The following is a 62553-nucleotide window of genomic DNA, read 5'->3' as shown; positions in this document are numbered from 1 at the left end:
AGGAAAAAAAAAAAAAAAAAAAAAAAAAAAAAAAAAAAAAGAGTCAAAAAGAGGGGGGAAGACGGGCAGTCAGCTTGATTGGTACTGAAGTCAACATAAGGTTATCTACATGGTTAAGATTACTAAGAGGCTCCCAAGTTGATTCACAAGTTGGGTAACCTTTCCACTTAACTAGATATTCCTTCACACGAGCCCATCTTCGGAACCGGGAATCTAAGATAGTTTCCACTTCGTATTCAGGTTTACCGTCCACAACGTCTGGTGGCAGATGAATCTCCCCTTGACGTGCAACATCCATAGTATAAGGAGCCAATAGATTGGTATGAAATACATTATGAACATTGGACATCTCAGCAGGCAGATCCAACCGATAGGATACATCACCAATGCGTTTTAGCACCCGATAGGGTCCAACATATCTCGGCAAGAGCTTCCGAGACAAAGAACCCTTAATGTTCAAGTTTCGGGAAGATAGCCACACCGGATCTCCCACTTGATAGGATACATCCCGACGATGCTGATCCTTATCACGTCGATACCTATCCTGAGCTTTACCCATCGCCTCAGTAGCTTTAGACCAACCTTGGCATAGCTGCTCTGTATAAGTCTGAACAGCTGGGACCAACACTTCGGACATTGGTTTTGGTACAACAATCTATTGAGGAACCCCACGAGCATTTCCTTGCAGAATCTCCCATGGAGAACAGCCGATAGCGTTGTGAAATGTGTTGTTATAACAAATTTCTACTGTATCCAAATCCAAATGCTCATGGAAAAAGAGCTTTGTTGCTTGTTTCGCATTTACTGTTCCCACAGTTGGAATGAAGTGTGCAATCTTTGACAACCGATCCACAACCACCATCAAAGAATCATAACCCTTAGACTTCGGCAAGCAAGTGACGAAATCAAGTGTTACACTTTGAAATGGCCATGCCGGTGCTGGAATGCACTGCAACTAAAAATCCCTTTTTCAATGAAGCCAGAGTCTTGCGCTTTCCACCATGTCTTGCTGCTGGAACATCATGATGTTCCCGCAGAAATAACTGCTGAAGATCCTTAGAGGGAAGATACAATCTTTCTTGCTTATAGAATATAAGCCCATCCCAAACTGAGAAGTGAAGTTTCACATTAGTGCAACTAGCAACTTTTGCTGCTTCACTACCAGGGCTTTGCTTCAACAACCCCGCACGGCATAAGATTACCTTTGCCAATGGATCACTTCCATACGAAGCTCGAACATCTTCCAACCAGTCCGAACTGATTGCCGATATTTCCCGGAACTAAGCTTGACGACTCAACGCATCCGGAACAATATTGTCTTTACCAGGTTTATATATGATTTCAATATCATATCTAGCAAGCTTCTCTTGCCAACAAGCCTGCTTCAGCGTAAGCTTAGGCTGCGTAGCAAAGTAGCTTAGTGTGTTACTATCTATATAAACCTTGGTGTGTCCACCCAAGTAGTGTCTCCAGTGTTCCAGGGCCGACACTATAGCAAACATCTCTTTCTCATGCTTTGGCCATCTTCGTTGGGTTTCATCCAATTTCTTGAAATAGAACGCAACGGGACAACTATGTCGCCTTAGCGTAACACCAACGGCTTTGTCACAATCTTGCTGTAACACGGTACCAATAGCATAACCAGATGCATCACAATGCACTTCAAAGGGTTTATCAAGATCTGGGATCCTGAGAACAAGAACCGTAGTCAAGATCTCCTTCAACCGTACAAAAGCACGCTGACAAGCTGGCGTCCAATGAAACGGAATACTACTCTTCGTCAACTCAGTCAACGAAAGAGCAGTTCTTGCAAAATTGCGGACAAACTTGCGATAGTATCCTGCCAAACCAAGAAAGGAACGAACATCTGATACAGTGGTCGGGATTTCCCAGGACTTCACCGCTTCCACTTTCTTTGGATCGACTTCAATCACGCCACCACCAATTATATGTCCGAGAAAGTTTACACGCAATTGACCAAAAGTGCATTTACTTTCCTTAGCATACAGTTTGTGTTCGCACAACTTCTGAAACACCAGCTCCAAGTGTTTCAAATGATCCTCCAACGTTTCACTAAAGACTAGAACATCATCGATATATAGGACGACAAATGCATCCAAATAATCTCCGAATATTCTATCCATCATAGTGTTGAACGTTGCCGGAGCATTGCATAACCCGAATGGCATGACAAGGAACTCATAAGATCCGTATCAAGTCTTAAAGGTTGTCTTCTCCACATCCTGATTCGCCACCCATATCTGATGATACCCGGACCGCAAATCAAGTCGTGTAAAATATTTAGCCTTTAAGAGTTGGTCAAACAAGTCATCAATGCGAGGCAAAGGATAACTGTTCTTAACCGTGATCTTGTTGAGTGCCCGATAGTCAATACACATCCTCATGGTTCCATCCTTTTTCATAACAAAAAGGATTGGTGCTTCATAAGGTGACTTGCTAGGTCGGATATGACCTTTGTCAAGAAGCTCCGTGAGTTGCTTCTTGAGTTCAGCCATCTCCTTGATGTTCAACCGATACGGAGCTTTCGTAGGTGGTTTAGAACCCGGAATAACCTCAATCTGATGATCAACCTCACAGCTAGGGGGTAGCCTTAGTGGCAAATCCTTCGGGAAGATATCCTGATTCTGCGCCAACAACTTCAATATCTTCTTTGGTACAGGATCAACCCCATCACTAATTCGAACAGAGTCACCCACACTCTCAGCTTCCATCACTTGAACCCAAAAGGTCCGACCTCCCTTCTTAGTTGCTTTTTGAGCGGCCCTCGCAGTCAGGAAGTTTCCATCCCAATCCTTTGAGGAACGCTTTTGTAACTGGAAAGACACATCGGGTCGTCCTTCGGACTTCAACGTGATACGACTTTGTCCAGCACCATAAATCCCTTTTATATATTTGTTGAGGAAGTCCATACCAAACACCATTTGAAAATCTGGTATCTTCAACACTACCAAGTCCACTCTTTCTTTCCACTTGGATATCTTTATTGGAACATCACTCACAAACTTTCTAGCTACTTGCCCACCTTCTGCAAACCGGAAGTGCATAGGTGACATTTGCTCAGCATTCAATCCTAACAACTTAACTAAGTCTTCAGATATCACGCTGTGCGTAGCTCCTGTGTCAATCATCACTCGGATTCGGTGTCCACGGACAAAGCCTACTAGATACATCAATGGATCAGTGTTTGCATTGACTGCAAGAAAAGCTTGAGGAAAGCAACGAAAGTTACTTACCTCTTCTTCCTCATAGTCTGCATTGACCAACTCGTCAACCCCTTTAGCTTCACCACCACCGTCTTCCCTCATGACATTAACCCGAGATCTTGTTTTATGCTTGTTGGGACATTCCGAGGACCTATGTCCCGACTCTCCACAACAGAAGCAATGACCCACACTACTTGTTCCGCTAGGAGTAGGTTTTGCAGGTTGCTGTTGCTTGTACTCACCAGGAGGAGGAACAGAGGGCCTAGGACCAGAAGAAGCTGCTGGTGATCTCCAACCACCACCACCTTTGTTAACTATTGCTTGTGAGCCTCCAGGGCGGAACCTGCTTTCCACCCTCTGTTTCTGATCACCTTGTTTATTTCCAGAATTCCTATTCTTATCCGAATTACCAGCATACGGTTGTTGATATAGTTCCATGAGTGAGTGACTAAAGGCAATTTGCTGCGCTGCCTCCTTACACTCCAGGTACGTCTTCGGCTTAAACTTCAAAATCTCATTATGAGAAAGTGAACTTAAACCTTCCAGAAAATAACTCCGAGCATCTTCGTCACTCATATTTGCAATCATAATGCGCTTCTGAGCAAACACATTAACGTAATGCATGAGATCCCCTCGTTGCTTTTAACCGCCGCAGCTCTGCGCGAAGTCTCAGACCAAGATCATCCGGCAAGTATTCCTTACGGATACGAGACCGCATCTTGGTCCAACTTCTAATCTGCCCTTTTTCAGCACACACTTGGCGCCACCAAGTTTTGGCATGATCGGTGAGAAAGGATTGCGCGCATGCAACTTTCGTACGATCATCTATGTCTGCCACTATGAAGTAGTTCTCCTTATCGTAGACCCAGTCTTCCAAAACCTGATAGTCCCGCATGCTTCTGAAGTTGGGTGGTTTTGGGGGCTTGAACTTTGAAACTCGTGCAACCGGGGGCGGCTGCAGAACTTCATCATCCTCAGAACTTGAAGAGGAGTCTGATTGCTTAGGCTTAGCTGGCTTAGCTGGTTTAGCTGCCTCAGCTTCTTTCTTCCTCTTCTTGTTCTCCTTCTTCAATTTGCGAATCTCCTTTTGCAAATTCTCGATCTCGACTTCCTGAGCCGTACACTACAATGCCGCAGCATTTGGCTCTTCCTCTTCCGACTCAGCCTCAGCCTCTTCTGCAGCATCTCTAACAAGAGTTTCCTCCTCTCGATTCGCCCGTCTAGAGGTTTCAGCGTCATCAGCACGGTTCCTCTTCACCATCCTGCTAGCTGCATGCATGCCTCTATCAGTAACTGAACATGCATACAACATTCTTACTGAATGGTGCAATCCAACTAATTCTACACAGGTCACTTCGGATCTACTAGAAAAGTCTCTGCATATACAACTTGAGTCAGAAAATCTGACAAAAGTTGGATAGGAATCACTGAGACAAGTCCTCTGATACCAAATGTAGCGCACCTGAATTTGGAGCCGAACTTCAAGCCCGTTGCACTACAAAATGAGGGTCCGGTACAATCCCACGAGCACCAGCTCCCCGTATCCAACACTTGCATGCAAAATGGTGTCAGACGGAGTCTGGCACAATTTTGGCATACCGGTGGCCTAACGCGAGGAGGAGGGTACTCCACCGACTAGAGTAGCATGGAGCTTGGGCTTAGACCCAAGCCAAACACAGAACAAGGAACGACACAGCCTAGCGGGAGCCAAACTAATGTCTCAAGTGGTCGGACATACATTCCAACCACTATCCCTACTATACATTTGGAACCCCCCACAGCCCCCCCCCTTGAGGAACACACGCTTTGGGCTTTCACCCCAAGCCTCCCTTGGTACCAAGAGTTAGTCTCTAGGACAAGCTCGAAACTTACTAAATATGGAATGGCGCTAGATTGCGAATTTGGACACGGGACGAACACCATTGTGTTCAAGCCGACCTCTACATTCCGTAGATATGCCAGATGAGCAAATCTAGACACTTTCCATAAATAGCATTTGGGACCGAAATGAGACTAACACAAAGGGCATGATAGCGAGGGTGTTTGGCAAACACGGTAAGCTATCATCCGGCCATATTGAGGGACCAATCTCAATATGCGGGGGTTCTTGTCACTAGCCAGTGCAAGACATAACGAGACGGGAACTCCTTACCGGGCTAAGTATGCTTAGTTAATAGCACGTAAGAATTCCGTCCTTATGCTCGTCCGGTCTAAGTACACTCGAAATGCCCAGTTAACTCCACTAGCACAAGAGGGGTTACTAAAGGGATCCAACTGTACCGATCTCATGCCGTCATGGCAGTAAGAAAAGAGTGTCTGTAAGGACCGGTCGACAAGTATCTTTCGATACCCAAAGTCACATTCGCGACAGTTAAGCGTCTTTGGGTTTGAATAGTACTGGGTTGGGTGAACTCCCAAGAAGTCTAAATTTAGAAGCTTACAACTATGTACCAACATGTAAACTTTGATAGATTGCTCAAGATATGCTAATAAGTCATACTGATGCAATCATAAGTGTTTCATCAAGGCTTTTGGCTTTTAGAAGAGCATTGCTCTTATTGTCACTATTCTCCAAATTGTGCATCTTCCAAATATAAAGGTGAGTGCTTGTTCCATACACACACTCTATCTAAGAGCTCTATAGAATCTTTAAGTGTTTGGTAGTTTTTGTGGGATGCACTTTCTTTTATGATATATTTTGGATTTTATCTCTACATTTATTTTCAAATGAAATGTTATATGATAGTGGTATATACATAACACAAATCTTCATGGATTGTTAACCATGCACACAGGTTGTGTGGAATGACAAAACCACTAGAGAAGGCCTACCAATGGTCTTTAAAATACCTCTAATTTACAACTTCTAGGGAGGATATAGTATGATGATCTTTGCTGCTAGGGCTTTTAATATCCTTTACTCTAAGGTATAGGGAATACAAGAGCTCATTTTTGCACACATCTTTGCAAGTTTGACACAGTGACTAGAAAAAGCTTGTGAGAAGGATATTTTCTGTTGCTTAGGCAAGCATTTTGCTTTCATGAACATAATGTTATGTGGAAATTGTACAAGTTTGTTTCTTACAGACATTGCATTAAACAGACAACCCACCTTCCTCTACATCATACCTTGCATTCTAGTTATGACTTACAAGGTTTAAGTTTTGAGAGACATAATTTCTCGTTTAGGAGGCTGAGAAATTACTTTAAACTATTTAAAACTGGAGGGGCTAAAGAAGATAAACAAGAACAAATGTGCATCATAGAGCCTGCACACTTTCATCTTAGGCCAGGCAATGTGAAGTAGCTTCATCAAGGAGTTGAAACACTTGTCCTTCAGTATCTAGAGCTTAATCGTTTTGTGAAAATTGCACTTCTTCTCCCAGCATTCCGTGAAGATTAGAAAATGACCTCCAGAAGAGAATTGGCCTGATTGCACCCCCATTCCCTCTCCCATAGCCCCGTCCAGAGCAAGAGATCCATATTTTATTCAAATCCTTCAGCCACTTCTCCAAGGAAACCCTAGCAGTGCAAGCTTACCAAGCTTTTGGCTATGTGAATCCTAGGAATTCTACTGCCTTTCTAGATGAAAAAAAACCTTGGAGGATCTCGAAAACACATTCTATGCTTTAGTCTAGAAGAGCTCTACTATAGGAGGCTGTCCCAGCCCCTTATAGAACACGAAGTAGAAAATTTATCTAAAAAAAGGTTATTTTCTTGCTTTGATCGCCTTGTCTATGTTACTGTAATTGCTGTCAAAAGGTATGATGCTCAAGGTTTAAGAGAGTACAATTTGTGGAGAAAAGCAAGAAAGGAGATATTTTTTAAAATTTGGCACTCAATTGTAATATGACATATGGCAATCCTCAAGTATCTGCATGTCAGTCCATGGGTTTACATGTGGCATGTCCCATACAAAAAATTTAATCAATTGTGTGTTGTAAATAAAGGATAACAAAGTCAAACACGTGCCTCATCTGCTAGCTTTTTTTAAACAAACTAGGCATTGGCACTGAAGCCACGTTATTCTCATGGAGGACTTTGAGGCTGTGTGCAAGAATGCGGTGCAAGCCCAGGAGGAGGCACTCGTCCAAATTTTGCAGAGAAATGGCAGCTGCCACTATCTACAAAGGTTCGGGCAGCCCCTGTGTTTGAAATCCTTCAAGGCTCAGCTTCCAATCATCTCCTACGACAACATTTCTCCAGAACTCCAACAGATAGCTGATCATGGAACTTCTCACCTCCTCTTGGGCTGCGATCCGATTCTATACTTTTCATTTAGGTACGATCTTTTATATTCTCTTCCTATCTTTAGTTAATGTTTCGAATGCTCGCCATGAATCCAGCTCAGGGACGTCGTCTGGCAAGCATAAGATCTTACCGCAGACAAACTGTGGATACTCTTTGCTAGCCAGAGCTTACGCATCCTCGAATGCTTATAGAGACGAGTAAGAATCTATGTTAGTGCATATAAGCTTGACCGGATCTTTGCCAGAATCTTCCCGCTGGAGAGCACCAAGCCCATTGGACTGCACTTTGTGTATTCCGGAGAACAGTATAGGGCCAAGTCTGGCCTGTTACTAGGAGCCGGATCAACAAACTACTACAAGAGCGAAGCGTACAACCAAGAGGCGGAAACTCTCGCCACTCCGTACGAGGCGCTGCTTGCCGGATCGGATTGGCAGCAAACGACTTACTGCCACTTACTCTGCGGCCTCGTCCAGCGCCACAAGATTGAGTTCATCCACGCAGCCTTTGCCTACACGCTCAGTGAGGCGTTCAGGCTTCTCGAGAGCGACTGGAAGATTCTATGCGAGGACATATCCGCTCGGCGTGTGAGCGAGAGCAAGGTCAAAGATGAAAAGCTCAGGGTGCCGGTCTTGAAGCTCATGGAGCGCGAGCTCAGAGGTAAGGATTCGTCGCAAGTTGCAAGGGAGATCTCGGAGATCTTTGTCGCAGGCACAGAATCGAGATGGTCTGGTTTGCTTCCGCTGCTTTGGCCGAGAGCCAAATACGTGCACACGGTTGTAACTGGTGCCATGGAACCTTACATTCCTGTGCTCAAGAAGTACGCTGGAGATAAGTTGGCGATTGTGGGATTCAACTACTCTGCGTCGGAGGGTTACCTTGGAATCAATATGCGGCCTGCCACTCCCCCGGAGGAAGTTGTTTTCACGCTCATCCCCTACACTATGTTCTTCAAGTTCATTCCAGTCGATCCGGAAGAAGTTCCTGATCATCAGAAAGGAGAGACTCTTGGTTTTAAGGACCTTCAAGTGGGAAAGCAGTATGAACTTGTGGTGACTACGTTTGAAGGTCAGCCTTTCTTTGTTCATGCAAAGATCGTTTCTTTTCTGTTATCTCTTCTAGGATTGTATCGCTACAGAATTGGAGATGTTGTCAAAGTGACCGGATTCCACCACGAGTCGCCCATCGTCGCTTTCTCCTATCGCAAGAACGCCGTGCTGAGCATCAATGTGGAGAAGGTTGACGAACAAGAACTCCAAAAGGTTGTCATGGGCAGTGCCAGTCCCCTGGAGATTGCAAACTTCACCAGCTGCGCTGATTTCACTACCAAGGAACGTCCACACTACGTGATCTACTGGGAGCTCAAGAACGATGGGGATAACTCTAGGCATGAGGAGCTGAGGGATTCGTGAAATGCCTTGGATAGAGGCTTCAATGCCACTTACCTGATTATCTTGGATAGAGATTCGAGGTTTACGGGGAAGTTTTGGGGCACATTATTCCAAATGTTTGGTACCAAGTTGAGGTTTAGTATGGTTTATCATCCTCAAATTGATGGGCAGATTGAACGCGTGAATACTCAAGTTGAGGATTATTTGTGGTACTATGTCGCGGCAAACCAATGCGACTAGGTTGAGCATTTGGATACAGTAGAAATTTGTTATAACAACACATTTCACAGTGCTATTGACTGTTCTCCATGGGAGATGTTGCAAGGGAATGCTCGTGGGGTGCCTCAATAGATTGTTGTACCAAAATTAATGCCCGAAGTGTTAGTCCCAACGTTGAGACTTATGCGGAGCAGCTATGCCAAAGTTGGTCTAGAGCTACTGAGGTGATGGGTAAAGCTCATGATAGGTATTGATGTAATAAGGATCAGCATCATTGGGATGTATCCTATCAAGTGGGGGACTAGGTATGGCTATCTTCCCGGAATTTGAACATTAAGGGATTTTTATCTCGAAAGCTATTACTGAGACATGTTGGACCCTATTAGGTGTTGAAATGAATCAGTGATGTATCCTATTGGTTAGATCTTCTTGCAGAGATGTCTAATATTCATAATGTATTTCATGCCAATCTATCAGCTCCTTACATTATGGATGTTGTGCAACACGGGGAGATTCATCTGCCACCAGACATTGTGGACGGTGAACTAGAATACAAAGTTGAAACTATCTTGGATTCCCAGTTTTGGAGATGGGCTCGTGTGAAGGAATATCTCATTAACTGGAAAGGTTACTTGACTTGTGAATCAACTTGGGAACCTCTTAGGAATCTTACACATGCTCGTGAGCTTGTCACCGAGTATGAGAATTGTAATAAAGACTAGCTTAAATCTTGTAAATCTTGTAATAAATCTTGCAAATTATTAAAGTAATATATTTCTATAAATCAAAAGTTTCATTTCTCTCGTTCATTTGTACTTGGGTCAATTTTAGTAACCTGACTTCACACTTCAGTGCATGGGTCCAATCCATAGCCATGGGGATAATTATTATAGACTGATCACAAATCTCTATCTCTTTCTCGATGACCCATTTTTGAAAAAAGGCATAGTCGTGTAAACAACTTAATCTGCCGGTTTATAATAGTTGTCTAAATCTTCCCGATGGGGTTGATTTCTTGCTCAGGGGAAGTTGGGCCTTTGGCCTTCTCCCTATGTCCCTGTGGGCAGGGATGTATCATTCCTTTGTGAGCCGAGTGGTACTTAGAGCAGCAAGGGTGGCTAACTCTGTTAGTCATTTTCTTATTGGTGACGGCCGGAGGGTGTTTGAGTCTTAACGTCTTTGGATGTAGAGGAGAGGTCATTCCATAATTCATTTAAGTCAGTGTGTTTCCCACATAGTGTGCTTTCCATTAACTTTCAGAGTTATTTCCTTGACGGTTTGTTAGACTCGGGTATGCATCAACAAGGACGTCGATCTTTCGCAAGGGGGGAGAGTGTTGCGAATGTGACTTCGGGTATCGAAAGATACTTGTCAGTCAGTCCTTATAGACACTCTTTCCTTACTGCCATAATGGTAGGAGGTCGGTACAGTTAAATCCCTTGGGTAGCCCCTCTTGTGCTAGTGGAGTTAACTAGGCATTTTGAGTGTACTTAGACCTGACGAGCATAAGAATGGAATTCCTACGTGCTATTACCTAAACATACTTAGCCCGGTAAGGAGTTCCCGTCTCGTTATGTCTTGCACTGGCTAGTGATAAGAACCCTCGCGTATTGAGATTAGTCCCTCAATATTGCTGGATGATAGTTTACCGTGTCTACCAAACACCTTTACTATCATGCCCTTTGTGTTAGTCTCATTTCGGTTTCAAATGCTATTTATGGAAAGTGTCTAGATTCACTCATTTGGCATATTTATGGAATGTAAAGATTGGTATGGTGTTTATCCCGTGTCCAAATTTGCAATTTAGGGATATTACATATTTAGTAAATTTTGAGCTTGTCTTAGAGACTAACTCCTGGTACTAAGGGAGGCTTGGGGTGAAATCCCAAAGTGTGTGTTCCTCAAAGAGGGGGCTATGGGGGGTTTCAAATGTATAGTAGGGATAGTAGTTGGAATGCATATTTGACCACCTAAGACATTAATTTGGCTCCCACTAGGCTGTGTTGCTCTTTGTTCTGCGTCCAACTTAGGTCTAAGCCCAAACTCTATGCTGCTCTAGTTGGTGGGGTACCCTCCTTGTGTTAAGCCACCAGTATGCTAAAATTGTGCCAAACTCCATCTGACACCATTTTGCATGCAGGATAAGGGGAGCTGGTGCTCGTGGGATTATACTAGACCCTCGTTTTGTAATGCAGCGGGCTTGGAATTTGACTCCAAATACAAGTGCATTACATTTAACACACTTACCCATCATGCCATGCATCTCGTTTTGCATCTCTTGCTAATTTTAATTAAAGGCTCGCAACTCATGAACAATATCTTGAATGGTCCAAACCTTCGCACCTCCATCAGCACCATCATTGGCACCACCATCAACAAAGGATTCCAATTGGCCATCACAACCAATTTTTCTAATACCAATTTTATGATCTGGTGCAAAAAAATAAAGATTTAATCTCCCTAAATTATATTATGCCTCCTCTTGAAGTTCTTTACCACCCAACCACTCTTAAACTACCTCAAAAGCTCCATTGTGCACTATGAGCCTTAGGGTAAATTAAATTCTTTACCCTAACATGCTTTAATATATACTCTTGAGCTTCCCGACCGAAGTTGACCACGTGGTCAAAACTTGCGCCTAACATGAACATAACACCATATGGAAATTATACAAATTTGTTTCTTATAAACATTGCATTGACATGATGCATGGGCATGGACAACCTCTATATCATACCTTGCATTTTAGGTATGGCTTACAAGGTTTAAGTTTTTTGAGAGACATAATTTCTTGTTTAAGAGGTTGGAAAGATCACTTTAAACTAAACTTTATCTTTAAAAAATTCTTGCTTTGCTTTCTCCACAAATTGTACTCTCTTAAACCTTGATCACCATACCTTTTGACAGCAATTACAGTAACATAGGCACAATTTTGTTATCAAGAAAGAAGAATTGTGGTAGCTCTATCCATATATCATTTTTTTAAACATTTTAGCACTCAATGTAATATGACATATGGCAATCCTCAAGTATCTGCATGTCTTAGGCAATCCTGTGGATTGTCTATGGATTTATACACATGTCCCATGAAAAATTTATAATACACATACTCAATTGTGCGTTGTGCCTCCCGTTAAACACCATCCTGATTCACTCTCTCTCCACTTACCTGGTGATGATGTGGCATCAGCCCTCGTTTTTGTTTTATCTCCAGCGCACTCCCTCTCCCATCCGTCGCCGCTGCACACTCCCGCCCACGGCTATCGCCCGCCTGTGGCTCCCGTCCGCCCGCTCGCCCTCATGGCTCCCGCCCGCACTCCCACCAGCCCCCGCATGTCCGCCGGCGCCCAGCGTGCGCCCTAAAATTACTTCCACGTGGCCACAGCCCCAACACTTAGCCAAATTTCAATCAACACGCCCTGGTCCACCCATTCATGCCCGATGGTTGCCCCATAATTGACCTAAAAACGTTTCTGTTTCTTTTATGATCGGGCATGGCAGCAGCACATCAATTTCCAGAGGTAAGCAATCAATTCAATTTCATATTGATTCAAGAAAATCATTTAGGATCCCCCATGGCTTGATGAGGTGCAAGAATTCCATGAAAAGGATTATTTTTGTGCAGATGATTTAGATTGGAATTTGTCTAAATCAAATGAAACTATAGCTCCTATTGTGTATATATTACAGAAGGATGTGAACAAGTTTCTAGATGGTGAAAGGAGAAGGGGTGATGGAGTGGATTTTTGGCGATTTTCTAATAAAAATCGTGATCCTGGAGATTTGAAATGACCCAAAAACACAAGCTTTTTATCATTAATCAGGTATATCTTTTTAACAAAATATAATTACTAACTTCATGATACAGGTATTGGTGTGAATATGGAAAACAAGATGCTCGTGAAACATCCTCTATTATAGTTGCTGAATCTACACCAAAGTCAGAATTTGGAAGTAGACTAGGTCGAAGTTCTAATAAGCGGGGTTGCTTTTGCAATTTTTTGGTCAAATAGTTTTACAAATGGCCTGATTATGTGCAGATTACATATTATCATAGAGAACATTGTGATAAGAATGGGATTCCTTGTCATGGTCAACTTGATCCGACTGGGGGAAAGTCATCATTTCCTCAGAAGCTTTCAGCAGATATTCGACATTGGGTGATTCATATGATTCAGCAGGATTTCACATCAAATCAGATTTATAATGAGCATATACAGATTGTGGAAAGGAACAAGTCAGCTGGTGAACCTCCTCATCGAGATGATTTTCTAACTATGCAGGATATCAACAATTTGCATAGGAAGTATTCACTTTCAACTTATCGATTACATGAGAATGACGCACAGAGTGTACGTATTTGGAAGAACACAAATCCCGAGAAAGTTTCATTCATTCAGCTTTTCATGAAGATAATATTATGCAAACTTAAATTAAACAACTTATTGGACATTTTGAGGTGGATTTTGGACTTTTCAAATAATAATTTATTGAGTCTTGACGCAACTTTTGGAACTAATCGCTATAAGGTAATATTTTCATTCAGTTTTAAGTGATTAATACTTAATAATTTACAGTTCCCATTATACACCATACTTTCTTTTGATTATCATGGAAATGGTATTCCAATTGCATGGGTTTTAACTTCTAGTGAGAAAGGAGAACATATGAAGAATTGGATGATAGCTCTTAAAAAACGAGTTTTAGAACATATGCCAAACTGGAAACCACGGGCGATAATGATTGATGATGCTGAAGCAGAGATTAATGCTATAAGATAATTAATTTGATATGAAATAATTTAATTGTTTTCTTCTATATAGAGCTACATTTGATTGTCAAATTCTATTATGTATTTGGCATGTAAGGAGGAATTGGCTCAAACATAAGATTCCTTTCACTTATCGATTACATTAGAATGACGCACAGAGTGTACGTATTTGGAAGATAACAAATCTGCAGAAGATTCAATTCATGCAGCTTTTCATGATGATAATATTATGCAAGCTGAGATTAAACAACTTATTGAACATTTTGAGGTGGATTTTCAAAATGAAGTAGCCTTTATCAAGTATTTTTAAGACGAATGGAAAGACAAAGTTGGTAAGTGAATCAATAATTTAATTTTTATAATTTATTTTAATTTATATTTGATAGATATGTGGGTTGTTGCTACTCAAAATTTCCCTCATGCTAACAAGGAGACAAATAGTTCGATTGAGGCATTCCATGCAAATATGAAAGCTATATTCTCGTCCGAAAAAAAACATGGTCGCAATCGAAGGATGGATTGGGCAATTCATCAACTTACTACTAAGGTTCATGCGAGGTACTGGTTTACTACTTATTGCAAAGATCATGGTTTTATCCGAAACCATGCATATGAAAAACTAATCGATGGTGCGATTGTTAAAGCAAGAAATATTAACGACTCTCAAGTAAAATTCGATAAGGACAATACTCACAAATCCTATGTACAATCCTCTTCAGATCCAACTATATGGTATCTTGTTGTCGGAGGTGAAAGACACAGTGATTGAGCTTTTCCGACTTGGTGTAATTGTCCATGGGCAACCAAAAGAAACTTTTGCAAGCATCAAGCAAAAGTTATTATGTTAAAACAAGGAGAAAAAACCAATTGAATTACAACTAGTTATGAGGTTCAACCATCACAATCGCATGCAATCTTAGAACCTGGGCCAGATGATTTATTTTATCGTCATCAAGATTTTGAAGCACTTGACTTGGAAGCTATGACAAAGGTAATTCGCTTATTAATTAAAATTTTGAAATACTTATAAAAATTTAAGCAGGAAAACATCCATCAAGATGTTTATCATGAGCAAGAAATTCAATTGGAGACTACATTAGAGGTAAACTAACATATTTTATATACTAATATATATGAATATTGAGCAGGAAGATATCCATCAAAATATACAGCATCAACAAGAAATTCAGCTAAGGACTACTATAGAGGTAATTTACACTAAATAAATTTTAAATATTGATATGAACTTTAAGCAGGAAGATATCACTCCATCAAAAGTTACAAAAACAACATTACAACAAAAGATGATGGATATCTTACAAGATCTTCCTGATAAAAAAGCTTTTTTATCTATGGTTGACAATAATTTAAAAATGATATAGCAGAAGGTTGCAACTTTTAAAGCCAGGCCAGACAATCTTATTCATCCTACAGCAGAATTTCAACAACGTGTTGATAGTTATGGTACATCCTTGAAGCGAGCAAAACCTTTGGTGGAAAGAATTACAGGTAAAAGAAAAGCTTCTAGTAGTCCAAAAGCAACTCCTTTTACTAGGTAGAGGAAGACAAGAAAGAAAAGCTCTTTAAACGAAAAACTCAATCTTAGCAAAGAATAAATAAAAAAAACAAACTCTTTATATACTTACATTGCAATATATTTAAATTAGCGAGAAGATTTCATAAGTTTACCACTCCTAATGGTCATCCATGACACTCATTGGCCACGTAAAGCACGTAGAAAGGCGTCCACGCGCGCGCTGATTGAAATTTGGGTAAGTGTTGGGGCTGTGGCCACGTGGAAGTAATTTTAGGGCGCACGCTGGGCGCGGGCGGACGTGCGGGGGCGGGTGGGAGTGCGGGCGGGAGCCGTGAGGGCGAGCGGGCGGGCGATAGCCGCGGGCGGGAGTGTGCAGCGGCGACGGACGGGAGAGGGAGTGCGCTGGAGATAAAACAAAAAGGAGGGCTGATGCCACGTCATCGCCAGGTAAGCGGAGAGAGAGTGAATCAGGATGGTGTTTAACGGGAGGCGTGTGTTGTAAATAAAAGAGAACAGCCTTAAAGTCAAAACATGTGCCCCTGTGCAAGCTTTTTTATGACCCAAACTAACGCATTGGCACTATAAAGAACAGGGAGGATGAAGCCACGTTATTCTCATGGAGGACTTTGAGGCTGTGTGCAAGAATGCGGTGCAAGCCCAGGAGGAGGCACTCGTCCAAATTTTGCAGAGAAATGGCAGCTGCCACTATCTACAAAGGTTCGGGCAGCCTCTGTGTTTGAAATCCTTCAAGACTCAGCTTCCAATCATCTCCTACGACAACATTTCTCCAGAACTCCAACAGATAGCTGATCATGGAACTTCTCACCTCCTCTTGGGCTGCGATCCGATTCTATACTTTTCATTTAGGTACGATCTTTTATATTCTCTTCCTATCTTTAGTTAATGTTTCGAATGCGCGCCATGAATCCAGCTCAGGGACGTCGTCTGGCAAGCATAAGATCTTACCGCAGACAAACTGTGGATACTCTTTGCTAGCCAGAGCTTACGCATCCTCGAATGCTTATAGAGACGAGTAAGAATCTATGTTGGTGCATATAAGCTTGACCGGATCTTTGCCAGAGTCTTCCCGCTGGAGAGCACCAAACCCATTGGACTGCACTTTGTGTATTCCGGAGAACAGTATAAGGCCAAGTCTGGCCTGTTACTAGGAGCCGGATCAACAAACTACTACAAGAGCGAAGCGTACAACCAAGAGGCGGAAACTCTCGCCACTCCGTACGAGGCGCTGCTTGCCGGATCGGATTGGCAGCAAACGACTTACTGCCACTTACTCTGCGGCCTCGTCCAGCGCCACAAGATTGAGTTCATACACGCAACCTTTGCCTACACGCTCAGTGAGGCGTTCAGGCTTCTCGAGAGCGACTGGAAGATTCTATGCGAGGACATATCCGCTCGGCGTGTGAGCGAGAGCAAGGTCACGGATGAAAAGCTCAGGGTGCCGGTCTTGAAGCTCATGGAGCGCGAGCTCAGAGGTAAGGATTCGTCGCAAGTTGCAAGGGAGATCTCGGAGATCTTCGTCACAAGCAAAGAATCGAGATGGTCTGGTTTGCTTCCGCTGCTTTGGCCGAGAGCCAAATACGTGCACACGGTTGTAACTGGTGCCATGGAACCTTACATTCCTGTGCTCAAGAAGTACGCTGGAGATAAGTTGGCGATTGTGGGATTTGACTACTCTGCGTCGGAGGGTTACCTTGGAATCAATATGCGGCCTGCCACTCCCCCGGAGGAAGTTGTTTTCACGCTCATCCCCTACACTATGTTCTTCGAGTTCATTCCGGTCGATCCGGAAGAAGTTCCTGATCATCAGCAAGGAGAGACTCTTGGTTTTAAGGACCTTCAAGTGGGAAAGCAATATGAACTTGTGGTGACTACGTTTGAAGGTCAGCCTTTCTTTGTTCATGCAAAGATCTTTTCTTTTCTTTTATCTCTTCCAGGATTGTATCGCTACAGGATTGGAGATGTTGTCAAAGTGACCGGATTCCACCACGAGTCGCCCATCGTCGCTTTCTCCTATCGCAAGAACGCCGTGCTGAGCATCAATGCGGAGAAGGTTGACGAACAAGAACTCCAAAAGGTTGTCATGGGCAGTGCCGGTCCCCTGGAGATCGCAAACTTCACCAGCTGCGCTGATTTCGCTACCAAGGAACGTCCACACTACGTGATCTACTGGGAGCTCAAGAACGATGGGGATAACTCCAGGCATGAGGAGCTGAGGGATTCGTGCAATGCCCTGGATAGAGGGTTCAATGCCGCTTACCTGGTTGGAAGGGTGGACAAGACTCTGGGAGCGCTGGAACTGGTGACTGTGAAGCAAGGGACGTTTGAGAAACTCATGGAGAAAGCGATCGAGAGCGGAGCTTCAGCCAGCCAGTACAAGACCCCCCGATGCATCAAGTCTCCCGCACTGCTTGAGTTGCTCGACCAAGGAGCCATCGGCCGGTACACCAGCTCCGAGGACATATCAAGCCTTCTAGCTGAGGATTGGAAGCCAAGTGTCATCCATGGTTTGTAAAGCTCATAAGCTCATGAAAATAATTACCATAAACAGTTCTAATTTTGTTTCTTATTATACAAATAATTTTTCCTTGAAATTTCTAAATTAATGCTAATAACTCCAAGGTAATAGGTTCGAACCTGCATGGGCCAAACCCTTTTGTGCTTGGAATATGCGCAAAAAATTTGGGAAAGCATATTCTATCAATTCCTGGCGGCAAAGCGAGAGATCGATCCCGGCAACATCAAAAGACGCGTCTGTCCGTCGGATCCACGATCCCGACACGTGTCAGGCACGTAAAAATTCCCCATTCTTCCGCTCGCATTTTGGGGCCTCTCGTCTTCTTCCTTCCCTTCCTCGCCAAGCGCAATAGGTAGAAGAACATCACACAAACACGGTTAGATTAGATAGAGAGAAGAGAGAAAGAGAAAATGGATGGATGGATAGATAGATAGGACGATACCTCTCTCTCTCTCTTTATGGGCCACTTTACCCGCGACGAGCCCGGCGACCTCATCAACACCCTCCTCTGCGACGAGCTCCTGTCCGAGATCCTCTCCCGCCTCCACTCCACCCAAGACCGCAAATCCGCCACCCTCGTCTGCAAGAGATGGCTCTCCCTCGAGGGCCGGATCAAAACCAAGCTCGGCCTCTGCGTCCCCGACCCCTCCACCATCCTCTCCTTGTGCTCCTCCATCCACGCCCTCTTCCACAGGTACTCCCACCTCGTCTCCCTCGCCGTCGTCTCCGAGGGCGACCAGCATGACTCCCAGGCGCTGGACCTCATCCTCTCGGCGATGGCGTCCTCCTGTCCACTGCTGCGCGAGCTCCGCTTCCTCGCCGGCCCCGTCACCAGCTCCGGCCTGGAGCCCCTGGCCCGAGCATGCAATTGCCTCGTCTCCCTGGAGCTCGTCGCGCTGGCGACTCAGCACTTGCCCGTGCTCAACGAGTTCCGGTCCCTGTCCGAGCTCTCGCTCACCGGCTGCCTCAGCGGCGACAGCTCCGACCTGGCTGGCGTCCCCGACGGCGATCTCCCGCTGGACAAGCTCTGCGTCGAGGGCATCGGCGCCAGGAACAGTGGGCTCGGGTGGCTATGGCGGAGCTGCCACAAGCTCCGCCGCCTCGAGTTCTTCGGCTGCCAGGGGATTGGAGACTCGGACATCGCGTCGCTGGCCTGGTGCCTGCCCAATCTCCAGGAGCTTCGGCTGAGACGCTGCCGGTGTATCGCCACCCAGGTGCTGCTCATGGTTGCCGAGGTCTGCCACGGGCTCAAGGTTCTCATCTTCATGGATGGCGGGGACATGAACGGCTTGCACCGCATCGTTCGCAGCTGCCAGTCGCTCGAGACTCTGGAGTTGCGGCTGCCGCTGGATTTGTTTAACGAGGACCTCGCGATCATTGCGCAGAACTGCCTGTCGCTGAAGATACTGCGCCTGTATAGCTGCTGGATGGGAACCGGGAACGGCTTCAAGCTCCTCGGCACGCAGATGAAGTCGAGCCTGGAAGAGCTGGTGTTAATACGGTGCCGGGCCATCGTCCAGGACACGGGAACTTTGGCTTACCTCGGGCAGGATCTCAAGAGTCTCCGGCGGTTGGACGTTTCCGAGAATGACCACCTGGCGGATAGAGAGATCACGGGACTGCTGCACTCGAGCGGGGACAGGTTGATCCACTTGAGACTGCGTAGGTGCCGGAAGGTGACGGATGCCACCCTCGAGTTTATAGGACAGAAATGCCGGGCACTCTCGAACCTGGTGATCACAAGCTGTGACGGGATTAGTCCTGCGGGCGTAGCAATGGTGTTAGCCGGTTGCCCGAGCTTGAACAAACTATGGGTGGAGAAGGAGAAGGTTACCAGCGATGCGTGTAGACTAGCCAAAGTCAAGGGAATCTTGTTACCGGGGATTGAACCGAATCCTTCTGATTACTAAAGGAATCGCAGCATCAGTGTACTTGCGATAGGCAGAACGTTTCAGAACTGTTCATAAGCTCCGACTCGACCTGTAAGCACGGAAGATGGGCGTAAGCTTGGGACAACAGCAAACAAGCATAAAACTTAACGTGAAAAGTTTGCTAACCAGTTATAAGTTGCAGGCACGCTTTGCTGTGCTGACGTTAGAAGCCACGATGTACAGACAGTTCAACTCCAAAGACGACTAGATTCCTTCTCGAAAGCTTCTCCTCTTTGGACAGCGCTGACGGTAAGTGGTAAGGAAAATTTTCTTACTCGTGAAATTGAGCAAGTAAACGAGAAATGTTTACACAAACTGCGACATCGTTGCGAGCTACTAGCTAGCTATGCACAGTGTACAGGTAGTCTACTAGCTCATTCTGTTTACATGTCGTCCTGGAAAGGAATCGTGAAAACGAGAACGATGCAATAAAACAATGGAAGATCCTAGAATTTCGTAAAGACTTCTTACCAGCGTGCTCTGATCGGCATCCTCTGTCATCTCCGATTTCGTCTCTCCAGATCCTTCGGCAGTCTGGGTCTCCTCGTACTCTGCGAGATCCTTCGCGTACGCGGCTTTCAGCAACGCGGCCTTGTTCGTGTAGGCTTTCTTGTCCTGGAGACCGTGGAAAACAATGAACAAGTAAAAACCTACGACGATGTTAAAGAAAGACTTACATTGTCCGTCATGCTCTTCCATTTCTCTCCGCCAGCCTTGGCGACCTGCCAATCGATAGTAAATTCCTAGCTAGAAAGAAAGCATGTCGAAGAATAGAGAACTTACGGCACCGACACCCTTGACGTCGGGGTTCGCTTTCTTGTATTCTTGCCTGAACTCCGACCTGGAAAACGAGCCGGATCGTGAGAAACCATCGCGATATCGATCGACCAGCCCTTACATGAAGAGAAAGAAAGGCGTCGGCGGCCTCTTTGGGAGATTTGGATCTTTCTTGGCGGCGACCCCCTTGGCCTTCTTCGGCTTCTTCTCTTTGGACGCCGCGGCTGGCTTTCGCTTGCTGTCCCTGCCAGAAGAGAGATCCAGATCGATCAGGCGAGAGCGAAGAAGAGAAAGATCCGAAATATTACTTCGTCGCTGGGACAATCGCTGGCGCTGACACGACGCTGTTGATTCCCTTCATCGCTAGAACCCTGCGAGTCGATCGATGTGAGAGAGACGAGCCAGACGATCGAAGAGAATGGAGGAGAGTACCTGATGAGCGCCTAGAACTTCTCTCTCGAAAATAAAAGAGGGACGAAACGAAAGCCTTCCCTAGGTCGAGGAAAACACACAAACTTTATACTTCCATTTCCCGCCCAGACGCGGATCGCCAACGGACGGCTGAGATGAGTTCCCGCCCAAAACCCCGTTACGAATTATAACGGGATGCCTTTATTTTGTTAACAGGCGTTAGAGAAGATTAACAGCATTTCTTACTCCCGGGTTGAGCTTACTAGCTCCGCGAGTGGCGTGAAAGGAGAGCTCAAAGAATTTGCCTTGGAGTCCATGACGAGCATGTTTCCTGTGTGATCGTTCATGAGAAAAAATATTTGGAGTGAACTTGGAAGCACAGTACCTATCCAAAATGCCAATCCAGCAGTAATGCCGAAGAATACAGACCCACTTACGCACTCGTATCTGGAGAATCGAAACTTTAGCTTGGAAAAAGAAATCCAAGCACGGAGAAACTTACACATACATGCTGAGCAACAGGCCCCATCCTTGAACCAAAGCTCCCCACGACGACCCTGTAAACCTTTGGAAAGAAGCGACAGTAAAGTTTGATGATACTTGGATTTGGAGGCAGCCGAGGCGTACCACATGGAGTCTCGAGTGAAGAGCGCGCGCGGAAGTAGCAGGCTGTTCCCGATCATAGCTAGAAGCACGGTGATCACAGAAAGGCCTCGTAGATTCGCAGGATTTGTGATGTTTGTCCACTGCAAAATTAGTCGTGGATTAAGTAGCTAGCGACGAGGCTGTGATGTCTTTACCATTTGAGCGACGGGACTCCACATAAAAAGTAGAGTAGCGGACCAAGCAGCAAGGCCGCCAACGAATTTGTGCAAAGGCTCTGATAGTTTTCCTTTACGATCCTGCAAGTTCAACCAGCTCTTATCACGTCTCAAAGTTTTGAAAGTTTTTTGTCACCTGTATGATCAGTGTTAAGGTGGTAACAAAAGCAAAGACTCCCGGCAGTATCGTCGACGGAAGAAATGGCTCAAATGTTGACCACATTACCTGAATCAAGGAAAAGCTAAGACGAAAAAATGGTAGCATCTTCAAACTCACTTGTGAGAGGACCGAAACCCCTCCAACGCTGATGATATCTTGCCAAAGTTTCCAAAGCTCGCTTCTCAGATACCCTTTGTAGTTAAGAAAATTGATAACATAGCCGACTATCACAGCTATGGACGTCGCGAGAAAAACTGTTGATGGCATAGAACCTGCTATCGCAAGTTGGGCCAAAACCACGTAAGTTGAAAGAACACCGACCGCTTGAACGATCATGGCTCCATTCTCTTTCTTCATCACGAAGTAAGAAAGCAGCGATAGATTCCCCATGAGACTCGTCAGTAAGCTCTACAAAACAGCAAACACCATCCGACACAATGTTACTCGAAAAAGATCAAAAGGAAAATCTTACCATCCAGGAGACTGCAAACAATGCACTATTATTCCCGGCCATGAGGTTTTGAGCATTGAGAATGGTCTGTGGAAGTTGTAGTAATAAAAACGCGAGAGTAGCCGATCCAGCCAGCTGCTCAGTGGTAGCGTTCCAGTATTTGTAAGTCTCGTTCTCGAGCTTCTCATCGTTTGGCTGCGCAAAAAGAGTGAGAAAGGAAAGAAGGAAACTTTGACACAATCAAATCGATCCAACGCTTACTCTGTGAAAAGTGGTCGGTGATGTATCACTGCACCTCACGGGCGCTCCTCTTTTTGGAATAAATGAGAGCAATGGAGATGATCTTGGAGCTCCCAATCGACTGGCATTTGCTCCAACAAGTGGATTCGATGCTCGATCTCTGCTCCAGAGCGAGCCTGGCAAGATTTTATCGTATCCCTGGCGCCTTTGTAGTATCTACGATCGCGAAAGAACACAAAGAGCGCGATTTTGAAATCGATCAGTAACATTCTCGATCGATTCACGCTGCGATTGTGAAGTACCTGGAGAGATTGCGGAACTCGGATCGAGGAATGCGGCATCGAAATCGCGTCCATGATCTTCGCGCATTCCGTGAGGAGCCCTAAAGCTAACGTGTAGCTCGGAAGGGAGAGCTTTTGTTCTGTCCACGTGGTGGACAGTGAATGGAGATTTTCATGCTTAGTTAGACCAAACTAAGAACCCTAAAAACAGAGAGAGGATAGGGTTTTAGAGCACAGCGATGGCGGCCACCGGCATTGCGGGAGGCGCGATTGCAATGCAGGTATGTCGCAGAAGCACGGGCTTGAATTCAAGATCGGAGGAGAATCTTTCGTTGGCGGAGCTCATTTCTCCAATTCGGAGAGGCATTTCCAGCAGCAGGGGTAGAATCCGGGCTGGGATAGAGCCGTTTGAGGAGCCGAGAGTGATTGTCAAGGAATCGCAAGGCTCAAGCACGATATTTCGGAAGCAAAGCGAAGCATCGCCGCCAGCGAGCTTGTTCCAGTCGCGCTATGGCGATTCTGAGCCAAGAAAGGGGGCCGACATCTTGGTAGAGGCTCTGGAAAGGCAGGGCGTGGACATAGTCTTCGCGTATCCAGGCGGCGCTTCCATGGAAATCCATCAAGCTCTCACTCGCTCTACGTGCATCAGGAACGTTCTCTGCCGCCACGAGCAAGGCGAAGTGTTTGCTGCCGAGGGCTATGCAAAAGCTTCCGGGAAAGTTGGAGTTTGCATAGCAACGTCGGGGCCTGGAGCGACCAATCTTGTCACCGGCCTGGCCGACGCTGCGCTTGACAGTGTTCCAATGGTGGCGATCACGGGACAAGTGCCGAGAAGGATGATCGGCACCGACGCTTTCCAGGAGACTCCGATCGTGGAAGTCACTCGATCCATCACGAAGCACAACTATTTGGTGATGAACGTGGAGGACATACCCCGGGTGATCGAGGAGGCTTTTTTCTTGGCTTCCTCCGGAAGGCCGGGGCCGGTTCTCGTCGACATTCCAAAGGACGTCCAGCAGCAGTTTGCGATACCGAATTGGTCGCAGCCGATCAAGCTCAACGCTTACATGCAGAGGCTGCCTCGGTTCCCGGAGGTGGCGCAGCTCCAGCAGATCGTGAGACTGATTGCAAACTCGAAGAGGCCGGTGGTGTACTGTGGTGGAGGTTGCATGAACTCGAGCGAAGAAGTCCGAGAGTTTGTGAAGCTCACGGGGATCCCGATCACGATGACGCTGATGGGACTGGGGATTTTTCCACAGTCGGATTCGCGGTCGCTGCATATGCTGGGAATGCACGGGACTGTTTATGCAAACTACGCTGTGGATGGAGCGGACTTACTTCTGGCTTTCGGGGTGAGGTTTGACGACCGAGTAACAGGCAAGCTGGAAGCATTCGCTAGCAGGGCCAGCATTGTTCATATTGACATTGATCCGGCCGAGATTGGGAAGAACAAGCAGCCTCACGTCTCGCTGTGTGCCGACGTAAAGCCAGCGCTTCAAAGCTTGAACTTGCTGCTGAGGGAGCAGAAAGTAAAACCCGATGTTGGAAGCTGGATAGCGGAGCTTGAGGAGCAGAAACTCAAGTGGCCATTGAAGTACGTGGAGTTTGGAGACGACTGCATTGCTCCTCAGCACGCTATACAAACTCTGTGCGAGATCACTCAAGGAAATGCTATCATCTCTACGGGGGTTGGCCAGCATCAAATGTGGGCGGCGCAATGGTTCAAGTATGACAAGCCTCGGAGATGGCTTACTTCAGGAGGTTTGTTTCTCTTGTTTTTTTCGGAGTGTCACAACTTTTCTCGACAGGATTGGGAGCCATGGGTTTTGGATTACCTTCTGCGATTGGAGCTGCAGCGACTTTCCCTGACGTTCCTGTGATTGACATCGATGGAGATGGAAGTTTTCTCATGAATGTCCAGGTCGGTGCGAGCTTTAACGTTTTCATTTCACGTACTCCGCTCGTAATTTCAGGAGCTAGCGACGATTCACGTGGAAAAACTCCCCGTGAAAATCATGGTGTTAAACAACCAGCACTTGGGAATGGTTGTACAGTGGGAGGATAGATTCTACAAGGTTTAATCTTTCGGATAGACTAAGTAGCGTTTTCTAACCTCTGTGCTTTCTCCAGGCAAACAGGGCTCACACTTATCTTGGAGATCCTGACCACGAGGACGAGATCTTTCCCGACTTCCTGAAGTTCGCCGAGGGATGCAAGGTTTGCTGAATTGTTCCCGTACGTTTTCTAAAAGCTTTCTCTTTGCTAGATTCCCTGTGCTAGAGTAACAAAGCGCTCCAATCTCAAAGCAGCAATCCAGAAAATGCTTGACACTCCCGGGCCATACCTTTTAGACGTGATTGTTCCTCATCAGGTTTGTGCTTATCAGTTGATCGATTGACCATAGCTCAAAGAGTTTCCAAATTTTTTTTCTCTCAGGAGCACGTCCTGCCGATGATTCCTGGCGGTTCTTCGTTCAAAGATATCATCACGGAGGGGGATGGAAGAAAAACATACTGAAAGTTAGAAAAGAAAAGAGAGTGGATTGGAACTCGTGACGTGTGCTTGGCAAGGAGTAGCGTGTTCGACTCCGCGGGATAGAAGTTAGGCTACATACTATAAATTGGCATTTGCTTGTCGCATTTTGGCGATGGCGTCTGGAATGGAGCTTGTCAAGGCGCCAGGGATGATCGGTGCTCAATCTGTGGATCATCTCAGGGCAGGATCGACAAGCGCTGGAGGTAAATCGTGCGCCAGGAGGAGGCTGAGCGTCGTTTGCAGCAGCTCCTCGCCTACAGTTGCTCCTAGGGTTTCTAGCCCGATCGGTGGTACGCTTCCGCGAATCGATAGTCTTGGTAGTGAATTGCTACATTTTGTTGGTTGTTCATTGCTGTTTCATGATTGTTCTCATAATTTATTTTTTCCCGTGCATGAATTTCATTGCAAGTCCTTTTTTTCTTGTTCTTCTTTTCTTGCTGGTTGATCAATGATTGTTCTCGTGATTTTTTGTTTCCGTGCATGATTTTCATTGCATGTTTGAGATAGTCCTTTTTTTCTTGTTCTTGTTTTTCTCTGCGAGCCCCCGACTACTGTTCTTGTGAAAATGGATTGCAAAGTCAATCTTATTCATTCTCTGTGTTTTTTTTTTTTTTTTCCCTTCTTTTCTTGCAGGAAGATCGAAGCCTTTACATTTTTTGCACGTCGACGACTTCGACAAGAAAGAGATCCTTCACCTTTTGGAAAGGGCTGTAGAGGTGAAAGCTCTGTTAAAATCCGGGGACAGGAGCTTCCGGCCTTTCAACGGAAAGTCGATGGCCATGATCTTTACGAAGCCTTCCATGAGAACCCGTGTTTCATTCGAAACCGGTTTCTTCCTTCTCGGGGGCCATGCAATCTACTTGGGACCTGACGACATCCAGATTGGGAAACGAGAAGAAACTCGGGACGTAGCACGCGTTCTCTCGGGCTATAACGACGTGATCATGGCTCGTCTTTTTGCTCATCAGGTACTGCGAGGGTGAGTAGCACCTTCAAACCGGTCAAATCTTCTGAGAGGCTGACTCTTACGGTGTACAGGATCTATTGGACTTGGCGAAGTATGCTTCCATTCCCGTTATAAATGGTTTGACGGACTATAATCATCCTTGCCAGATCATGGCAGATGCTTTGACGATTATCGAGCACGTAGGACGCATTGAAGGCGTTAAGGTACTTAAAAGACTTTATCAGTCTGATTTCTTACACGTTTCTAGCGAAGGTTGTCTATGTCGGTGATGGCAACAACATTGTCCATTCGTGGCTGAGACTAGCTGCGGTCGTTCCTTTCCACTTTGTATGCGCGTGCCCAAGAGGCTTCGAGCCTGATAAAGAAACCGTGAACAGGGCCACTGCTGCAGGCTTGAGCAAGATCGAGATTACGAATGACCCGCTGGAGGCTGTCAAGGGAGCACACGTTGTTTATTCTGACGTTTGGGCCAGTATGGGACAAAAGGATCAAACAGCTGCTCGATTGGAGCGTTTCCAAGGCTTCCAGGTAACAAATTCTTTTCTTTTTCATCTTTGCAGCCTGGATACTATTGAATATTGACGTCCTCTCTTTTTTACTCCCAGGTGAACGAGAAACTGATGGAAGCAGCAGGCTCACAGGCTTATTTTATGCATTGCCTTCCGGCCGAGCGAGATGTTGATGTGACAGACGCTGTGATTGAGTCTCCAAATTCCATCGTCTTCACACAAGCTGAGAATAGAATGCATGCTCAGAACGCAATTATGTTACATGTTCTGGGCTGCTGAGTTGAGAGCGGTGGCAAATTCTTCGGCTTTGCTGGTTTTGGTTTGGAGAATAACGGTTTCTTTTTGTTTTGTTTTTGTTTTGCCGTACGCTTATATAATACTTTTTTGTTATAGTCCTGTATCAGCATTCTATTGTACTGGGAAGGTAAGGATTTCGCAATTATTGATCGAACTAACTTGGTTTTTGGGGAGACTTGAACAAATGTTCTTTATATTGTACGGTTTCTGGTATGTTCATCAAGGTCCTTGTTTTTTTTATGCGTAAGGCTGCCATGCTTTCGTGGCTGATTGAAGTTCCTTTTCAAGGTTTTATTGGAGAATTTTTACAAGGTAAAAAAGCAGCTGAATTTTCCCGCCGTGAAAGAAGATCTGATACTCGATTTCGAGCAGGTTCTAACTACTACATGTTTTTCTTTTTGCTGGCAGTGTCCTGCATTGAAGTATCTGAAAGAAGTGGCTGAGAATGGAACATCGGGTCAATGACTGTGGGGAGGATGTCGCTTGGGTCCGGCGTAGTCTACATGAAAGGTGTAGTCCTCGCTCTCTCTCGGCTTTTGGTGGTGGTGGCGATTGTCATGCAGCGTGTAGCTCTTGAAATCGATCTCCTGTTTTTGAGAAAATCTCGAAGATATCTTTTCCGGCAGCGGAGTTCTGACTCGTTGCGTTTGTGCTTCTGCCGCAGTTGTTGCCGCTGCTTTCAGCCCATCCGAAACAACTCTCTGTGTCCAAAACCATGCGATCAGATGCGGCGAGAAATGAATTGCTCGTGCCAGCTCTTACCTCTTTAAGAAGCCGAGACGAGTGAGGGGAAAGCAAAACCTCGCCTTTAATGACGACTCTGGAAGATTTGAAACGAGCTGTCGAGGTGTGAGCATTTCTCCTGCACTCTTTCTCTCTGTGATATCTCAGCTTACCTTGATCCCGGTGATGATGCTGTTGCAGGAGTAGCAATCTGGCAGAAGCTGCAGAGAGGAGTAAGTTCATCATGATCCCCTGAACCAACCAGGCGAGGAGAGTTTGCTGCATCCTCGCTCCTCGCCTGGCCCTGCCACTGATGATCGTCGTCACCATCTCTCCAGAGGAGGAGAATCAAGACGCTGCTGCTTCTGCTGAGAGCACTTCCACTGGACCGCGGAATTCTGCGTTGCAAGTTCGAGAGACACACTGCTGGATACATGTAAGTCTGGGCTTCCCAGGGGAATTATATACTAACTAGTATATTGCTCGCGCTCTTACACAGGCCGCGCTGTTAAAAAAAGAGGAAGACAAGCTAGGCGAGAAGGAAGGTGGATGGGAAACCAAAGTTTTTAATGTGCACAGTGCTCGACAAGCGTCTCACTGCCCCCACCGGGGGCGGGTCCGGGACGCAGGCAACAAAGCGAAGAAGCTCAGCACAAATCTTGTAAGATTGTAAGAGGTCTCAATTCCCCTCCTCGTTTCTTCCTTGTCTTGTCTCTCGTTGTTTAATTGTTTCTAGTCGCAGTGATGTTTTGGTGTTCTTGGGGAGTGGTACTTGTGCGTGGTGGCTGGCCTGCAGCCTGGGCACACACTAGAAGCAGATTTCGTGAGCTTTGTCGCTCACCAACAACGCGGAAGATCTTCGTCAAAAAGAGGTGCGAAGAAAGAACGAAAAAAAAAGTTTTATACTTATAGAGAGGAAGCTTGTCCTTCCTCTGACAACAAAATGTGCGTAGAACCATTGTTGCAGCTCTTTGTTTCTTTCATTTTCTTACTATTATTATTATTATTATTTATAAAAGTTTTTTAAAAAAATGCAGACGATGATCGGCTTTACTATCAAGCACAAAACAGAGCTTCTCCCAAAGCCGCCTCTAAAGGTGTTGGTACTTTGGAGGAAGGATGGTTATGTTTTTTACCTGTGAGTTAACAGCGATATGGCAGAGGTTGACATGCCAAGGTCTATCAAGGGGTGTTGCATTGTTGCGGGTGCTGACAATACCCCTATAAAGATCCAGTCTTGTTTTTCATTCTTATAGCTTTTCTCATAATTATTTTCAGCTGTACATCATTTACAAAACATAAACTCTACAAATCTGGTTGTTTGTTACACAGTTGGTCTCCTGCAAATTTGAAAGAAAGAAAAAAAAGTCCTATCACCATATCTGTATTATCTTTTGCCTTGGTGTTTTATTCTCCACATTGACCACTATAATCTCAAGTTTATCTTGGAGCAACAGCACTCCAAAGCCACAATTAAACCAGGTTTTTCTTCTTTGTTCCTCTGGCAATCTCACTGTTTTGTTTTGTACTCCTTTCAGTCGTAGCAAAGCTGATATTCCTGGACCAGCTCTGTGATCTTTCAAGTTATCTTCCGAGGAGCACTCTCGAGGCTTGCATTCCGCGCTCGATGATGCGCTCCATCTACCAGTCATACTACGAGAAGGCACGGCTCTTTCAACGTGAGAAACGGCCAGGTCGTCCCGGAATCCCACGTAGCCGACGGCATTCTTCCACCATATCCGCGCAGCTCCGCCGCTTTCTCGATCTCTACAGAAGCAGGAGGAGGAGGAGGAGGATCCAGCAACGCTCCCAGGAAGAACGAGAGGTTTTCGGCGATGATGCTCGACCCGGACGGAAAGAAGGCCTCGTTGACAGATCCAAGCTCCACCCGGAAGTGTGCCGTTTCATCGTCACGGGCAGTGCAAGCGTGACAGTTTTTCTCTTGTTTGTTTCCTTTCTGATTGTAAAATTCAATAAGCAATTACGCATTTCTGAATCTTTCTTAATCTGAACCTGATTTGGAACAACGATCAACTTAAAGGAAGATGGCATTGGGAGGAGCGGACTCGCGACCTCAAAGCGAGAATCATACCACTAGACCAAATGCCCATTACATTAATAAGAAGCATTAACGCCCACTAAACGGTTGCATTCTGGTAAGATTGAAATATCGAATAACATGAATAATCTGTGTGTTTAAGTAAAAGCACGGCCCAGGACAAAATCAAGAGACTGAAACTTGTGGGTGGGAGTCACGGTTGTAGAATTGCTAGCCAAGTTTGCAAAACTAATGTCGATCGAGAGGGATAGCCAAAAAAATAACACGCTACTTTTAATTGTTCTCCATTTTGATGTACTCTCTTACAGTGAAAGCTTTTAATCACATGGGTGATTTCAATGGTGGACGCTCTCCACACGGATTGGAGAGAAGTAACTGTTGCTCTTGTTCCCAGAGACATGGGAGAGGATCTCTTGAATCATGTTGTTTGTCTTGTGTGTGCAATCCTTGGCATGGATTTCCTTGGACATGTCCCGGCTCATGCTCGCGCTCCTCCCATCAAACATATACTTGAACAGTGTGCACAAGCTTCCACCCTCCTTAATCTGGACTCCATACCAGATCTTGTCTCCAGCACGTCTAGTCGAGTGGCACAAGTCCTCAAGTCGCCTCATCATATGACATCTCGTCCCGCCAATCACCACCAAGAGCTGGGCGTTCCTCGGGCCACAATCCTCACGGTCTCTCCTGTAGAGCTCTTGGGTGAGGAGGCTGTGAAGCTCTTGAGCTCCAGCACAGTGGAGGTAGTCTGGTGCCGGTAGTTTGGATGTTGATCGCGGCCAAAAGTCATGAAAATTGTTGTGGGAAGTGATAACTAACCCATCAATCTTGTATGTTACCTTGCTGCTCAGATTTTTCTCCGGGACCATAGGAGGCTCCTCCTCAAGCTCATGCCTTCTTTTTGGAGCACTAACCCTTGTATGAGTTTGTCCCTCTTTGTCTCGCTGCCTCTTCTTTCCCTTTTTGATCGCGTTCATTGCTGCCACAGCGTTAGCCTTCTTGTCCACACTCTCGATCTCCGCTGCCATTGAACCCTGATTGTGTGAATCTTAAAAGGCCCTTTTATATGGCAATAAAAAATGTAATTAAACAAACACACTGTTTAAGTAATCAAAGCCTAGTTATTTTAGAACGGACAACCTTGACCGTTTATAAGACTATCTTGACCCTTTGAAACAAAGAATCAAATGAAACCTTCGTTCTTCCTCTTCGCGATCTCGAGCTTTCCGTTCCAAGCTTGGCCGCGCCCGCTCCAGCGATTGCGAGGTGAGGAGATTCCTTGCGTCGCTCAAGGAATGCTCTCGATCCCGGGGTAAGCAAATCCACGCCGAGGCGGAGCGCTGCGGCCTCGATTCCAATGCGTTCGTGACGAGCAACCTGGTGAATCTCTATGGCAAGTGCGGCAGCATGGGCGAGGCATGCAGGGATTTCGACCGGATGGATTGCCCCGACCCCGTCGCGTGGAATTCTCTCATTCTGGGCTATGCCGAGAATGGGCATGGCGGGGTTGCGCTCCAGCTCTTCCTGGACATGGAATCGCGAGGCTTGCAAGGGAGCTCTGTCACGTTTATTGGATTGCTCAAGGCCTGCGCGAGCCTCACAGAGAAGGAAAATGGGAAGGTTTTACAAGATCTAGAGCTCGTCGTGAAGTTTTCTTCTGTCGAGAGAGGAATGGCTCTTCGAAGAATCGACACAAACGCTTTCGTAGCTAGCAGCCTGGTGGAAATGTATGCTCGGTGTGGAACCGTGGTGGATGCGTGGAAGGTTTTTCATGGAGCTCCAAAGCGTGACGTAGTTCTATGGACTTCTTTGATGCAGGGATGTGTAGAGAATGGGCAGAGCGAGGTGGTGCTTCAGCGAGAAAGCAGTGGAGCAAATGCCAGAACCTTTGTTGCGGTGTTCCAGGCCAACACTTCCCTAGCAAAGAGGGAATGAGGAGAAGATACAATCCATGGAAGGATACTCAAGCTGAAGTCTCTGGAAAGAGATATGGCTTTTCACGCGCAACCCTTGCAAATTACTAACCATATGCATCGCTTGGATATCTTTCTTCACAGCTTCTTGATCCAAATGTACGCGGCTTGTGGCAGCATGGGCGATGCTCTTGGAGTGTTTAGCACCATTTTCCAGCCAAATCAAGTCTTCTGGACGGCATTGGTGCTCGGGTATGTTGAAAACAGCCAGGCCGAAACTGCTTTACATTTTTTCTTCCTAATGCAACTTGAGGGATGTTCTCCAGACGTGTGGACGCTCGTTTGCGCGCTCAAAGCTGGTGGAAGCTCGGTAGCCTTGAGGCTTGGCCGGATACTTCACGAAGAGATCACGAGCTTGGGGTTCCAGTTCCAGGGAGCCGTGATCTCTTCGTTGGTCGATTTCTACGGCAGCTGTGGGAGCATGGACGAAGCGGAGCTGGTTTTTAGCTCGGTCTCGAGGAAGGATGCTGTGAGTTGGAGCTCACTTATCGCGGGCTACAGCCGCCAGGGAGACAGCGATCAAGTGATGTGAGGGGGGTGTCAAGCCGGACGGTGTAACTTAACGACTTGCACCCGGGCTGGGATGATCGAGCAAGGCAAAAAGTTTTTCCAGGAGATGATGTCTAGGTGTGGATTAGATCCGGGCATTGAGCAACCACTGCATGATCGGCATGCTGGGACGAGCAAAGCAGCTCGAGGAAGCTCTGGTGGAAGCTCAAATATGTTTGGAATATTTTACCATAATTTATAAACTTTGTTAAACACTTATATGTTCTACCATCAAAATTAATTGGTTTAACCTTTTGTACATGAGAGTGGTTTGGTTTGGTATACTCTTGGAGCCACACCAACCCCTGCATTCCACGCTACACCTAATTCCTACTCTAGCACTCCATCTCTTGCCAAAGATCAAACGAGCCCCAACCAGGAATCCAAGAATCAGGAAGAATCTAGAGGGAGAAAAATGAAAATAATGTGCTTCATTTTGGCCACCTCTAGATAGATCCAAATTCACCATTACTTGCCCTTTGTAGCTTACACATCAAACCTTTCTCCTTGTATGAGCTCTCATCTTTTTTACTTTAGCTTTTTTATTTTTTCAAACATATCTCTTCTTCTGGTATATCAAAAAAAAATTAATAATTTAAAATAGCTATATGTGACAGTAAATAATATTGAGAAATAATTAAAAAAAAACTAGCCATTTGCAACAAATTTTTATGGCTTTCTTATAAAAACAAATTATATTTCACAGATGGTTTTGCAACATGGTCTCAGTGTCCCTTGCTCCAAGGACTAATGTGAACATTTGGAAGCTAATAATGCTACTACTAAAGATACTCCTAGAGTTTTTTCTGCAATTCAAAACATAAAATTATCTTGTAATAATATAAAGTACCAACGATTTGTATCATTTTTAGGAGCTAGTGAATATACCTAAAATATTCTTAAATATATTAAATATATCTGATATTCTAAAAATATTTAATATTATATTTGTTATTTTAAACTTTACTCTTTTAACTCATTTCTGAGTTAGAGTTATCTTGCCGGGCTAAAACTTAGAACCCTAAACCATTTTCATCGGGAAAAATGGCGGGTTGTAAGATCGATGAGGTTTCCATCGCTTGTCTTGCCTGTGTTGTGCGGCATTTTGGCGCAGGGGCAGCGCGAAGGCGGCGGCGGCGGCCACAGGTGCTCTTCAGCTTTGGCGACGATTGGGGCAATGTCGGGAACCTCCAGTGGAGGACGAGGCGCCCTACTGCAAGCGGCGGCTCTCGGATGGGCGCCTGATGCTGGATGTCGTCGGTAATATCATTCTCCTTGCTCGAATCTCATCTTCTGTTGGGCGATCCGCAGCTCAGGCGCTGGGAATTGTTGTCTCGAATTTGCAGGAGGGAGGGCTGCCAACTCGAGTGGATCTCGGCAGACCCATACCCTCTCATGCCTCAGATCCAGTGGCTCGTGAGAGATGCTCTTGGGAATCAATCTCTTGGTAAGTTGGTTATTTCATCTCTTCCATTTCTACTTGGTTATTCACCCGCGATTTTTAACAGCTAAGATCACCGGCCTTTGCCTAACGAGGAATCGGGCCTCTACAACAACAGATATGCATTCTTCCGCGATAACAGGACGGTTCGTGAAGCGGAGCGCACTGTAATCCCCCACGTCGTGGAGAACATTTAACCTCACCAATACTTTTCCTCGTATAGTTCCTCTCGACGACTTTCAGAGCGGCCAACTTCATGGTGCCCGAGTTCCTGACCAGCTTCGCCAGCACGGATCCCAATGACCACGACACCATGGGCTGCCCCATCGACTATAACTGGATCACAATTCTTCACAACGAGCGTCTCAGGATCACCGTAGACATGCTGCGAGCCAGCTTTCGGGACTCCGTCCAATGGTAACCGGCATCCTATATCTCTTCTCTAGTTACGGATCGTTCCAGGCTCTCAGAACGGACCAGAATCTTGCTGCGGGACTGGAAAGCCATACAACTATGATCCGCGAGTTCCCTGTGGATGGTGGTGGTGCTAGCGGACGATGAGACACTGCCCGTGGAGGAGGAGGAGGAGCTTTGCCCTCAGATGGTGGTGCTAGCGGACGATGAGACACTGCCCGAGGAGGAGGAGGAGTCTCTTGTGGCAGTGCTCATGGTGGTGACACTGCCCCAAGAGGATGAGGAGCCGCTTGTGGTGGTGACACGGCCTGAGGAGGACGAGGAGCCGCTTGAGGAGATCGTGGCGAGCTCGGTGGTGCCAGTGTAGACCCTGCTACTCGTGGTGACCGAGGAGCAACTGCTCGTGGAGGCGTTGCTTGCCCTGCTTGTCGAGGAGGAGGTGGCACTGCACCGTGGAGGAGGAACTCGCGGCATCTTTGCAGCTCCAGCTCCCACTGGCCTCCAAGGTTTTGCCAAACTTACTTGCTACTCTTTACTTGGACGACTAGGGCTTACTTTAAGAAGAAAAATGTTATCTATTAAGAATCTATTTTAATATTCCATCTGTGTTACGCTTAAATGCGAGTAATCCATGGCAGCCACAGTTGTCGAACACTCCACACTTGGGAATGCGTATGCTGAGATGAGGACTGACGGAGCTAGGGCTCCTTCAGCAACGCATTCAAGAAGACTGGCAAGAGGAAAGCTAGAGCCCTGGCTAGCTCATAGAAAAGTTTGTGGACAAAGCTGGCGAGGCCAACAAGGTAAAAGAAGAAAATCGTTAAGTTTATATGTTTTCAGCTCAATGTTGCAGCTTCCCTGCAGCGAACATACAGCACCAGATCGTTGTATGAATGTTTCTTGCTTCTTAAATTTAGCATCACGAGCGGACTCTCCTGAATTAGTCGTCAAAAAAGGTGACCGCGTTACACAAGGACACCTCCAATATAAATTATCATATACAAATCTTCAACAGAAGTCTTCCAAGTTCATGGCGCTCTCAATCTATCTATTCATCCTTCTAAGTTCAAGTGCGATTTCCATCGCTCAGGTTCTTAAGTAGCATAACTTATAATTTATAAGCCCTTGCGTTATATTCTATTTCCAGGGACGAGATCAAGGAGACACTCACATTGTCTATTTGGGGAATGTCGATAAATCGCTCCATCCAGATGCTGTTACTGGCTCCCATCACGCACTCCTTCACGACGTTCTAGGAAGGTAAAACTTTGATCACAAAAGAAAAGAGTATGACTTCATCCAAATTCGTTTATGCCAGTGCCGAGGCTGCCAGAGAATCACTGGGTTTTAGCTACAGGCATGGATTTAGTGGCTTCTCGGCTCGTCTAACAGAAGAACAAGCGGCTAAACATGAAAAACTTGAAGTTTATAAATGTAAGTCAACCTCTTCTCACACTGCAGGTCTCCCAAACGTGTTGTCCGTCTTTCTCAACAAAATTCACACGGTCCACACCACAAACTCATGGGAGTTTCTCGGCCTCTATGGAAATGGAGAGAAATCCTTGTACGGTGCTAGCGGAGCTACCGAATCATCGTGGCTATGGAGGAGAGCAAAATTTGGCAAAGACATCATCATCGGTGTTTTGGATTCATAGTTCATTTTTCGTATTCTTCTTCTTTTTACTGGTTTTCTCCAGGAGTATGGCCAGAGTCGGAAAGCTTTTCCGACCAATCCCCGAAAGATGGAAAGGAACTGCGAAACTGGGGCGCAATTCAACCCTTCTCACTGCAACAAGTCAAAACAACACTCACGTGAATTTTAATTTTTTCAACTTTGATCTTTCAGGAAACATATAGGTGCCAACGGCCTGCAAGATGGTCCCGAGGCTTATGCAAAAGCACACGAAGAACTTCTTTCTCCAAGAGATGTTCACAGCCATGGAACTCACACGGCTTCCACTGCCGGAGGCCGATTCGTGAGAAACGCAAACTGGCAAAGGCACTGCAAAAGGTGGCGCTCCAGACTCACGCTTTCTGCGTATTCGGCGATTACTTCCAGCACGCACTGTCGATCGGGTTCATTCCATGCCATGCAGAAAGGCATTGTGGTGGTAGCTTCTGCTGGAAACGCGCAGCAGACTCTGGGTCCTGGTTCTGTGCAAAATGGAGCTCCTTGGGTCATCACTGTTGGATCGAGCACTCTTGATCGATCCTATTTTGGAGACCTTTACCTTGGCAACAATAAATCATTTCGGGGTTTTAGTATGACGGAGCAAAGATTAAAAAAGCTGGTATCATCTTGCTGCGGGAGCCGATGGTGGTTTGCCAACTTCCAACTTTACAGCCAGGTAAAATATCATCTTAATGTATGGATTTGAGAACACTATTAATGCTGCAGGCAATTGTGTATGACCCGGTCTTTGGATCCCGAGAAAGTCCGGGCATGGTCCGATGCAGCCAGGGTTCCAATCACGCGAAGTTGATCGAGCTGGCGGAGCTGGAATTATCTTTTGCAACTCCACTCTAGTCGATCAAAATCCTGATAATAAATATCTTCCCTGAATTCATGTCGATGAAGAAGTTGGACAAGCCATCTTTTCATATATCAAATCTACAAGGTAAAATCTTCGTTCTTCTTTCTGTTTCTTACCTTTGTGTGCCTGGCAGAGATCCTATAGCGGATATGCAGCGTCAAATAACATTGAGAAATCAAAAGCCTCCTCCTTTCATGGCATCCTCCGGTCCCAACCGTATTGATCCAGGCTATTTTTTTGGTAGTTTTTAAAGACTTTTGTTCTCTCAGCCCAATATTACAGCTCCAGGAGTAAACATTCTAACAGCACACGCACAATTCAATAACTCCGAAGGACCATACCGACTTGCATCTGGAACCTTCATGGTTCATGACACTTCAAAACAAAACAGGTTACTCATTCGATAATCTTGGAGAACCAATCAAGAATTCATCAGGAACTCCTGCATCACAACTTCATTTTGGTGGAGGGGACGTAAATCCAAATGCTGCTGCACACCCTGGCCTAGTATACGACGCCAACAAGCAAGACTACATTGGATATCTCTGCGGTCTGGGATACAACCAGACTGAACTTCAATGCCTCACGGAAACTTCTGCTACGTGTCCCGACAATCCCACAGACCTCAACTATCCATCCATTGCCATCTCCGAGATGGTGCGACGAACTACACCGCATCTATCGAGGCACCGGAGAGTGTGTCGGTGTCGGTTCATCCATCAGTGATGCGGTTCAAGTACAAGGGCGAGACAAAAGCATTCCAGGTGATATTTAGAGTGGAGGACGACTCAAACATTGATAATGATGTTTTCGGGAAAGTGGGAATACCAGAGAAGGAGAGCAGTATAATCCCTTTGTTTTTCCTCGGTAGACTTTTCTACTTGAAGTCCTTGGGACTGCTGCAAAACTGGTTCTCCGAGAGGATTTCTTGATCCAAGAGATTTTCAGCGCGCAGCATGACGAAAGAGGACAATTGGCTGCCTTGGATACATTGCGAGAATTGCCGGGGATGGAACGAATTGCAGAACTGTCTGCTATGACAACAGTGCCTATGATTTACAAATCGATAACGAAAAGCCTCTGGAAATATAGAAAGCTCTACTTACAGAGAATGGCAATACCGAAAGGCAGAAAACAACTAAAAGAGCTAGTTAGTGTTTTTGACTGGCTCTTCTTCCTCATCTGCTATTGTCAAGAAGAAGAGATGAATTGAGCTAGGAGAAAGCTCTCCTATAGGTCACCAAAAGAAAATTTACCAGCATTGATGGAGAAGAAATCCAGCATTTCCAGCGCCATCGCCATCGATTGCTTTAAGTCAGTTTATGAAGCTAATGGACTTAATCAAAGTAATGTATTTTAAACCAGTTAATTCAAGCTAGGGCGGATGATGGCGACCATGCCGCTGTGCGGGGGCGCTGTGCACGCCGGAGCAAAGAACGCGAGCTCGTTTGGCGGCACTGGCGCTGGATGGTTGCGCGCTGCCACCAATCTCAAGCTCACAGCTCGCTGCATTGCGATGAGCGCCAGCGGCGAGGGGATTGCCATGACAATGGACAAGCAGAGGCAGTATGTGAGCTGGTTTCGCGAAGCCTGGCCATACATTCAAGGCCATCGGGGCAGTACTTTCGTGATCGTCATCCCTGGTGAAGTTATCGCCAATCGTCTTGTTCTAGACAATGTTCTTCAGGTATGTTTGTAGAAACCATAGCATGGCATTTCATCTTTTCTATAGGATATCTCTCTTCTACATGGACTCGGCATCAAGCTTGTGATCGTTCCTGGAACTCATATCCAGATCGATGCTCTTCTCCGAGAAAGGGGTAAGGTTTCTTCTTGCTCTTTCTTGTCTAGGATCTTGAGAAAAACAAGTTTTTCTTGTAGTCATCGCATTATAATTGTGTCTACTAAGAAATGGGAGTTTCTTCCAGGTCAGGAGCCTTGCTACATTGGAGCCTACAGAGTCACAGACTCTAACGCTCTTGAAGCCTCGATGGAAGCGGCAGGGAAAATCCTCGTGGATATAGAAGCGAAGCTTTCAAGAGGTCCAATGGTCCCTGTGTTGCGACGGCATGGTGGAGCTGCACGGGCTGGATTGAGCGTTGCAGGAGGAAACTTTCTATCGGCTAAGGTAAGTGTGTATTTTTCTAGACCTTTGCTCCTCCTATAGACTTTCTATAAACTTTCAGAGGAGAGGTGTTGTTAATGGAGTCGACTTTGGAGCTACAGGAGAAGTGAAGAAGCTCGATATCGTCCGCATCAAAGAGAGGTTGGATTGCAACTGCATCGTGATCCTTAGCAACCTTGGCTACTCGAGCTCTGGAGACGTTTTGAATTGCAAGTATGTCCACGATGGGAAAGGTTCATCGAATAAGTAGTCTTTTGGAGTTTGATCTCATACTTTGGTAGCGTTTTTGCAGTACATATGAAGTAGCGACCTCTTGCGCAACAGCCCTCACGGCCGATAAGTTGCTCTGTCTGGTCGACGGTCCGATTGTGGACGAGAAGAACAGTGTTGTCAAGTTCATGACACTCGAGCAAGCAGATCAAGCGATCAGAACTCAAACGAGCCAAAGTTACACTGCTGCTGATTATGTCAAGGCTGTCGCTGGAGCAAAATACTCCATAAGCCTGGGACTTGACTCTTTCTCAAATGGAAGTCCCATGGCAAGTTCACATACGGATCAAAACTCGGGTTTTGCAATTGGCGGCCGGGAAAGACAAAGTAGAACACATCTTTCGGAACTGGCTGCAGCTGTATTCGCTTGTCGGGTATGCTTTCTATCCTCTCTTTTTTTTCGTGCATCTGGTTTACTATTAACTTTCCAACAGGGCGGTGTTACGCGTGTTCATCTTCTGGATTGTACTGTCGAAGGTGCAATCCTTCTCGAGTTTTACACGCGAGATGGAATTGGAACTATGATTTCCAAGTATGACATTTTTCTTGATTTCTTTTTCCCGATCCAACTGTTGTGCTGCAGTGATATGTATGAAGGGACTCGCTCGGCAACAAGCTCTGATATCTTGGGCATCCAGCAACTTCTTCGTCCTTTGGAAGAGCATGGCATCCTCGTCCACAGAAGCAAACAGCAGGCAAGTTCTTCCTCTATACTCTTCTTGGTATTCATGTAACGTTTTCTCATGTAACCTTTTCTCTGTTTCAGCTCATTCAAGAAGTTGACGATTTCATAGTGGTGGAAAGAGATGGATGCTTGATCGCATGCGCTGCGCTCTTCCCATACCCTGCTGAGAAATCAGGAGAAGTTGCCGCTTTTGCAGTAGCTCCGGAGTGCCGTGGCCACGGCCAAGGTGACAGCCTTCTCGGTAAGCTTCAAGTTTTTCTTCTTCAAAAACCACTTTTTTCATTTTCTTTTAGATTACATCGAAAGAAAAGCTGCCAGGGCCGGACTGGAGAAACTCTTTCTCCTAACAACGCGCACTGCCGACTGGTAAGCTCGCAAGACAATGGAAAACGCATGAAACTAACGAGAGAATGCTCGCAGGTTTGTGCATCGCGGATTTTCAGAGTGTACAATCGACGACCTTCCGGCTGCTAAACGCTCCAAAGTCAATCTCTCGCGAGGCTCCAAGTACTATATGAAAATCCTATTGTCTCAGTGCAATGGGATTCTTCGTATCACGCGATAAAAGAGAAAAAAAAACAAAAACAACGTAAAGAGATTCGAAATCCCGACGTGCATTTTAAAAAATGAAGTTCCTACCACTACGATAGGAACTCCATTCGTGCTCGCACGCGCTAAACCTATCCAAAGGTCGCTATACTAGGCAAAGGCCAGTGGATAGGTTTTTAGGGTTTATGGTTTTAAGGATGTTCGTCCTGTCCAAGCTGCGGGACACGCTGCGAATCCCGCCCGCCAATCTCGTGCTGCCGCTGCTCGACGCCATCACGCTCGAGATCCACAGATTGTTCCTGGACAAGGTGCGTGTCGATCGCCGGCGATAATCTCCCCCATTGAAGCTACATTGTTGGTTTTTATATATTTCCAGGTCGTCAAGGATCTGGGGCTGTGCGTGTCGCTGTACGATATCCAATCGATCGAAGGGGGATTTGTTTTCCCTGGCGATGGAGCTCCGACTTACACTGTAAGCAATCTCCTTTACTCGAAAGATAGCGAATTTTTAAGGGGATTTCCAGGTGGAGTTTCAGCTGGTCATGTTTCGTCCATTTCCAGGAGAGATTTTGGTCGCGAAGCTCAAGAAATGCGACAAGAATGGGCTGGTTTGTAAGTTTCCCTTCGAAAGAACTTATTTTTCTTGGTTTGATAGAGGGATTTTTTCGTGTTTCCAGTGTCGATGGGTTTTTTCGAAGACATAATCGTGCCTCACCATCAACTCCAGCAGCCCTCTAAATTGTAAGTCATAGCAAAAAATCCAGTTTTTGCTTTCGTTTCTTAGGCTGATCCGATCAAATATCAAACAGTGACGAGAACGAGAAACTATGGGTGTGGAACTACCAAGAAAACGAGATGTTCATGGACCTTGAAGAAGAGGTGAGTGGAATCACTATTTTCTAAGCCATGGACTCACTGTTTCGTTCTTCCAGGTCCGGTTTAGAGTTTTAAAAGTAAGATATCCCCCAATTCCTCTGGAGCAAGAAAGAGACGCTCAACCTTTCGCTCCAATGGAAGTCATCGTAAGCAAGAAAAATTCCAAGCTTGAATGTCTTTTTGTTCTCTAATCCAGATCATTCCAGGGAGATATAAACTCCGACGGACTCGGGCTCGTCTCATGGTGGTGATAGCTAGCGATGAAAAAAACAACAAAAGATACACACACAGAAGAAGCAAACTTTCCACTCGAGACAGGAAAGCATGAGAGATTTTTTGGTTCCAAGTTTTTCACCCGGCTCAGCGATGATTTTTGCAGCGATCCTTCAACGCAAAGCGTGAAAGATGAATTTTTGTTTTTACCTCGCGACGATCCAAATAAGCACGAAGAAGAAGAAGAAGAAAAACCCAGAGCTCACAAGCTTTGCATTGTCTCTTTTTCTTCTTTATAACTTAAAGCGCTCACTTGTGACACACAAATAGAGGCAAAGTTTATCCAGAGAGGATTTAAAAGGATCCAATCAATGTGTGTGTTTGTCACCATATAGAAAATGGAAGAAGTGAAATAGTCTCGAGTGGACTGTTAGGTCGAAGGGTTTTTCTCCCCTCTCTTATTTCCAGGGCGGAGGAGGAAAGATTCCGCGGCCTGGCGCGCAGCGATCGATCGTCGCGGGTAAATTTCGCATCGCGGTCGCCATTGCCGCGAGAAAGATTTGCTAGAATCGCTGTAGAATCGCGGCATCGCAGGAGCTACCTCAGCTCCCTGGGTTTATAGGGTTCATCCGAATGTAGAGCTTCTTCTTTCTCTTCCTCCTTTCTTGTTTGAGAGGGATTTCGAGACCATGGCTGGAGGCTATGGATCGTTTGTGGCCATGTATACGGCGATTAGCTTGGGCGGGATTGTGTGGAGGATAAATTCGGTCCTCCAGAAGGTCTTGCCAGGGATTTCCGTGGACAAGAAGGCATTTGATCCTGTCGACACAGCTCAATTGCTCCAATCGCTGCTTCAGTCGTCTCTCACAATCGTGCTGCTGGCCAATCTCCTCGTCAACTTCTTCGTTGTTCTAGCTCTTTGTATGAAGGTTTGAGCACTTTTTTTTTTTCCATTGTCTTCGTTGCTTATCCCTTCTACTTCTTTGTGCAGACTATTTTCTTTGGTACTCTTACGCTCCTGGAGACTCAGAAAGTCGTGGAACGGATGATCAACTACGTCCTTTTCAAGGTAGGCGAGATTCCTTGCAAAGGCTTTTTAAAGTTAAAGCGATTCATTGATGTACAGGGACTCTTTCTCACCTGGGTTGTCCAGCCCGAGATGATGCAAATAGCTCTCTGGCTCGCGTGGTTCGCCGTGCTTGGTTTCCTTAAGGTATGGGGACTATGGATCTTTACCGCCGTAACGTAACCTGGTTCTTCTAGATGTTCCAAGGTCTTGCGAGGGATCGCTTGGACCGTTTAAATGCTTCTCCAACTGCGACAGTCTATGCTCATCTGCGTGTTTTCTCGGTGCTTGTCCTGGTTTTACTTTCGGACTTGTTCTGGTGAGCTTCACGGTTTTCGCACGTTTCGACTTCATGCTAACCAGCTGTAATTCTCTGGTGTCGCAGGATTCAATTGTGTCTCGTGGTTTTCAAGGACACGGGAATAAGCACTTTCATGCTACTTTTGTTCGAACCGCTGAGCATTGCGTTTGAGACGTTGCAGGTCTTAGTAGTGTTTCTTTGTAAACGTTGGTTCTCATTTGTCGTGATTCCAGGCTGTTTTAGTTCATGGGGTGCAACTATTGGATACATGGCAGCGTCAGTCCTTAGACACTTCTCCCGCTGCAACGAATGGTTTGCAGCCATCATCTGATCGATCAGTCGCAGGTGCTGTGTTTGGCTTTGCTACACTTTGTTTGGCTGACAGATATTATGACCAGGTGCGTCGTGGGAGTGGAAGGGAATGATAGTTCGTAACTTCAGCTTTGGCATGGACCTTTTGAGCTTGTTCTTGGCTTTGGGACACTGCCTTCATATCTGGTGGCTGAGGGGCCTTGCCTTTCAAGTTGTCGATGCCATTCTGTTTCTCAACCTCCGGGTAAGAACGACCTCGTTGGTTCCACGTACACTCACTTCCATTTTTTCCAGGCACTTCTAAGTGCAATCCTCAAACGAATTAAGGGATTTATGAGGATGCGCACGGCCATGAGCACGTTGCAAGGAGCGTTGCCGGACGCCACGCAAGAGGAACTCCTGGCGTATGACGACGACTGCGCTATTTGTAAAGTTAGTGTCTAACAGCAGCATTCCACTTTACTGACGAAAGCGAACCATCGTTTTCAGGAGCCAATGGTGAAAGCGAAGAGACTTCCATGCGCTCATCTGTTCCACCTCTCTTGCCTGCGTTCATGGTAAACTTTCATGTTTAAGAATGTTCTCATGTGTGTGAACTTGGCCCTGTGCAGGCTAGATCAAGGCCTCGCAGACACATACTCATGTCCAACTTGTCGAAGGCCCCTTTTCATGGGAAATCTAAGAACTCTGGGACGTTCCCACCAGAGCTTCACGAGAACGAGCCAACACAATGCGGCGAGTTTGTGGAGGTAGGCACCTTTGCTCGTCATCGAAGCTTGACACTGTTAATGCGTCGATGTAGAGGTTCTGGATCTGATTCGGAATGGACGACGGTGGCAGCTGGGCAGTCCTCCTCCTCTGACAACGCCGCTTCAAACTCTCGAGGCCTCGGAAGGCTAGAGTTGATGGTGCGACACTTCTCCGGTTCCGGGAGCTCTCACGCCCGTCAATCGCCAGGAGAAGGCTCGGCATCATCAGCTCCACGGGGCCTCAGCCGGATCGAGCTTATAATGCGGCAGCTATCGTCCACACGAAACCATCAACAAAGCTCTTCCTCTTCCTCCTCCTCGCCACCTTCTTCTACCACTTGGGGCTTCTGGCCTTTCTCTTCCTCCTCTGGCGCGTCGCCAAGTTTACAACCTCACCAGGTGGAAGCTGGATCCACTCCGGCTACTTCCATTACAGATGGTCTCACGCCTCAGATGAGAAGCATGGTGGGCATGGTGAGAGAAGTTCTTCCGCATGTCTCGGACGATCGTATCGTCCAGGTATGATAGTTTTTCGCGTGATTAGTTTGTTCCATCACTGACTTCCTTTCCATTCTTTTGATTTTGCAGGAGTTGAGACGAACCAACTGTGTAACTGCTACTGTAAACAACCTCTTGTGAGTGAGATGCGTAGAGTGTAAGTTTTTTGTAAATGACACACAGCTGAAAATAGTTTTGGTAGAAAAGCTCTAGTTTTTCTCGATAGGATGAAGAACAGGAACAGGACCGGACGATTTTAAATGCTTAGGAGGGAATCCCTTTTCTTCCTTTTGATAGTGTCCTACCCTAAACGGCCGATGCATCAGCACCATACTAAATGTGCGTCTCTTGAGATCTACCTGTTTACCTGAAGAACACCCAGCAGAAATCCCATGCTGCTCAACGCCCTGTACACCGAATGAACCACCTATGTGTGCCCTACTGTCAACGCAGAATGACGGATCACACAAGAAAACAGAACAAAGATGAATAAAGCATTCAAAGCAAACAACCCAACATCCATAATAGCAATTTGATCATTGACGTGGGAAGCTAGTTTATGAGAGACGACAAACTGACCATGTAAATCTTGTTGAATAAATACCACACAATGAGAGCGTTGTCTATGACGCCAGGCTGAATGGAGGGATCGTCGCAGTGAAGAAACCTTGCCTGTCCATTGCGGATGATCTGATTCCACACGGTATCAACATTGTGTTAGCTATTGGTTGTTAGATGATAAAATATGCTAGAATATTTTAGGTATATCCATTAAGAAAATATACACTTATGTAAGAATATTCTAGAAATATTCACTATTTATTTAAAAATGAATTAATATACAAATGATTTATATTAGCATAATAATGTTTTGTTACTTTATATTATTGCATGATAAAATATTTAATGTTTTGCCTTTCTTTTCTTTTAAGGACTCTCTAGTTAAATATTTTATGTTTTAAAATTTTAATATTACTTTTCAGATATTACAAGTATGCACGTAACCCTTGATCAGCATTCACAAGGTTGTGCCTAAGCGGTTAAAACATGTAGCAATATTTTAGTGGAGTGCATATGTTCTCAAGAACAAGTACAGGTAAATGGCTGGCTATAACATTTTTCAATCCAACGGCCATGGATGGTCTGCAGCAGGTCACTATTGATTGATTCACTTAATCCCACTTGCATTAGTGATGGTGGCAGATGGTTTTCATTTAATAATTCATTAGTTGTTTACAGTGAGACTAACAGATTACAATAGGTTGTTTTGATGATCTTGTGAGCCATTCATTTGCTGAACTTTTCCAGGTCAAGCCTTCAGTCTCTGACCTGGGCTTCCTATCCATCTCCCACACCTCCTTGTCACATCCTGGGTTAGAACCTCAATGCAATCCTCTCCTAGTTGTTGGTGTTTGTGGTGAGAAGTGTTATATCTCTATGGTGTAATTGAGAGTATGGTGTCTATGACTGAGGATCTCCATTTCTCATAGAAATTCACAAAGCCTGCTAGGATTACGTATATGTAGATCTGCACCGTTGGAGGGATTGCTAGGCACCTCCTATATTCTTTTGCGTTTTTTAAACAGTGGAGAAAGGTGTTGCAAGTAAGCAGCCCTGAAAATAAAAGCCAATATAAGACTTAATTCCCAAGGCAGTGAAGAACAAAGGCTGTATGACTGTCGCCTTGCTCTTGCCCCTGGATGAAGAGTTCCTAGGCGTGGAAGCCTATAGCCATTTATCTGGATGATGAAAGTTTCCTCTTTTGGAACATAAATAGCCTTTTGCATCTGTCTTCTCAACATCTTCTTTCTCTTGTCTCTTGAGAAAGACTAGTTTTATCAAAGGTGTCTGCTAACAACTATTATGTTTTCACAAGTTAATGTAGACTTGACTTTGTTGAGATAACCCAGGAAGTTCTATGGAACAATCACTCGAACCACCCCAATTCGCTCCAAAAGGGTGTAGTGTAGCATCCAAGAAGAAATCGCTCACAAGGTCTTTCTTGGTTGTATAATATAATTTTGGTGTCCCTTGCTACAAAGATTAATGCAAACATATGAAGCTGATAATGCCAATGATACTAATAGTCTTTTTTCTTCCAATTTAAAAATAAATAAATATTACAAATTCAAAAAAAATTTACCTTGTAATAATATAAAAATGCCAATAGAAATATTTGTAGGTTGTTTTAAAAAAAAAGATTTACAGATGATTAAGTTAGAATTAGTTAACGGAAACAAAAAAGGTTACCTTTTGCAGTTTTTTAACGTTTTTTTGTCAACCCTAAACCAAATGAAAAAGTCGATTGCCTCAGGGCCTCAGATGATAAAGCTTATTGTTCTTTTTGTGTGATCGATACGAGGGGGAGGGAGAGATGAAACAATTGTCCATGAAATATATCGTAAGACTCAACACAGCGTGGAAAGAGAGTGCCTAATCTTTCTTGAGGTCTAAATACTCCTTGTGTATTCCATCCTTGTTGATGACAACAATCTCAAGTCCATCTCCCTGCAACACCACACAAGTTTGCGTTGAGTTTCAAGCTCGCGAGACCCAGAAAACGCAATACGAACGGTGTATATCTGGCGCTCGGTAGCCGAAGCAAAAGTGTCCTTGACAATTTCCAGAGCCTCTTGTTCCGTGAGGGGCGTTGCTGTTTCCTGTAAACTCCCCGCAGTCAGCAACAGAGAAGAACGAATCGCAAAGGATTTGTCACCCTTGGAGGATAAAGGAGAGGACTGGCAGACTTGAGCTGGTTATCCAGAATCGGCATTATCAACTCTGCACCGCTTCCCTGGGTACTATATCCTGTCCGCTCGTAAGAACCAACAGCGTCATAAGTGTAGACACATCCCTTGCCTACAAGCCTCCACAAAGATTTAGACTTTGATTCTCTCTTCCAAACGTACCTTCGGTGTCTAGACCACCAAGAACGTTGAAACTGTAGTATGGAAAGAAGCGTTTGTAATAGAGGGTGTTCGACAGGAGCTGCGCCATCCCTGGGCAAGACATTGGTTTCCCGTGCTGATGGTAGTAACCCTGTTACTACCAAGAGAAACAAAAAAGCAGCGGTCTAAGGCGAAAATCTGGAAACAAAGAGGAACGAACCTTTTGCCGGGCTTCTAGATTCTTTTGCAGAGTTCTCACATCGGCCTGGAAGCCAGAGGAAGCCATGACCGCAGTGTCTGAGCTGCGAAAGATAGGAAGGAAAAATCACATTTTTTTCCAAACCCAAGAAAAACTTACAGCTTAAACAGCTTAGAATGGCCTCTGGTCAGTATGCTGTAGCCAAGCGACAATCTCGTGTCAGCTGCGACGATGCAATAATCCGATCCAGCAATCGCGACGCAAGTCCTGCGAAAATCCGTCCACGGGAAGCAAAGCGCGATCCAAGATCACTCACCCGCCATTGTTCTCGTAGGGGCTCCATGTCGCATGCTCCTTGACGCCGCGCGCCATCTCTACATCCGCGCTCGTCCTCTTCGCCACTAGGAGCGCCATTTTTCCACAAACCCTAATCCCTAGGACAACAAATCTCTCTCTTCGCACAAGTTACGGGCTGCTCACAGCAGGACAGTTTGATTTAAACTTTCCCGCATTTGCATTGAGACAATTCCTTTCCATACGTTCATGCTGTGCTGGTTGTCATTGTATGAGATAGAGATCACGCTGGGTGCTGACAATACCCTTATAAAGATCCAATCTTGTTTTTCATTCTATCAAAGAACTATAGCTTTTCTCATAATTATTTTCAGCTGTACATCATTTACAAAACTTAAACTCTACAAATCTAACTCACAAGAGGTTGTTTACAATAGCAGTTACACAGTTGGTTTGTCTCAACTCCTGCAAAATTGAAAGAAAGAAAAAAAAGTCCTATCACCATATCTGGGAGAACTTATCTCACCACACCATGCTTCTCATCTGAGGTGTGAGACTGTCAGTGATGGAAGTAGTCGGAGAGGATCCAACTTCCACTTGGTGGGGTTGTAAACTTGGCAACACACCCGAGGAGGAAAAGAAAAGCCAGAAGCAGTGAGGAAGAGAAGGAAGAGCTTTGTTGAAGGCTCTGTGTGGATGATAGCTGCCGTATTATAAGCTCGATTCCTTGGGGAGTTGATGCTCCTAGTGATTGATGGGCGTGAGTGCTCATGCTCCCGTGAATATTGTTTTCATTTTACTTTCTATATGGTTTTTCTTGTAACTCTCACAAAAACATATGGTTCTAATAAAATAAAACTAGGTGAACATGGTTTTTCAACAATGGTTATACATATAGTTTGCACATTCATAATCCCACATGATTCTTTTAAAGCATAGTAGTGAAACTGAAACTGAAACTGAAACTAGCTATTAATATACATAACATAAGATTTTATGAAGCTTATTATGCAATTATAAATCGATTTAATTTTTACTGTAGATAGCACATGATTTGATTTCTAGAATGTTTACAAAAAAACTTTTAAAGACTTTTTAATAGTTTTAGCGAAGTAATATGCTTGGATATTAATGGGATATTTTTGCATTTAGAATTTATAAACTTTGTTAAACACCTTTATATTCTACCGTCAAAATTAATTGGTTTAAGCTTTTGTACATGATAGTGGTTTGGTTCAGTATGCTTTTGGAGGCACACCACCCACTACATTCCATGCTCCACCTGGAATTCCCACTCTAGTACAAATTTCTTGCCGAAGATCAAGAGAGCCCTAAGTAGGAATCCAAGAATCGGGAAGAATCTGGAGGGAGAAGGATGAAATTAATGTGCTTCATCTTAACCACCTTTAGATAGATTTGGAACTCACTGTTACTTGCCTTAGGTCTAATGTAGCTTCCACATCAAACCTTCCTCCTTGTACAAGTATTCTAATTCAAAGTATATCTCCTGGCACGTTTATTTATTTCAAATTTAATCCATATATATATGATTATATTTTTATTAAATAAAAAACTATATATAATAGTAAGTACTATTCAAATAAACAAGAAAACTAACCATTTGCAACAAATTTGTGGCTTTCTTCTAAAACTAAACTATATTTACACACATGGATTTACAACATGGTTTCAAGGTCCCTTGCTACAAGGATTAATGCAAGCACTTGGAAGATGGTAATGCTACAACTAAAGATACTTGTAGACCCTTAAAACTCAAAATATAAAGATTTAACTTGTAATAATATAAAATATAATAATTAATAATATGCCACATGTATCAACAATTGGTTTCTTTTAGAATTTTACATCTAAGGATATATTTAGAATATTCTTATATATCATTTTAGGATAGTGAATTTACATGATACTAGCAAGGAATCCAGCTTTACTAATAAATAGAAAATTTGTTGCATTGGTGACATGAATCCTAGAGAATTTCCTTGTATACAATATTTTTCATGTAAACATTATGGTTCTAAAGCACACCTTGCACATTGTTTGATGGATATTATCATTTATTTCTTTGATGTTCCTTTAGAAAGTGCAAGTGTGGCTGAAAATTAATCTTGGCAACTAGATACTTACATTTTGTAGTGTTTGTTTTCGAGATTTGCAAATTTTTATAAAGAATACAAACCTTATAGAAAATAATTTCCGTTTAAGTATGAATGGTATGTTTATGTTAGTTGGTTTTAAAGAGATTTTGGTAGGAGGACTTTTTTTTCCTTGCAACTATTATGTAGAATTTTAACTTCTATAATATTTGGTAGTGCTTTAGTTATAATTATTTTACAAAGGCATTTTTTGGTGTTGATATGTATAACAACATTATGATACTTTTGATTTTCTTGTGTAGAGGCATTTCAAATGGTGTTATTGAGTTTAAAAACTCAATAGGAAATACATTTCTACAATGTCTACTTTTATATATTATTCTTCTGCCAATCATTCTTGAAAGGACTTAATCATTCACTTATAGAGAGAGATCATTTAAAGTTGTGAGAATAACTTTTTGCAATAGATTCAGGTCATTAGACTATATATGTTTTCCAAACACATGATCTATTAGAGGTAATTTTATAGCTTCTTAGTTTAATCCTTGTAAGCCAGGTAAGTTATTATCTTTAAGCCTCACAAGCCATCTAAACCAACTTTACAAGTTTCTACCATATTAGTGAGGATTGCATATTGTTTTGGACAATTTATGTGCAACAAGCCTTTTTTAAAACACCATCTATCTAAAATCTCCCTCTATTACTAATGTGATGCCCCCAAAACCACCGCTCCTTCGATGTCCAGCTGCGACAAGAGAACCATGCAGCCGTTGGGCATTATCCTGGTGATCCGGCCGCTCCTCTTCTTGCACGGCCACTCAAACCGTGGACTTCCCCGAGCACAGCAGCTTAGTCACACCATCTGCCCAACTCTGAGCGGCTGGATCTTTGCGAGCATGGTTGGAACTCCAGTCCAGAGCATGTCGCAGCCAATGAACGTGGCTCTTCATCGTGTTGGATGCTGTGAATGATCCCGATACAGGACAGCCGACTGCCCAAGTAGTGGTGATCCTTGTTTGTCAACCTGTGAACCCACTCCCCACCAGATCCACCTCATCCGGGCTCCCTTCCCAGAGGTCCTGCGAGCTGCAAAACTTCACCCGGACCACGATCTCTTCCCTGTCAACTTTCACCACCATGCCCTTGGCGTTGTGCGGTGTGTAGCGCCAGCAGCCGCGCCTTGCCTACTTCTTCACTGTGACGTGATCTCTGGCTTGTAGCGGGTTCTTCGCAATTTTTTATGTCATGCATGACCCTTTCGACAGCTTTAAAAGCTTGAATGGGTATTATGTTTATCTCGTCCCATATAAGCAATTCAACTCTCCTTACGACCTTGGCAGGTGTTGAATTTTCTTGCAGATTCAAGGTGCATGTTTCTGTAATTGGTACCAATAGCTTAAATGTTGAGTGAGTTGTTTAGTCTATATAAGAAGAGTACTCACTATTCTGTCCATTTGACCTCTAAGACTTTCATGTCATAGCTATGACATACTTTATTAGTGTGTTAAAAGGGTATAGTTTCTTTGTGCCTTTGACTCCATCAACAAAGAATAAATTGTTTATTTCTTTTTGTTTTATATTGCATTCAAGACGTTGATAAATATGTGAAGTTGTTCTATATTTTCATTTTGGTTTCAGTAATTCAACTTCCTCAAGCATGCATAGCATACAACTTGTTTAGTTGTTGTTTCGTTGTCAGAAGTTTCTTGCCATGTTCTTGGAGTACTATCGACATTTCATGCAATCTATATTGCATTGCTCTTTCATAGTTGTTATGAATTTGGTCTTCACACATGCCTTGAATTTATCCCATAGCTTGTTAGATGATGTGAGCACTCATGCCTGTCAATTGTTAGGAGAAGGGCATCAAACCCTAAAGGACTTAATTGGATCTACCTTATATTGTGATAGCTCTTATCCACACAAAACTTTCAACAAACCTCAACCTTCTCTTTGCTTCTTCTGGCCTTTTTCTATGGACCCTCTCTAGCTACTTCCATCACTAACAATCTCATGCCTCATGGTGTGGTGAGAGAATTTCTCCCAACTATGGTGATAGGACTTTTTTCTGTCTTCCAATATTGCAAGAGTTGAGACAAACTAACTGTGTAATTGCTATTATAAACAACCTCTTTTGAGTGACATTTGTAAAGTGTAAGTTTTGTAAATGATGCAAAAGTGAAAATAATTATGAGAAAAGCTATAGTTCTTTGGTAGAATGAAAAACAAGACTAAGTACTATTGAGAAGTAGCTCCCAAACACTTTCCTAGCACTGCTGGGTGGAATTTATTGGATGTGTGCAGTGAAGCACTGGCTATAAGTGGCCTTGGAATTGTGGAGTGTTTTGACAGCTGTGACTGCTAGTGATTACTTGCATTTAAGCATAACACAGATGGAATATTAAAATAGATTTTTAAGGAATCTTAAGTCGTCCAAGTAAATTAGAGCAAGTCAAATTTGTTTTAGTAAAGCTTTTGCGGTCCATCCTCGGAGGTCAATAAGAGCTGGTTACAAAAATGCTGCCAGTGTCACCACGAATGCTACGACGAGTAGATCCTGGTGCGGTGCCACCTCAGTGTCTCGTCGACCATCTGAGAGCAAGGCTCCTTTAGCAGCTGCAGCAGCGGCTCAATCAGCCCTGCTCTTCCTCCTCCTCCTCATGGCAGGAGTTGCAGGAGTGGCAGCGATTCCTTTCGTGGGGCTCGTGTTGGTTATTCATGTCCTGCTGCTCCTGGTTGTCCGGTCTTGCCTCCTGTTGTCCCTTTCTTGTTTCCTGCTCGATCTTCCTTGTCACTCGTAGAAACATCTGTGGAAGGGTTCTCCTCTTCATTCCAGGCTTCCATTTTATCTCCCTTCCAAACTTCCACGCGATCGTCATCGTCCTCTTCGATCCCAAGCTTCGAGCGATTCTCAAAAATGGAACGCTCTCCATGCATCTTCTTGAGCTCCGAGAGCTCCTTCTCAGCTTCAGCCAGTAGCTTGTGCTCCTCCTCGGCGGTCATTGGGCTCAAGTCGCCTTCCCAAACTTCCACTCTCTCGTCTTCCTTCTCCTCTTTCTCTTCGCCTCGTCCAATGGTCGAACTTTCCCTTTGAGAAACTCTTCCAGCGAGGATTTTTTGGAAGAAGATTTCTCATGCTGCAAAGTTTCCTTTGCTCCCAGATTGGATGACAAATCTTTCTTCTTCTTCTCTAGCACAGCCATGCTGTATCCGGCAGTATACTCCTCTAGCAGAGGCAACGCAGCCGTCGTGTATGCAGCGAAATCGTCCTCCACATTCTTCTTCCTGGATTTGTTCTTGGATGCCAAAACAATAGCGCTAGACCCTGCGCGGCCAATCTCTCTGGCCCACATTCTCCTGTAATCTCTGCCCTGCACGCAGTTGGGATTGCAACGGGCAGGAGCTTCCATCCGCAGCATTGAATTTTAGGGCTCTTCACTATCCGAATGTACTAATATTTTCTTTAAAAAAAACTTTTAGAATCTTTGTCTGAATAATTGTGGCCTTTTTCAATTCAAAACACAAATATATCAACCTTTTTACTTTGAGCATGCACATGAAATTTTACTTCATCCAAAACTGACTGCAATGGGACTAGTGACCATATACTTTCCGTTGCTCCATATCAGCTTCCCGAAAACATCATTATTAATGTTTGAGTCGTCCTCCACTCTAAATATCACCTGGAATGCTTTCGTCTCGCCCTTGTGCTCGAACCGCAGCACCGATGGATGAACCGACACCGACACACTCTCCGGTGCCTCAATAGATGCCGTATAGTTTGTCGCATCATCGTCCACGTTCGTCACTCGCCTGTGCACGACTTTGCTGCGGCTCAAATTGGAGATGGCAATGGATGGATAGTTGAGGTCTGTGGGATTGTCAGGACACTTAGCGGAAGTTTGCGTGAGGATCTGAAGTTCAGTCTGGTTGTATCCCAGACTGCAGAGATATCCAATGTAGTCTTGCTCATCGGCATCATATACTAGGCCAGGATGTGCAGCGGCATTTGGATTTACATGCCCTCCACCAAAATCAAAGGGTGATGCGGGAGCTAGTGATGAATTCTTGATTGATTCACTAAGATTATCAAACCAGTAACCTGTTTAGGAATAATATGTATATAACTTTTTTTCAAGTTGTAAATTACCTGTTGTTACTATGGCTGATTTGATTGCAGCTGGACTCCAGGTTGGACGATAGGACTTTAGTAGCGCAACAATCCCACTTACATGAGGGCAAGACATAGAGGTTCCAGAAACAAGTTTATATGGTACTTTAGAGTTATTGAATTGTGTGTACGCTGCTAAAATGTGTACTCCTGGAGCTGTAATATCAGGCTGAAAGAACAAAAGTCTCAAAACAACTAACAAAATAACAATAAAAATATACCTTGAGTATGTCTGCATCAACCAGGTTGGGACCAGAGGATGAAAATGCTGCCATGAGAGGAGCAGGCTTTTGATTTGTCAATGAAATCTGATGTTGTATCTGCGCTACAGGAAACCTAGCACGCACAAAAGGCTAAATAAAATACAAAACATAAACATTTTTACCTTGTAGAATTTATATATGAAAAGATGGCTTCTCCAGCTTTTTCATCAACATAAACTGAAGGAAGAAACTCATTTCCAGTATCTTGATCAACTTGAGTCGAGTTGCAAAAGATAATCCCAGCTCCACCAGCACTAAAAACTTCTAAAGATTGGAACGCTGGATGCATCCGCCCTCTCAAACATGCCACAATCTTTCCTTGGACTTTCTTGGGATCCAAAGACCCACTCAAGCACAATTGCCTAATAATATCATCTTAATTCGTAGCATTAAGGATGATTGTTTTACCTGGCTGAAAAGCTGGAGGTTGGCAAACCAACATTGGCACCCGCAGCAAGATGATACCACCTCTTTCTTAATCTTTTCTCCGTGAAACTAAAACCCTGGAAACCATTTCAAATTAGAATTAAAATTCACACTAATACCCGAAATGATTCATTGTTGCCAAGGAAAAGGTCTCCAAAGTAGGCTCGATCAAGAGTGCTCGCTCCAACAGTAATGATCCAGGGTGCTCCATTTTCCACTGAGCCAGGTCCCAGAGTTTGTTGACTGTTTCCAGCGGAAGCCACCACCACAATGCCTTTCTGCATGGCATGGAACGCTCCAATGAACGTAGAATCAAGGAAGTAATCACCCACTGGACCCCCGAAAGACGCAGAAATGATATCCACACCATCGTGGATTCCCATATCAAATGCACTGAGAACGTGAGCGTCTGGGCAGCCGACCCTGTCATCCGTGATGTTTCTCCAGCATATCTTGTAGATTGCGAGATGTGCGTCTGGAGCGCCACCTTTTGCAGTGCCTTTTGCGTAGCCAAGCCAGTTTGCGTTTCTCACGAATCGGCCTCCGGCAGTGGAAGCCGTGTGAGTTCCATGGCCATTAACATCTCTTGGAGAAAGAATTTCTCGGTGTGCTTTTGCATAAGCCTCGGGACCATCCTGTAGGCCGTGAGAAAAGAATCTGGCACCGATAAGTTTCCTGAAAGATAAAAAATTAACGAGTTAGCATGTAGCTAGAATTTGTGATTTCTTATATTTTACTTGTTGCAGTGAGAAGCGTTAAATTTCTCTCCAGTTTCGCATGTTCCTTTCCATCTTTTGGGGATTGATTTCATGCCGTGATCCAAAAAACTCTTGGACTCGGGCCACACTCCTGAAAAAACCAATATTATTACAAATAAGAAAAGAAGGAAGAGGGATTTACCTGAATCAAAGACACCGATAATAACGTCTTTGCCATATTTTGTGTTGTGCCATAGCCAAGATGATTCAGTAGATTCGCTAGCACCAAACAAGGAGTTCTCTCCACTTCCATAGAGGCCGAGAAACTCCCATGAGTTTGTGGTGTGGATCTTGCGGATTTTATTGGGAAAGATGGACAACACATTTGGAAGGCCTGCAATTTTGGGAAGAAAAAAAGAAGAAAGAAGGATAGACTTTGGAATAAATTTATGTTTACTGGAAATTTTAGCAGCTTGTTCTTCTGTTAGTCGAGCTGAGAAGCCACTGAATCCATGCCTGTAGCTAAAACCCAGTGATTCTCTAGCAGCCTCGTCACTGGTATAAACGAATTTGGATGAAGTTTTCTTTTATGATCAAAGTTTTACCTTCCTAGAATATCCCGAAGGAGTGCGTGATGAGAGCTAGTAACAGCTTCTGGATGGAGGGATTTATCGACATTCCCCAAATAGACAATGTGAGTGTCTCCGTGATCTCGTCCCTGGAAATTCAAAGCCATGGGCTAACACTACGAACACAGAAGAAAGGCTTAAAACCTGAGAGATTGAAATGGCAGTTAAACTCAGAAGAAAGTATACAATGATGGAGTGCGCCATGAAACCTTTAAAGTAGTGTGTTGTCATTTATATTAGAGATGCCGAATGAATGTGTGTAATGCTGACGCAAAGCTCATACTGGGTCACCTTTTCTTATTCTACGATGAGATGAAATACGATTAATTCAGAGGAAATTGTCAAGAACATTGCATTTATCCAAAGGTCGTCAAAGTGGACAAAAATGATTGACTCCTGTGCTACAGATCTTTTCATGAAATATTATTAAGATCATGCAAAAGGTTTAAAGAGTGGTTTCAAGCTTGTGATAGGATACTTTCCATTGCTCACCATAGTTAAATGGAGTTGCAAGAGCTAAGGATGAACTCTTGATCTGTTCTTTCTCAGTAATTGGTGTGTCTTATGAAAGAAGAGATTTCATCTATAATTTACTGATCTAGATAGGACAGGTAATACAATAATCATAATAATTATGTCTAATTACTTTGTAAACTGAACTAATATAATTTGTCAACTTGTGCAGACTGACTTCATCTCAAATAAGACTTTCGAGAAAATAATTTTTTGCCATGTGAACAAAGAAAGATTAGATATTTACAGCTGTCTTGGACTGGTAAGTACCCTGAACCTGTCCTCTTAAGCTCATTTGTTAATGAGGATTTGTCGAAAGGAACAGGAAGCTTGACTAATTTCAAGGTCCCTTGCTACAAGGATTAATGCAAGCACTTAAAAGATGATAATGCTACTACTAAAGATACTCATAAAGCCTTAAAAACTCAAAATAATATGCCAATATAAATAATTTGCTGCATGCATCAACAATTGGTTCGCTTTAGAATTTTATATCTAAATTAGTGGATATATTTAAAATATTCTTAGATATCATTTTAGGATATGAATATATCTAATATTCTAGAATAATAAATCCATATTTACTAATAAATAGAAAATTTGTTACACTAGTGACATGAATCCTAGAGAATTTCCTTGTATACAATATTTTTCATGTAAACATTATGGTTTTGAAGCACACCTTGCACATTTTTTGATGGATATTATCATTTATTTCTTTGATGTTTCTTTAGAAAGTGCAAGTGTGGCTGAAAATCTTGGTAACTATACACCTACATTTTGTAGTGTTTGATTTGAAATTTTTTATAGAGAATACAAACCTTATAGAGAATTATTGTTGTTTAAGGATGAAGGTATGTCTATGTTAGTTGGGTTTAAGGAGATTCTTGGTAGAAGGACTTTTTTTCCCTTGCATACTATTAGAATTTTAACTTCTATAATATTTGGTAGTACTTTAGTTATAATTAGTTCACAAAGGCTTTTTTTGGTGTCAATATTGTATAACAACATTATGATACTTTTTCTTTTCTCCTATGGAGGCATTCCAAATGGTGTTACTAAGTTTAAGAACTCAATAAGATGCTCTCAAATACATTTCTATGATGTCTACTTCTATATATTATTCTTTTGCCAGTTATTCTCCAACGGACTTAATCATTCACTTTTACAGAGAGATTATTTAAAGTCGTGAAAATAACTTTTTGCAATAGGTTAATGTACATGTTTTTCAAACATATTATCTGTTAGAGGTAATTTTATAACTTCTTGGTTTAATCTTTATAAGCCAGGTAAGTTACCATCTTTAAACCTCACAAGCCATCTAAACCAGTATTTTTCTTTAGAGTTCATCCCTTATGTTTGTGTGTAATGAGAACTTTAAAAGTTTCTACCATATTAGTGAGGATTTGATATTGTTTTCGACAATTTATGTGCAACAAGCCTCTTTTAGAACAAGTAACATCTATCTAAAATCTCCCTCTATTACTAATGTAATGCCCCCAAAATCTATTTCACAATTTCTTATGTCATCCATGACCCTTTCGACAACTTTAAAAGCTTGAATAGGTATTATGCTTATCTTGTCCCATATAAGCCTCCTTATGACCTTGGCAAGAGTTGAATGTTCTTGCAGGTTCAAGGTGCATGTTTCTGTAATTGGTACCAGTAGTGTAAATGCTGAATGAGTTATTTAGCCTACTATAAAAGGAGTACTCACTATTTCTGTCCACGTGGCCAAGCTATGACATATTTTATTAGTGTGTTAAAAGGGTATAGTTTCTTTGTGCCTCTGACTCCATCAACAAAGAATAACTTGTTTATTTCTTTTTTTTTTATATTGCATTCAAGACATTGTTAAATATGTGAAGTTGTTTTATATCCATTTTGGTTTCAGTAATTCATCTTCATCAAGCGTGTATAGCTTGCAACTTGTTCTAGTTAATGTTTTGTTGTCTCTAATGAATTTAGACTGGTAACTTGTAATTAGAAAGTTTCTTGCCATGTTCTTGAAGTACTATCAACATTTCATGCAATCCATATTATATTTCTCTTTCATAGTTATTGTGAATTTGGTCTTTACACATGCCTTGAATTTATACCATAGTTTGTTAGATGATGTGAGCACTCATGCCTATCAATTGCTAGGAGAAGGGCATCAAACCCCTAAGGACTTAATTGGATCTAGCTTATAATGTGGTAGCTCTTAGCCTTCAACAAACTTCTTCCTTCTCCTTGCTTCTTCTGCCCTTTCTCTATCGATCCTCTCCAGTTACTTCCATCGCTGAGAGTCTCATGCCTCATATGAGAAGCATGGTGTGGTGAGAGAACTTCTTCCAAATATGGTGATAAGACTTTTTTCTTTCTTCCAATTTTGCAAGAGTTGAGACAAACCAATTGTATAATTTGCTAATAAACAACCTCTTTTGAGTGATATTTGTAGAGTGTAAGTTTTGTAAATGATGCACAAGTGAAAATAATTATGAGAAAAGCTATAGTTCTTTGATAGAATGAAAAACAAGACGGGGTATTATTGAGAAGTAGCTCTGCTGGGTGGAATCCATTGGATGTGTGCAATGAATGTTTGAGACTGGCTATGAGTGGCCTTGGAAATGTGGAGTGTTCAACAGTAGTGATTACTTGCATTTAAGCATGACACAGATGGAACATTAAAATAGATTCTTAAAGATAACATTTTTAAAAAGTGTTAGGGTTCTTAAGTAGAGTAAGTCAAATTTGTTTTAGTAAAGCTTTTGCGCCTTCTTGGAAGTGGAGCTGGAGTTCGAATACTACCACAAGTAGATCCTGGTGCGGTGCCGTCCGCTAGCACCACCATCTGAGAGCAAGGCAGCTGCAGCGGTGGCTCCTTCTCAGCTGAGCCAATAGCCTGCGCTCCTCCTCGGCGGTCATTGGGCTCAAGTCGCCTTCCCAAACTTCCACTCTCTCGTCTTCCTTCTCTTCTTTCTCTTCGTCCTCGTCCAATGGTCGAACTTTCCCTTTGAGAAACTCTTCCAGCGAGGATTTCTTGGAAGAAGATTTCTCACGCTGCAAAGTTTCCTTTGCTCCCAGATTGGATGACAAATCTTTCTTCTTCTCTAGCACAGCCACGCTGTATCCGGCAGCATACTCCTCTAGCAGAGGCAACGCAGCCGTCGTATATGCAGCGACATCGTCCTCCACATTCTTCTTCCTGGATTTGTTCTTGGATGCCAAAACAATGGCGCTAGACCCTGCGCAACGGGCAGGAGCTTCCATCCGCATTGAATTTTAGGGCTCTTCACTATCCAAATGTACGAGTGTTAGTAACAGCTTCTGGATGAAGGGATTTATCGACATTCCCCAAATAGACAATGAGTGCTCCGTGATGTCGTCCCTGGAAATTCAAAGCCATGGGCTAACACTACGAACACAGAAGAAAGGCTTAAAACCTGAGAGATTGAAATGGCAGTTAAACTCAGAAGAAAGTATAGAATGATGGAGAGCACCATGAACCTTTGAAGTAGTGTGTTGTCATTTATATTAGAGACGCCACATGAATGTGTGTGATGCTGACGCGAAACTCATACCGGGTCACCTTTTTTTTATTCTACGATCTTGACCAATTCCGAGAAGAAGTCCACACTACGCAAAAGTTGCCTAATCCCGGCTCCTACTCGTCCTGTTCCACATCTTCTGAGCTCAGGCTCAATTGTTTAAGCTCCACATCGACTGGAAAGAAGGAAACGTGTATGATCAAGACAGGAAGAACAAAAATAGCAGAGAACAAATCATCAAGCTTCAGAGGAGTCTTGCTCCTCGCAGACTTAAAAACAGAATTTCCACGCGGATTCTCTATACTCCTCTATACGCAGCAACATCGTCCTCCACATTCTTTGGATGCAAAAACAATGGTGCTAGGTGATGCGCGGCCAGTCTTTCTGGCTCGCATTCTCTCTGCCTTGCAGCATACCTGGAGGGAGTGCAAGAAAGAGGAATGCAGCAATTGTATTTTAGAGATGGTAATCAGCTGTACAATTGCTAAATGTGTTTACTTTGTATTGTTTAAAGGCGGGCCATGCCTTCGTCTTGTATTAAAGAACATCAAGGGTGGTTTTAAACATATTTTCTCCTTGCATTACTATTTTTTTTAGTAGCATTTGCGATAATTTTAAGGTGCTCATTGACTGGCACTCTCCAAATTTTTTTCGAACGATTGGAAAAAAGTAGTGCCACTGCAAGTTGGCAATTTGTTCCTTCAGCTTCTCTTTTTTCATAACTTTGTTCTGCAACCTACAAACAAAAGTTTGTATCGTGACAAAGAATGGAAAACAGTAATCATAAGCTTTAAAAAAAATAGAAAGAGAATAGTAATGTGATCTCCCATGTTAAGTCATACCAATGCAGAGATGTAGTGGTAGTTTTTGAATGCTTCTATTTCATCCCAGTCTATTACTTATTCGGGTGTTGAGTTCTCATCCCTTCGTTCTCACTTTAGTACTCACATCACACATTGCCCAAAAACATGAGTCTCTCCTAAGCAAACTTGTTATAATTTATAACAAAGTTTATAAATTATAAATGCAATGGTAAAGTATCCCATAATTTTTAAGCATATTTGAGTTGCTATAAAAATTGGCCTATTAAAAAAGTCTTTTATAAACATTCTAGAGATCAAATCATATGCTAGCTACAGTAAAAATTAAATTGATTGATAATTGCATAATAAGCTTCATATGTTACATATATTGATAGCTATCTTCAGTTCCTACTATGCTTTAAAAGAATCATGTTGGAACATGTACGTGCAAACTATACATATAACCATTGTTGAAAAACCATTTTCACCTAGTTTCATTTATTCGAACCAGTTACAAGAAAAACCATATAGAAAACAATATTCACAGGCATGTGAGCATTCATGCTAGTCAATCGCTAGGAGAATGACATCATCAACCCCCCAAGGACTCAGTTGGATCTAGCTTATAATGCAACAGCTCTCATCCACACAGAGCTTTCAACAAACCTCTTCCTTCTCCTCCTCACTACTTCTAGCCTTTCTCTTCCTCCCCTTCAGCATGTTGCCAAGTTTGCATCTCACCAGCTGGAAGCTGGATTCTCTCTAGCTACTTCCATCACTGACAGTCTCATGCCTCATATGAGTGGTGAGAGAAGTTTTCCCAAATAAGGTGATAGGAACTTTTTTTCTTTCTTCCAATTTTGCAGGAGTTGAGACAAACCAACTATGTAACTACTATGGTAAATAACCTCTTGCGAGTGAGATTTGTAGAGTGTAAGTTTTGTAAATGATGCACAGCTGAAAATAATTATAAGAAAAGCTACCATTTTTTGATACCCCTGGCAGCAGTCAGGTGGATTCCTTTTGTGTTGGTTAATCTTGTCCTGGTTGTTCGGTCTTGCCTCTGCTGCTGCCACTGCCACTGGGAGAGGAACAGGGACGAAGTATTCATCTACAATGCCACTGCAACTTCTGATCATTATTGAGAGTGCAACAAGGTTATGAACTACACCTCTAAGAGAGAGGTCTCCAAGGAAAGGACTACACACAAAAGCGAGAAGCAAGGAATTTGCAATGGATTAATGAGAAAGGACTACACAGAAAAGCGAGAAGCAAGGCCTCTATATGTCTCCCAAAGGGACTACTACACAGAGAAGAGAGAAGCAAAGCCGCAACATATATCTCAACAGAAAGGACTGCACAGAGTCGAGAGAAGCAAGCCG

At 44.0% G+C, this 62553-nt stretch overlaps 16 protein-coding genes across 18 annotated transcripts in view; 10 read left to right on the top strand and 6 right to left on the bottom strand.

The window, feature by feature from the left end:
• Positions 1 to 7255: 7255 nt before the first annotated feature.
• LOC9643163 (indole-3-acetic acid-amido synthetase GH3.10) lies at positions 7256 to 8943 on the top strand. The gene is made up of 5 exons (XM_024660765.1): positions 7256 to 7506; positions 7571 to 7672; positions 7720 to 8132; positions 8184 to 8540; positions 8595 to 8943. Exons 1-5 carry the CDS (start codon positions 7256 to 7258, stop codon positions 8882 to 8884), a joined length of 1413 nt encoding a protein of 470 aa, XP_024516533.1. The 3' UTR covers positions 8885 to 8943.
• A 7063-nt stretch (positions 8944 to 16006) lies between these two features.
• On the top strand, positions 16007 to 17975 carry LOC9643162 (indole-3-acetic acid-amido synthetase GH3.10). Its single transcript, XM_002986946.2, has 4 exons — positions 16007 to 16257; positions 16322 to 16423; positions 16471 to 17291; positions 17346 to 17975. The coding sequence occupies exons 1-4, from the start codon at positions 16007 to 16009 to the stop codon at positions 17921 to 17923; spliced, it is 1752 nt and encodes a 583-aa protein (XP_002986992.1). The 3' UTR covers positions 17924 to 17975.
• A 65-nt stretch (positions 17976 to 18040) lies between these two features.
• On the top strand, positions 18041 to 19877 carry LOC9643161 (F-box/LRR-repeat protein 4). The gene has a single exon (XM_002986945.2). It carries the CDS (start codon positions 18385 to 18387, stop codon positions 19834 to 19836), a length of 1452 nt encoding a protein of 483 aa, XP_002986991.1. The 5' UTR covers positions 18041 to 18384; the 3' UTR covers positions 19837 to 19877.
• A 230-nt stretch (positions 19878 to 20107) lies between these two features.
• On the bottom strand, positions 20108 to 21181 carry LOC112341130 (high mobility group B protein 1-like). Its single transcript, XM_024660701.1, has 7 exons — positions 21067 to 21181; positions 20943 to 21005; positions 20756 to 20878; positions 20641 to 20698; positions 20535 to 20579; positions 20329 to 20472; positions 20108 to 20252 (listed from the first exon to the last, which is right to left on the bottom strand). Exons 2-7 carry the CDS (start codon positions 20993 to 20995, stop codon positions 20241 to 20243), a joined length of 435 nt encoding a protein of 144 aa, XP_024516469.1. The 5' UTR covers positions 20996 to 21005; positions 21067 to 21181; the 3' UTR covers positions 20108 to 20240.
• Positions 21182 to 21205: 24 nt separating this feature from the next.
• On the bottom strand, positions 21206 to 23161 carry LOC112341128 (maltose excess protein 1-like, chloroplastic). Its single transcript, XM_024660699.1, has 10 exons — positions 23020 to 23161; positions 22739 to 22933; positions 22499 to 22672; positions 22144 to 22434; positions 22003 to 22092; positions 21846 to 21947; positions 21673 to 21791; positions 21554 to 21610; positions 21431 to 21492; positions 21206 to 21376 (listed from the first exon to the last, which is right to left on the bottom strand). The coding sequence occupies exons 1-10, from the start codon at positions 23071 to 23073 to the stop codon at positions 21288 to 21290; spliced, it is 1233 nt and encodes a 410-aa protein (XP_024516467.1). The 5' UTR covers positions 23074 to 23161; the 3' UTR covers positions 21206 to 21287.
• A 39-nt stretch (positions 23162 to 23200) lies between these two features.
• Positions 23201 to 25637, top strand: LOC9643160 (acetolactate synthase 3, chloroplastic). The gene is made up of 6 exons (XM_024660698.1): positions 23201 to 24759; positions 24807 to 24919; positions 24972 to 25073; positions 25129 to 25215; positions 25265 to 25369; positions 25435 to 25637. The coding sequence occupies exons 1-6, from the start codon at positions 23238 to 23240 to the stop codon at positions 25513 to 25515; spliced, it is 2010 nt and encodes a 669-aa protein (XP_024516466.1). The 5' UTR covers positions 23201 to 23237; the 3' UTR covers positions 25516 to 25637.
• Positions 25620 to 27401, top strand: LOC9643159 (ornithine carbamoyltransferase, chloroplastic). The gene is made up of 5 exons (XM_002986943.2): positions 25620 to 25823; positions 26167 to 26501; positions 26572 to 26703; positions 26753 to 27028; positions 27106 to 27401. Exons 1-5 carry the CDS (start codon positions 25646 to 25648, stop codon positions 27286 to 27288), a joined length of 1104 nt encoding a protein of 367 aa, XP_002986989.2. The 5' UTR covers positions 25620 to 25645; the 3' UTR covers positions 27289 to 27401.
• Positions 27402 to 27740: 339 nt separating this feature from the next.
• Positions 27741 to 28376, bottom strand: LOC112341129. Its single transcript, XM_024660700.1, has 3 exons — positions 28203 to 28376; positions 28069 to 28145; positions 27741 to 28007 (listed from the first exon to the last, which is right to left on the bottom strand). Exons 1-3 carry the CDS (start codon positions 28357 to 28359, stop codon positions 27765 to 27767), a joined length of 477 nt encoding a protein of 158 aa, XP_024516468.1. The 5' UTR covers positions 28360 to 28376; the 3' UTR covers positions 27741 to 27764.
• On the top strand, positions 28057 to 29041 carry LOC9643158. The gene is made up of 4 exons (XM_024660703.1): positions 28057 to 28153; positions 28231 to 28465; positions 28529 to 28698; positions 28772 to 29041. Exons 2-4 carry the CDS (start codon positions 28343 to 28345, stop codon positions 28839 to 28841), a joined length of 363 nt encoding a protein of 120 aa, XP_024516471.1. The 5' UTR covers positions 28057 to 28153; positions 28231 to 28342; the 3' UTR covers positions 28842 to 29041.
• A 2454-nt stretch (positions 29042 to 31495) lies between these two features.
• On the top strand, positions 31496 to 32023 carry LOC112341147 (pentatricopeptide repeat-containing protein At2g33680-like). Its single transcript, XM_024660763.1, has one exon. It carries the CDS (start codon positions 31496 to 31498, stop codon positions 32021 to 32023), a length of 528 nt encoding a protein of 175 aa, XP_024516531.1.
• A 6371-nt stretch (positions 32024 to 38394) lies between these two features.
• LOC9642929 (probable amino-acid acetyltransferase NAGS2, chloroplastic) lies at positions 38395 to 40684 on the top strand. The gene is made up of 10 exons (XM_024660807.1): positions 38395 to 38686; positions 38732 to 38819; positions 38928 to 39127; positions 39186 to 39337; positions 39417 to 39768; positions 39829 to 39926; positions 39978 to 40089; positions 40161 to 40320; positions 40373 to 40445; positions 40500 to 40684. The coding sequence occupies exons 1-10, from the start codon at positions 38396 to 38398 to the stop codon at positions 40642 to 40644; spliced, it is 1671 nt and encodes a 556-aa protein (XP_024516575.1). The 5' UTR covers position 38395; the 3' UTR covers positions 40645 to 40684.
• A 33-nt stretch (positions 40685 to 40717) lies between these two features.
• LOC9642928 (DNA-directed RNA polymerase III subunit RPC8) lies at positions 40718 to 42063 on the top strand. Of its 2 annotated transcripts, none has more exons than XM_024660809.1 (7): positions 40718 to 40936; positions 41005 to 41100; positions 41153 to 41240; positions 41306 to 41369; positions 41438 to 41507; positions 41561 to 41650; positions 41711 to 42063. In XM_024660809.1, the coding sequence occupies exons 1-7, from the start codon at positions 40814 to 40816 to the stop codon at positions 41753 to 41755; spliced, it is 576 nt and encodes a 191-aa protein (XP_024516577.1). In that variant the 5' UTR covers positions 40718 to 40813; the 3' UTR covers positions 41756 to 42063. The 2 variants fall into 2 exon arrangements, with proteins under 2 accessions (XP_024516577.1, XP_024516576.1); XM_024660808.1 differs by having other exon boundaries at positions 41701 to 42063.
• A 79-nt stretch (positions 42064 to 42142) lies between these two features.
• Positions 42143 to 44866, top strand: LOC9642489 (E3 ubiquitin protein ligase RIN2). 2 transcript variants are annotated; one of them, XM_002986937.3, is made up of 12 exons: positions 42143 to 42646; positions 42709 to 42786; positions 42844 to 42930; positions 42981 to 43102; positions 43169 to 43265; positions 43318 to 43429; positions 43483 to 43640; positions 43691 to 43828; positions 43886 to 43953; positions 44008 to 44145; positions 44199 to 44664; positions 44734 to 44866. In XM_002986937.3, the coding sequence occupies exons 1-12, from the start codon at positions 42407 to 42409 to the stop codon at positions 44782 to 44784; spliced, it is 1755 nt and encodes a 584-aa protein (XP_002986983.2). In that variant the 5' UTR covers positions 42143 to 42406; the 3' UTR covers positions 44785 to 44866. The 2 variants fall into 2 exon arrangements, with proteins under 2 accessions (XP_002986983.2, XP_024516564.1); XM_024660796.1 differs by having other exon boundaries at positions 42557 to 42638.
• A 2145-nt stretch (positions 44867 to 47011) lies between these two features.
• Positions 47012 to 48173, bottom strand: LOC9642488 (proteasome subunit beta type-1). The gene is made up of 7 exons (XM_002986874.2): positions 48047 to 48173; positions 47890 to 47997; positions 47752 to 47833; positions 47553 to 47682; positions 47360 to 47502; positions 47217 to 47303; positions 47012 to 47151 (listed from the first exon to the last, which is right to left on the bottom strand). Exons 1-7 carry the CDS (start codon positions 48142 to 48144, stop codon positions 47077 to 47079), a joined length of 723 nt encoding a protein of 240 aa, XP_002986920.2. The 5' UTR covers positions 48145 to 48173; the 3' UTR covers positions 47012 to 47076.
• A 4973-nt stretch (positions 48174 to 53146) lies between these two features.
• On the bottom strand, positions 53147 to 56432 carry LOC9642487 (subtilisin-like protease SBT3.13). Its single transcript, XM_024660761.1, has 10 exons — positions 56302 to 56432; positions 56154 to 56251; positions 55899 to 56090; positions 55736 to 55847; positions 55118 to 55673; positions 54981 to 55075; positions 54531 to 54645; positions 54289 to 54478; positions 53723 to 54240; positions 53147 to 53509 (listed from the first exon to the last, which is right to left on the bottom strand). The coding sequence occupies exons 1-10, from the start codon at positions 56430 to 56432 to the stop codon at positions 53147 to 53149; spliced, it is 2370 nt and encodes a 789-aa protein (XP_024516529.1).
• A 3683-nt stretch (positions 56433 to 60115) lies between these two features.
• The window catches only part of LOC9642485 (GDSL esterase/lipase At4g01130), a 4013-nt gene continuing 1575 nt past the window's right edge, over positions 60116 to 62553 (bottom strand). Inside the window, exons 6-8 of the mRNA XM_024660760.1 lie at positions 62168 to 62302; positions 60673 to 60784; positions 60116 to 60208 (exon numbers count right to left, since the gene is read on the bottom strand). Of these exons, the coding sequence (XP_024516528.1) occupies positions 60116 to 60208; positions 60673 to 60784; positions 62168 to 62302 (340 nt within the window). The remainder of the gene's footprint in view (positions 60209 to 60672; positions 60785 to 62167; positions 62303 to 62553) is intronic.

This window comes from Selaginella moellendorffii, unplaced genomic scaffold (genome assembly GCF_000143415.4).
Source record: "Selaginella moellendorffii unplaced genomic scaffold, v1.0 SELMOscaffold_77, whole genome shotgun sequence".
Classification (NCBI taxonomy): Eukaryota; Viridiplantae; Streptophyta; class Lycopodiopsida; order Selaginellales; family Selaginellaceae; genus Selaginella; species Selaginella moellendorffii.
The sequence above is the reverse complement of the archived record's forward strand: the minus strand, read 5'-3'. Positions and strand labels throughout refer to the sequence as shown.

Bases quoted from the DNA above. Each gene is read 5' to 3' on its own strand.
- LOC9643163 (XM_024660765.1), top strand. From the start codon at position 7,256: ATGGAGGACTTTGAGGCTGTGTGCAAGAATGCGGTGCAAGCCCAGGAG. The intron at 8,133-8,183 runs GTAAGGATTCGT...TCTTTGTCGCAG, and splicing joins CATGGAGCGCGAGCTCAGAG to GCACAGAATCGAGATGGTCT. The intron at 8,541-8,594 runs GTCAGCCTTTCT...TATCTCTTCTAG, and splicing joins TGTGGTGACTACGTTTGAAG to GATTGTATCGCTACAGAATT.
- LOC9642488 (XM_002986874.2), bottom strand. From the start codon at position 48,144: ATGGCGCTCCTAGTGGCGAAGAGGACGAGCGCGGATGTAGAGATGGCG. The intron at 47,834-47,889 runs GTAAGTTTTTCT...TATCTTTCGCAG, and splicing joins CATTCTAAGCTGTTTAAGCT to CTCAGACACTGCGGTCATGG. The intron at 47,304-47,359 runs GTGACAAATCCT...GGGAGTTTACAG, and splicing joins CTCTCCTTTATCCTCCAAGG to GAAACAGCAACGCCCCTCAC.
- LOC112341128 (XM_024660699.1), bottom strand. From the start codon at position 23,073: ATGGACGCGATTTCGATGCCGCATTCCTCGATCCGAGTTCCGCAATCT. The intron at 22,093-22,143 runs GTGAGTTTGAAG...TCCTTGATTCAG, and splicing joins GGGTTTCGGTCCTCTCACAA to GTAATGTGGTCAACATTTGA. The intron at 21,377-21,430 runs GTACTGTGCTTC...ACGATCACACAG, and splicing joins TGGATTGGCATTTTGGATAG to GAAACATGCTCGTCATGGAC.
- LOC112341147 (XM_024660763.1), top strand. From the start codon at position 31,496: ATGGGCGAGGCATGCAGGGATTTCGACCGGATGGATTGCCCCGACCCC.
- LOC112341130 (XM_024660701.1), bottom strand. From the start codon at position 20,995: ATGAAGGGAATCAACAGCGTCGTGTCAGCGCCAGCGATTGTCCCAGCG. The intron at 20,879-20,942 runs GTAATATTTCGG...CTCTTCTGGCAG, and splicing joins GCGATTGTCCCAGCGACGAA to GGACAGCAAGCGAAAGCCAG. The intron at 20,473-20,534 runs GTAAGTCTTTCT...CACGGTCTCCAG, and splicing joins GGAAGAGCATGACGGACAAT to GACAAGAAAGCCTACACGAA.
- LOC9643161 (XM_002986945.2), top strand. From the start codon at position 18,385: ATGGGCCACTTTACCCGCGACGAGCCCGGCGACCTCATCAACACCCTC.
- LOC9642928 (XM_024660808.1), top strand. From the start codon at position 40,814: ATGGTTTTAAGGATGTTCGTCCTGTCCAAGCTGCGGGACACGCTGCGA. The intron at 40,937-41,004 runs GTGCGTGTCGAT...ATATATTTCCAG, and splicing joins ACAGATTGTTCCTGGACAAG to GTCGTCAAGGATCTGGGGCT. The intron at 41,370-41,437 runs GTAAGTCATAGC...AATATCAAACAG, and splicing joins CTCCAGCAGCCCTCTAAATT to TGACGAGAACGAGAAACTAT.
- LOC9643159 (XM_002986943.2), top strand. From the start codon at position 25,646: ATGGCGTCTGGAATGGAGCTTGTCAAGGCGCCAGGGATGATCGGTGCT. The intron at 25,824-26,166 runs GTACGCTTCCGC...CTTTTCTTGCAG, and splicing joins GGTTTCTAGCCCGATCGGTG to GAAGATCGAAGCCTTTACAT. The intron at 26,704-26,752 runs GTACTTAAAAGA...TTTCTAGCGAAG, and splicing joins GACGCATTGAAGGCGTTAAG to GTTGTCTATGTCGGTGATGG.
- LOC9643160 (XM_024660698.1), top strand. From the start codon at position 23,238: ATGGCGGCCACCGGCATTGCGGGAGGCGCGATTGCAATGCAGGTATGT. The intron at 25,074-25,128 runs GTTTAATCTTTC...TGCTTTCTCCAG, and splicing joins GGGAGGATAGATTCTACAAG to GCAAACAGGGCTCACACTTA. The intron at 25,370-25,434 runs GTTTGTGCTTAT...TTTTTCTCTCAG, and splicing joins ACGTGATTGTTCCTCATCAG to GAGCACGTCCTGCCGATGAT.
- LOC112341129 (XM_024660700.1), bottom strand. From the start codon at position 28,359: ATGGTGACGACGATCATCAGTGGCAGGGCCAGGCGAGGAGCGAGGATG. The intron at 28,146-28,202 runs GTAAGCTGAGAT...ACACCTCGACAG, and splicing joins GCATCATCACCGGGATCAAG to CTCGTTTCAAATCTTCCAGA. The intron at 28,008-28,068 runs GTAAGAGCTGGC...TTTTGGACACAG, and splicing joins CGTCTCGGCTTCTTAAAGAG to AGAGTTGTTTCGGATGGGCT.
- LOC9642929 (XM_024660807.1), top strand. From the start codon at position 38,396: ATGCCGCTGTGCGGGGGCGCTGTGCACGCCGGAGCAAAGAACGCGAGC. The intron at 38,687-38,731 runs GTATGTTTGTAG...TCTTTTCTATAG, and splicing joins TTCTAGACAATGTTCTTCAG to GATATCTCTCTTCTACATGG. The intron at 39,927-39,977 runs GTATGACATTTT...GTTGTGCTGCAG, and splicing joins ATTGGAACTATGATTTCCAA to TGATATGTATGAAGGGACTC.
- LOC9642489 (XM_002986937.3), top strand. From the start codon at position 42,407: ATGGCTGGAGGCTATGGATCGTTTGTGGCCATGTATACGGCGATTAGC. The intron at 43,266-43,317 runs GTCTTAGTAGTG...TCGTGATTCCAG, and splicing joins TTGCGTTTGAGACGTTGCAG to GCTGTTTTAGTTCATGGGGT. The intron at 44,665-44,733 runs GTATGATAGTTT...TTGATTTTGCAG, and splicing joins CGGACGATCGTATCGTCCAG to GAGTTGAGACGAACCAACTG.
- LOC9642487 (XM_024660761.1), bottom strand. From the start codon at position 56,432: ATGGCTTTGAATTTCCAGGGACGAGATCACGGAGACACTCACATTGTC. The intron at 55,674-55,735 runs GTAAAATATAAG...TTTATCTTTCAG, and splicing joins AACGCTTCTCACTGCAACAA to GAAACTTATCGGTGCCAGAT. The intron at 53,510-53,722 runs GTCAGTTTTGGA...AACTGCGTGCAG, and splicing joins TGGTCACTAGTCCCATTGCA to GGCAGAGATTACAGGAGAAT.
- LOC9643158 (XM_024660703.1), top strand. From the start codon at position 28,343: ATGATCGTCGTCACCATCTCTCCAGAGGAGGAGAATCAAGACGCTGCT. The intron at 28,466-28,528 runs GTAAGTCTGGGC...GCTCTTACACAG, and splicing joins AGACACACTGCTGGATACAT to GCCGCGCTGTTAAAAAAAGA. The intron at 28,699-28,771 runs GTAAGAGGTCTC...TTCTAGTCGCAG, and splicing joins AGCACAAATCTTGTAAGATT to TGATGTTTTGGTGTTCTTGG.
- LOC9643162 (XM_002986946.2), top strand. From the start codon at position 16,007: ATGGAGGACTTTGAGGCTGTGTGCAAGAATGCGGTGCAAGCCCAGGAG. The intron at 16,258-16,321 runs GTACGATCTTTT...CCATGAATCCAG, and splicing joins ATTCTATACTTTTCATTTAG to CTCAGGGACGTCGTCTGGCA. The intron at 17,292-17,345 runs GTCAGCCTTTCT...TATCTCTTCCAG, and splicing joins TGTGGTGACTACGTTTGAAG to GATTGTATCGCTACAGGATT.